At 35.8% G+C, this 72089-nt stretch overlaps 4 protein-coding genes and 1 long non-coding RNA gene across 9 annotated transcripts in view; 2 read left to right on the top strand and 3 right to left on the bottom strand.

The window, feature by feature from the left end:
* The window catches only part of LOC132615253 (transcription factor HEC3-like), a 1233-nt gene extending 464 nt beyond the window's left edge, over positions 1 to 769 (top strand). The window contains exon 1 of the mRNA XM_060329820.1: positions 1 to 769. This exon is cut by the window's left edge and continues 464 nt beyond it. Coding sequence (XP_060185803.1) covers positions 1 to 500 — 500 coding nt within the window. The 3' untranslated portion in view covers positions 501 to 769.
* A 26882-nt stretch (positions 770 to 27651) lies between these two features.
* LOC132614134 (protein trichome berefringence-like 7) lies at positions 27652 to 33513 on the top strand. Of its 2 annotated transcripts, XM_060328501.1 has the most exons (4): positions 27676 to 29249; positions 30919 to 31077; positions 32111 to 32419; positions 33199 to 33513. In XM_060328501.1, the coding sequence occupies exons 1-4, from the start codon at positions 28432 to 28434 to the stop codon at positions 33215 to 33217; spliced, it is 1305 nt and encodes a 434-aa protein (XP_060184484.1). In that variant the 5' UTR covers positions 27676 to 28431; the 3' UTR covers positions 33218 to 33513. The 2 variants fall into 2 exon arrangements, with proteins under 2 accessions (XP_060184485.1, XP_060184484.1); XM_060328502.1 differs by lacking the exon at positions 33199 to 33513 and having other exon boundaries at positions 27652 to 29249; positions 30919 to 31157; positions 32111 to 32249.
* A 437-nt stretch (positions 33514 to 33950) lies between these two features.
* LOC132615124 (chromatin assembly factor 1 subunit FAS2) lies at positions 33951 to 41255 on the bottom strand. Of its 2 annotated transcripts, none has more exons than XM_060329696.1 (12): positions 41014 to 41255; positions 38789 to 38900; positions 37749 to 37775; positions 37535 to 37607; positions 36358 to 36461; positions 36059 to 36270; positions 35873 to 35969; positions 35103 to 35193; positions 34921 to 35009; positions 34701 to 34839; positions 34480 to 34580; positions 33951 to 34383 (listed from the first exon to the last, which is right to left on the bottom strand). In XM_060329696.1, the coding sequence occupies exons 1-12, from the start codon at positions 41125 to 41127 to the stop codon at positions 34181 to 34183; spliced, it is 1362 nt and encodes a 453-aa protein (XP_060185679.1). In that variant the 5' UTR covers positions 41128 to 41255; the 3' UTR covers positions 33951 to 34180. The 2 variants fall into 2 exon arrangements, with proteins under 2 accessions (XP_060185679.1, XP_060185680.1); XM_060329697.1 differs by having other exon boundaries at positions 35121 to 35193; positions 41014 to 41252.
* A 3662-nt stretch (positions 41256 to 44917) lies between these two features.
* LOC132613764 (uncharacterized) lies at positions 44918 to 50626 on the bottom strand. 3 transcript variants are annotated; one of them, XM_060327978.1, is made up of 5 exons: positions 50431 to 50626; positions 48546 to 48630; positions 47675 to 47905; positions 47488 to 47592; positions 44918 to 45883 (listed from the first exon to the last, which is right to left on the bottom strand). In XM_060327978.1, exons 3-5 carry the CDS (start codon positions 47856 to 47858, stop codon positions 45243 to 45245), a joined length of 930 nt encoding a protein of 309 aa, XP_060183961.1. In that variant the 5' UTR covers positions 47859 to 47905; positions 48546 to 48630; positions 50431 to 50626; the 3' UTR covers positions 44918 to 45242. The 3 variants fall into 3 exon arrangements, with proteins under 3 accessions (XP_060183961.1, XP_060183959.1, XP_060183960.1); XM_060327976.1 differs by having other exon boundaries at positions 44918 to 45958; positions 50431 to 50623; XM_060327977.1 differs by lacking the exon at positions 50431 to 50626 and adding an exon at positions 49508 to 49927 and having other exon boundaries at positions 44918 to 45958.
* A 10544-nt stretch (positions 50627 to 61170) lies between these two features.
* LOC132614986 (uncharacterized) lies at positions 61171 to 63375 on the bottom strand. The gene is made up of 3 exons (XR_009572519.1): positions 63072 to 63375; positions 62472 to 62518; positions 61171 to 61527 (listed from the first exon to the last, which is right to left on the bottom strand). It is a non-coding gene; the product is annotated as an uncharacterized LOC132614986 (long non-coding RNA).
* Between the last annotated feature and the right edge of the window lie 8714 nt (positions 63376 to 72089).

Here is a 72089-nt window from a genome sequence, read left to right as displayed (position 1 = left end):
ATCAAGAACCCGATGAAGACGAAGACGAAGAAGAGGAGCTAGGAGCCATGAAAGAAATGATGTTCAAGATTGCAGCTATGCAGCCAGTTGATATTGATCCAGCCACCATTCGAAAACCTAAAAGGCGAAACGTCCGAATTAGCAACGATCCTCAAAGCGTTGCAGCCAGGCTCCGCCGCGAGAGAATAAGTGAAAAAATTAGGATCTTGCAAAGATTAGTCCCTGGTGGAACCAAAATGGACACTGCTTCCATGTTAGACGAAGCAATTCGCTATGTTAAGTTTCTAAAAAGGCAAATTCGCCAGTTACAATCGTCGAATCATCACCTCCCACCAACACAGGTATCAGTATCACCATGCCCTAATACTGAAAATTGGGCAAATATTGTCACACCAACAAAAGCGCTAATTCTTGGCTCTTCCAGCACTACTATGGCCACTACTACAACTTTTGTTGGTAATAATGCATCGGATCCTACGTATGAGGTAATTGGTAATTAGTGGGGGAAAAGGATTATTGGGAAGTGAAGTGATTATTATGGTCATTATTGTGTACTAAGCGGAATTTTTAAGAATAAAAATATTAATATTAGAGGAATTAATTATTTGTGTATAGTGGTCATGTGAATTGTGAACTAAAAAAATAGGTTTGTTAGGATTGTGTTGACAAAAGGGCATGATAATCATCACAACGGTTAGACTTGAGTTACGTACGTTCCATATAGTATAATAATTAATATATGGATATATACAATAAGGTTTTGTTTTTCTGATCATCCGAAAGTTCGTTTGGCTGAATTCTCTCCCGGGAATAAAACAGTGACGTGAGAAGCAATTGAATATGATTATACCCTTGGCCCCTCCACACCCCTCCAAGGCTCCAACACCACCTCCCCCCTCCCCCCACACCCAAACCCAAATATACACACAAACACACACTCTTCTTTGTGCTCGTGTGTGCCCTTTTGTACAATCAAGTCATGCATATTTATATTGAGTCTAACTTATATACGCACACTTTGATAGTGTAAAGAAGATTTACTCTATTATGGTCATTCAAAAGATATTTACAGATAGTTTGTGAAGATTCCAAATTTCATTTTTTACAGAGAGTTACCCTTATGTATCTTTTGAACCTAATAGTATAAATAAAGTATTTTGACACAATGTGTATAAGCTCTTATGTATACTTACATATGATACTTCATACTTGAAAAAGAAAAAGGGAAAAAGTAGAAGAAATTAAAGGGTTTGAGATTTGGAGTTTGGGGGTCTTCTTTAATTTGCTCCCATTTGTCGATTTTGTCGAGATTTTCCGGTTGAGTTTGTGACTAATTTAAAGCATTTGAAGTTATATTTGTGTTGCCATGAGTGATATTGAGAAGGATGTAGTGATTAATTTGGAAAAGGCTTCTTTAATGCGGCGTCAATCATCAGATGTCGTTAGAAAATATAAAAGATTTGGATATGAAAAAACTAAAACCTACATATATCCAGATGATGAATCACTAATTAGTTGAGCTTTTTTCTCCCCTTAAAATTGTTAGATTTTTTTTTTTTTTTGTCCTTCCAAATACTTCAATGGTTTCACTTTAAAACTCTATATTTGCAATTCCACAAATCTCTCTCTCTCTCTCTGTGTTGTGTGTGTTTTATGAACTAAAGATCAGGTTTAAAACCCTAATTTCCAAACTAAAGGAAAGCAGTCAATGTTTGTCTATTTTTAGTTCCAAATTATCAACTTCAAGATTTCATTAATCATTATTTTTAATTTGAAAAGATTTATAATGTATCTCCAATTTGTTTGCCTTAAGTACTGCTTCACAACAACACATTTAATTTGTTGGAAGACAGGGAAGGACATATTGAAATTTCTTTCCTAAACTAATCTATGTGTCGTTAATTTGAGGATTTTTTTTTTCGATTCGGTAAACATGCATGTACATCATCAGCATTTGAGTCAGGGGCAGAGTTATAATACATGCTCAAATGAATTCAGTAGTTTTTGCTTAGCTTTTGTATTTGTATTTAAAAAATTAACAGTAGTTTTTGCTTAGCTTTTGTATTTGTATTTGTATTTAAAAAATTAATTAAACATGTATGAATATTTAGTTTGAAACCCAATTATTAAAACAAGCTATGCTTTTGGTTTTAAGTTGAGAACTCATAAACTTTAAATCCTAACTTCTAATTTGAGCTAACTAAATTCCAACATGACGAGGCATAACTTCATTGAATAAATAGCTGACTTCACGTCTGATATGCGCTTTCAATTTACAATTTTGTTAAATAAACATTGGCAGTGGCCTCTCTTTTTTGTTTTTTTTTTGTTTTTTTTTTTTGTTTTTAGATTTAAAAATCTTTTATGCATGATGAAAAAAATTAACAGAAACAAGTGAAGAAGGATCCACCTTACTTCATTGAGTATAAGTTAGTTATTATTGTTATTATGATTAGGGTGGTTCGATTTCTTGTATTACTAAAATTACTAAATTAAATGGACGTAAACTTTCAATTTGATGATCGGACTTGCGTTTCAATTTTTCTAGTATATAAGTAATTCCTGTGTAATTTCATAACAACGACAACTTAAAATGTCTTGTTCATTTAATTATAAGGCACTATGTAAGAGCATGAAAAATGACAAGCATACTTTAGCACAATAAAATTGTGCTCTTTTAATAATCCTCCTTTAGTTTTCTCTCAAATTTTTCTGTATTTTGCATATTCTGACTTTCCTACGCCAACGAAACAAAGGTAAAAAAGTTTACTCCTTCAATTTCTCTCTTTTTATTCTACTTCCATTCATCATCCTTTCATTTCCAAACATCCCAAATTAATTGCTTTTATTAGATGTGAGTTTGCCAAAAACGTCTTAATTAGTACTACAAATTAAAACCAGTTTTGGAAGGTAATACTTACTCGCACCGGGTGTTTACATGACACGATGTAAACTTACTACAACTAAGTGATCTGATGAGGTGAAAATGCATATCAATTGACCATGATTAAGTGTTAAGAGTCTATATGCATACACATGACGCACACTACAACAAAATATGCTTTTAGTAGCAATTAATTTGCAGCAATAACTTAATTGCCGCTAATTATATTCTAGAATCAATTATTACTGGCAATACTAAACTTTAGCCCTAACAATAAATGCCGCTAAAGGCTTTAGCGACCTTGGATCTAATGACATTAATCAATTGCTGGTAAATGTTTTTGTGGCAGTAACTATTGCCGCTAAAAGAAAAATATATTGCCACTAAAAGCCTCTTTTGGTGTAGTGGCACATTCATTGGCCTGGTATAAACACCTAATGCAAGTAAATTTTTACTGTTTGGAAATGCCTGTTCAGGTAATTCGGTCACCCCTTGCCTTTGCCCTCCCCTATTACTAACAGCATCTTCTTACTCCCTCCAGCAATGTACATTTATATAAGTGGCCACACTCCTCCATCATTAATTAGAAATATAACTCTTTTTCGTATGAATTGGAGTAGGAATTCGTTTTTCCCAATCTAAAGATAGAAAGACAAAAAAAAAAAAAAAAAAAAAAAAAAAAAAAAAAAAGAGAGATTGAGCGCGCAGGGACTTCAGGACATGGGAGGAATTAAATTAAAGAAGAACCTTGTTGTTGAGTCATCACGATTTTGATGATTAACAACTAATGTAATTGCGTGGGATGATTGGTCTAGACGAAGGATCTTGTGTGTGTGGTTCTTTTAACATGTCTGGAGCATAATTTTAGTTTAGTTTAGGAGTCACTTCCAAAATATTTTGTGATCTGGAAGCCGCCAAAAATAAAAGAGAAACTGAAAAATCTTTTTTTTTTTTTTAAATTAACTGAGCATTTTGTTCATCTTTCGAAACAAAAGATGTACAATTATATGAGGGATTTGAAGATAGCTACAAATCAAACCTCCCTAATCAGATTTGGAAGAAGTTTGAACTATCTTCAATACAATCAGAGATGATGTAAATGCAATTAGTTAGAGCATCTTATATAAAGGGTAGGTTGTCTACATCACAGTATTTCTTGGGGTGTGGCCCTTCCCCAGTCCCTATAAATGCAGAATGTTTTATGCACCGAGTTGCCCTTTATTCTATACAAAGAAAAGAATTCTCCAACAAAAAAAATCAACAACACAGTTAATCATTTAAGGTGGATCAAGTATGATTTTTAATACCTTATTTCTGTTTGATGTTTGGTTAGATGGTATTCTCTTATATTCATAGTCATGAGCCATCTAACTTTTATTGGTAGTTGCACAGATAGCTGTGTGTAATCATGGCTTACTAATATTAGCTTGTCAGCAACCTCTTTCGTCTTTTTGTAGTAATGCTTCAATCTGAAGTCTAAAACCTCCTTGAGAAAAAACTGTATTTGAAAGATTTTCATCAACTTTTCCTAAATAATGCTCTCTTCTCTCTCCTCATAAATTTTATCCGTTATGTTACCGTTAAGGTGTTTGCTTACCATGCGCCGGTCAATGGAACCACCGGACGACGCCAATTAGGCGCGTCTGGATGGGCAACAGATTCCATCTTCTTCTAATACCACCGTCCCAACTCTAATTGACCAAAATCCCACTTATGCTAGCAGTATTCGACATTTCTCAAACTCGGATCCTAACCCTAAGAGACGGGAGCGTACTTTCACTCAGGCAACTCATTCTACTCACAACGGCACATCTTTGATTCTCTTTCAGGCGGCTGATTACTATGGAGCCATGGCACTCGAAAGCAAATTCACCATTATCGGTAGGTTTCTCAAACCCAGACCTCAAATAGACCTATTACGTGCTAAATTCAAAGAATTGATTAAAGTTAAAGGAAAGGTCACTATTGGGGTTTTCGATAATTATAACGTATTTCTGGATTTACAAATGAAAGTGATTTTAACACAGTATGGTATAGGAGAGTTATTGACATAGAAGGGCTACAGATGTGGTTACAAAAGTTGTCACCGGATTTCAAGCCGGAGGAAGACCTTTCTATTGCTCTGATATGGGTCCTGCTACCAAAACTTCCTTACCATCTCCATAATTGGCACTATATTAAATAAATTGTTAAGTCGGTTGGAACACCTCTTGAACTAGACTCTGCTACAAGGGGTAGAACTAGACCTAGCATGGCAAAGGTGAGGGTTGAAATTGATCTGCTGAAACCCCAACCTGACTCTGTGTATATTGGTCTAATTCATGAAAGCTCCCCTCAGACTGGCTTTATGCAGAAGCTGGAATATGAGGGAATTCCTAAATATTGTAAGCACTGCAGGAAACTTAGGCACAGAATCGTGGAGTGTAGAACCTTGGAAAGAAAGAAAGATGCGGAAGAAGAAGCTAGAAAAAATAAGAAGTTGGAAGAGGATAGTAACACTGAAAAGAATGAAGAACAGATTAATGAACTTACAAAAGCCAAGGAAACTCACACTTCTAATGGGAAGGATGATACTACTGGGAACGGGTTTGACAAGGTCAAAATCAAGAAGAAGAAAAAGCTTCCTAAAAAGAAGTCTAAGATTGCCTTCAAACCTGCTCTAATCAAGAGCAAAAGGAAAAAGGGGTAAAAGATGTTGATCCCCCTGACAAGAAGCATGAAAATCAGGGTGTTAACACCTTCGATAATAATAGTAAAGGAAAAGGACAACTTCAATCTGAAGGTGTTCCTACAGGTCCTGATTTAAGAAAAGAGGTGATGGCAAGAGATAGTACTTCTGATCAACAGGCAGAGGAGAATGAAAACTCTACTAAAGAGAAGGACAACTCCTCAACTTGTGAAGAGGTTCAAGAATCCAGCAATCTCTAAGTTAACATGCAGGATAACATTCTAGACCAAAGGGGTCTAGCAAGAGACACGAGGGAGAACATCCATGAAGGTATTTGTATGAGCATACCTTCAGGAACTAGTCCTGATCACTCCATTAATTTGGTGGTTGATCTGGATGAGAATAGATTCAAGACACTGATGGGAACTTGCACCATGATAGTTAGAAAGATCAAGAAGTTACTTCTCCTAAGACTATTGAGTTGCAACAATTTGAAAAAGCCAAAAACAAGAACACCAACCAGCAAAAACTTCAGGAGCAGACCTCTAATAATCCTAAAGAGAGGAATTTGGAGGAAAAAAAAAAAGAACAAGAGTAACAAAAACCATGATCAAATCATTGAAATTACCTCTCCAGGAGGTAAGATAGTCACAGCATGGTCCCCTGTTCAAAATCAAAAGAGCATGATGATGATATGATCAATGATGGAGGTTTCTCCACTGTCAAGAGGGGAAAGAACAGGCACAAAGAGACTGACAAGAAAAACTTTGAAAAAGGAAAACCCTCCAAGGTTGGAGGGAAAACAAAAAATTAATGATTAGTTTTATGATTAGAGCACTTTTTTGGAATATTAGAGGTGTTAAATCCAAAAAAAAAAACTGTCTACAGGCTAAAAAAAAAAAACTCATCCATATCAATAAGATTAAGCTAGTTGTTATTCTAGAACCTTTTGTGAGCATCAATAAGATTGATGCATATATGAGGTATCTAGACTTTCAATATTGTACTAATAACTCCAATAGAAAGATTTGGATCTTCTAGAATGGAAGTTACCAAACCTCTACCATTGACAACACTGATCAACAAATAACTATCAAAATGGTCAATACTGTTACTGGGAATCATTTTTTTGTTTCCTCCATCTATGCCAAATGTACCAATGTTGAGAGGAAAGAACTCTGGGAAAGTCTTGAGGATATTTCCCCTTTAGTAGATGGACCGTGGTGCATAGCAGGTTACTTCAATGTCATTCTTGATCCCTTGGAAAAATTTGGGGGGGGGGGGGGGGGGGGGGGTAAACCACAAAGAATGTACAAAAGTTTGGATTTCAGCAGTTGTATGGATACTTGTGAAGTCACTGATATTGGCTTTGTAGGTCCTAACTTTACTTGGTGTAATAACAGATGCCCAAGGAAAAGAATATGGAAAAGACTTGATAGGGTCTTTGTCAATGATCTTTGGACACAGATGTTCCAGACTAACAAGGTAAGGCATCTTCCAAGAACAAGCTCTGACCGCAGACCTCTCCTTATCACTTGTCACAATAAGCACAAAGAAGCTCCTAAATACTTCAAGTTCATAGATTTTTGGACAGATCAACTTTTTTTTATCAACTTGTGGAAGAATCATGGAAAGTGCAAGTAATTGGCAACCCTATGTGGATACTTCAATAGAAGCTCAAATCTCTTGGTAGAAAGCTCAGCTTATGGTCCAGAGAGGTTATTGGCAATGTATATGATGAAGTCAAAACTTGGGAATTGAAAATCCAAGCCTTAGAAGATCTGGACAATGCTATTAACTCTGAACAGACTAGGGAAGAGCTTAGCAAAGGAAATGCTGAATATGTAAGATGGTTGGATATGTAGGACAAACTGTTAAAGCAGAAAGCCCATATCAAATGGAATAATGAGGGTGACAAAAATAGTAAATACTTTCACTGTCTGATTAGAGCTAGAAAAAGAAGGTTGCAACTTCACAGAATCAAGAATAGTCAGGGAAACTGGGTCCAAGGGGATGAGAACATTTCTAGAGCTGCTATTCATCACTTTGAACATCAGTTCAATAACAACCACAACTTCAATGAATATGGCATTCTTAATGTGATTTCTCATTGCATCAATCAAGAGGACAATGATGTTCTTATTGGCATCCCCGACCATGAGGAAATCAAAAATGTTATTTTAACCAGGAGTCCCTCTAGTGCAACAGGGCTAGATGGGTACAATGGGCATTATTTTCACAAATGTTGGCATATTTTTCAGGATGATGTTACCAACATGATACAAGCTTTCTTTACTGCGAAAAATTTGACAAAGTTCTACACTCATACTTGTTTGGTTCTTATTCCCAAGGTTGATCCTCCATCCAACTTTGGGGATCTTAGACCAATAAGCGTGAGCAATTTCATTTCCAAGATCATCTCTAAGATTCTTTCCTTTAGACTGAACCCCCTCCTTGATAAGATAATCTCAGAGAACTAAGTTGGTTTTGTTAAGGGAAGACTCATAACTGAAAATGTTTTATTGGCCCAAGAGCTGGCACAAGGTGTATCTCAGAGCAACAGAGGAGGCAACATGATCATTAAATTAGACATAGCAAAGGCCTATGACAGAATTTCATGGGATTTTTTGCTAACAGTTATGAGGAAGTTTGGTTTTTCTGAGCTCTGGAACAGTCTTATTCTAAGGCTTATATCAGAGGTGTGGTATTCTATTATTATCAATGGTGAAAGAAGAGGTTTCTTCACTTCTGCTCAGGGTTTGAAGCAAGGATACCCCTTGTCACCCTCTTTATTCATCATTGCTGCAAAAGTTTTCTCCAGACTGCTCAATAAGCTTTACCACAATGAAAGGTTTATCCCCTTCAGCATGAATCCAACTGGTCCCAGTACTAACCATCTTTCCTATGCCAGATGACATTGTCATCTTCACTGGGGGAAGCAACATTTCCATTAAACTCATTATGAAGCAGATCAAAAGATATGAGAATGCCTCTGGGTAGAAAATCAACTCTGATAAGAGTTTTTTCATCACTACTCCAAACACTGGTGCTAACAGAATCAACAGGATGAGAAGGGTCACTAGTTTCATGGATAAGGACTTCCTTTTCAACTACCTGGGATGCCCTATATATTTTGGTAGAAAAAGGAGTTGTTACTTTGACAATATGTTTTCTAAGATCATTAATAAACTCAATGGATGGCAAAGCAAAATGTTGTCCTTTGGAGGAAGAATTGTTCTGATCAAAAGTGTCTTACAAGCTGTCCCTACTTATATTCTCTCTACCATCAAACCTTCTAAAGGTATCACCAAGCTCATAGAACAACATTTCTGCAACTTTTTGTGGGGATCTAAAGAAGAGAAAAACAACTACCATTGGAGTTCCTGGAGGAATTTATGTTTGCCTAAGGAGGAAGGGGGCATAGGTGTTAGGAATATGCAAGATATTTCTGATACCTTCATTCTAAAGAGGTGGTGGAGAATGAGAACTCAATCAGCTCTCTGGGGCAACTTTCTTAAAGATAATTACTGCAAAAGAGCTCATCTTGTTAAAAAAGTTGTTGTTTCTAAAGACTCTCATGGCTGGAAAAGTCTGATGAAGATTAAAAACAAGGCTGAACCACACATGCTCTGGAAGATTAATGAAGGAAACTCAAGTTTCTGGTGGGACAACTGGACAGGTATGGGTGCTCTTGCTAAACTGCTACCAGGACCAGGTAAGTCCTCTAAAATTGCTGTCAATTCCTTTATTTTAAATGGTAACTGGAACTCTGATAAGCTTGCTAACTTTCTTCCTAATCATCTGGTTCATGAAATTGTTGATATTCCAATTGGTGACTCTAATGATTCTGACTATCTTATATGGAATTTGACTGAGAATGGTCAGTATTCTAATAGATCAGCTTGGAACATGTTAAGAGAGCCAAAGAACAAAAATCACTTCCTTTATAAAGTCTGGAATAGTAGTTTACCCTTTAAGATCTCTTTTAACTCTTGGAGACTCTTAAAGAATAAACTACCATATAGTGACATTGTTGGAAGATTCAACCCCAATCTAAGATTCGACTGCTTTTGTTACAGGACCTCCATGAATGATACAAGTCATCATACTTTTGTGGCCAGTGAACCTGCCGAAAGACTATGGAATGTCATAGGCAGGCCATTAGGCTTGACACACTCTAACTCACTTGTCTCGTCTGTTTTCAGGAAATGGTGGGATGCAAAAACATAAAACAAAGTCCACAAATTGGTTATGCAGATTTCTCCACCCCTGATCTGCTGGGAACTATAGAAACAAAGCATTGCTTGTAGATATGGAAATAAAAAAAATCAACTACACAAGAATGGAAGCACAAGTCCTATGGAACATCAAAGATGCTATCAAGAAGATGGCACCAAACCTTGACACTGACAATCAGTGGCCTCATCTGTGTCACACAATAGAGACACTAAGGCCAACTCTTGTAATTACTAAAGTTCTATGGCAAAAACCCGATCAAGGCACCATTAAAGTTAATACTGATGGAAACTACAATCCTCAAAATGGTAAGGCTAGTATAGGAGGTGTAGTAAGAGACTCTTATGGAAATATCATTATGGCATTCTCTATGGCTGCAAAGTATAACAGTAACAACATGGCTGAAGCACTTGCTGCTGAGTTCGGAGGAAAATGGTGTGCACAACAGGGATATACTAATTTTGCTATTGAACTCGATTCCCAAGTGATTGCCAACATGCTTAAGGCTAAATCCACTACCAATATCAAGTGTAAAATGGTTGTAGATAGAACCGTCAAGGCACTGGATAACTGCAATGCCACAGTCATGCACAACTACAGAGAAGGAAACCAAGTTACTGATTCTCTAGCCAAACTTGCTGCCTCATTGAACCATCACAAGATTTTCTACTCAGTTGACCAACTCCCTAATCTTTCTAAGGGTCATTTTCAGCTTGATAAATGGCAGATGCCAAGTCTTAGAACTAGGTACCACAAATCTAATTTTAGAGTTAGTTGAATGTATAGTTACTTTTGCTAGATAGAAGGTTACGTCCAATGAACATACCGTCGACTTTTGGTGTGATTATATCACCAGTTGTATTTTATAAGAGGTATGGTATAGCCCTCCTCTCCCATATCAATACAACAAGTCCTACGCTATAAGGTAAGCCTTTATATATAATAAAAAAAACCTTCTTGAGCTCTCTTAACTTCTTCACTTCTTTTAATATCTTTCAGAGAATGTGATCTTTATTATTGACACAGAACTAGTAATTTAAAATCACTTTCGGCTATAAGGTTAATTTGTGATTATTGATATGATGTTGGGTAAACTTAAGGACTTCAATAGCGAAGATATGAGTAAGCATTGGATTTTATAACATGAATCAAATAAGTCTAAAAACCCAAGAATGGCTATTTAGGAATTTTTAGCTATGGTTGATTAGAAACGAACATTGAAGAACGTCAATTGGCTTGTGTTGATATAGATTAATGTTGTTGAACTTGTTGGGCATCATTGTGCTGATTGAGAAGCGCATTTAAGTGGAGTTAAGAACGTATCTAAGTCGAGTTAAGATGTACCTTTCTTGAGTTCCTTTTCTTAAGTGATGAACTCCATGTGCTTATAGAAATGTTTAAAATGTGAATGTGAGCTCGTGGTGACGAGCGAGCAATCATTCTCCGTGTCTTTCATGAAAATATTATTTTTTCTGATATCTTAAAAAGGTCATGACGTGTCTTAATGAAATGTTCGAACTTATGATTTGAAATGTGAAGATAGCACCTCATATCATGTTTCATAATGATTTATAAATAAGTTTATGTTAAAAATCATGCTTTCTACCTACGAAATGACTTCGAACGAAAATTATAAATGGTATTTCAGAAAAATTTAAGATCTTTATGAAAGTCCTATAACGTGCAAGTTTTTAAGACGTACATGAAAAGAATGACATGATGGTTATTAAGCATGCATAAGTTTAAATTTAATTAATGATTATGATTTATTAACATTGAGTGCCTAATAATAGATGTTAACGATTATGTTAAAAGGATCAAAGGTGGCAAATGATATGAAAATGTTTTAGGAGTATCCTTATGAAACTGAGGGTATTTTCAAAGGGGCCAAAACCCCAAAGTTACATGTGCTTGTATAGAAATATAGTCGTAACTATTGATTTGGGTGATTAGATACTTTCCTTGGTTGGGATTATTATTGCTAGCAAACTTTATGTCGAAAATAAACCACACGATATTATGGTGAGACACACTAACCGATGTCAAACATGTACTCGACTTCCATGATTATGCACATTATGTCAGTTATGAAAGTATGAAGAGGTATTTAGATGGACAAAAAATCAACAAAGCTAAGAGCATGTTTCTAACTGCTTCTCATGCAGCTTCTGCACAGTAAGTAGGGTGTAAAGGATTAAAGGATTTCAAGCAAGGGATTTTCCTTTTACCTACCAGGGTGTCCCATCTACACTGGAAGAAAGAGGATTTCTCATTCTGCTAAAATATCTTCAAAGATTGTCAAAAGAATAGGAGGTTAGCGGGGTAACTTATTATCTCCTGGAGATAAAACAGTTATCATTCAACATGTTCTATAATCTCAAACTATGCATATTCTTGTTGTTGTTTCCCCTCCTAAAACTGTGTTGAAACAATTGGAGAAATGCTTTGCCAAAAAGTTCTGGGGACAAAGTGGGGAAGAATAAGTATCATTGGGATGCTTGGCAAAAACTACGTTATCCAAAGGATGAAGAAGGACTTGGCTTCAAATCTCTGACTGATATCCAGAGTTCCTTCATTATCAAAAGATGGTGGATATTTAGAACTCAAAAGAGCTTATGGACAGATTATCTAAAGGCCAAAATATTGCATTAGAGTTAATTCAGTGGCTAGAACTCGGAGCTCTGGATAATCACATAATTGGAAAGAGCTATGGTCTTGCAAAGAAACTGTTGAACCTTACATGCTATGGAAAATAAATAGTGGCACATCCCTATTTTGGTGGGACAATTGAACATGACTTGGGGCTTCAACATGTATGCTACAACCAAGGCCCAAACCAGGAAATACAAAGGTAAGTGAATACATGAATGGGAGGAATTGGGACATTGACAAGCTCAATGATACAGTTCCTCTGACTTTGAAAAATCACATTGAGAAGATCCAAATAGCTGACCAAAACAGACCTGACATCGGTTTATGGACTCTAAACAGTGATGACAAGTTTACTCGTTCTACTTCTAGAGAACTAATTAGACAAGTAAGGTACATAAATGATACTTATAGGCAGTTAAGGTACAAAGGTATTCCTTTTAAAATGGCTTTCCTGAACTGGAGGATCTTGAAGAAGAAAAAGCTTCCCATAGATGATATTATTCCCAAGTTTGGACAAAGTGTAGTGTCCAAATGTAACTGCTGTAATACCCCTAAATTAGAGACAATGCAACATGTCTTTGTGGAAGGAGAAATAACTAGAAAAGTTTGGAAATACTATCTTGATCCTCTTGGAATCAAAATGCAAGATGAAACAGTGAAGCAACTTATGTGGAGTTGGTGGGCATCTAACAGCTCAAATACATTGCAAAGAACCCTTTGTAACATCGTACCTCGCATCATAAACTGAGAATTATGTAAAATAAGGAATGCTAGCAGTTATGGTCAGAATTCTTACTCTGTAAACAAGATTGTATATAATATTAACTTCCAAACAAAGATTTCATTATATAAGCACTTTATACAGATTAACCTTCACTTGTCTTGGAGAAATATTTCTGTCATTGTAGATAACTATTCTACTCCTATCACTATCCTAAAAGTATGTTGGGATAAGCCTCCAGCATAAAAGCTTCAAGATCAACAATGATGGTGGTAGCTCATTAGAAAGAGAGAGAAGAAGGCTGGAGCATGTGGAATAATCAAAGATCATAATGGGAAAATGATATTAGCATACACTGAATCCTTAGAGTCCTGCAACAACAACATGGCAGAAATAAAGCTGCTATCATGGTTTTCCAGTACAGCTCTACACTGGGACTGAAGAATGTTATTCTAGAGATATACTCCAAGCTTATAGTGGAATTGATTAATGGAACTAATCACCCTTCATGGAGATTTCAGCGTTTGATAGAAATCATTCAGGACTGACTAAGCAAACTACATGTGTTACACCCCGCACTTTTGAAGCATGAGCATGCCACGTACTTCCCCATAGTAATGGAGTATCGAAGACGTCCCATGAAGTTTTGGAAGGTACAAGCAATGAAAAGTACATAACAACGAAGTAAAAGACGAATTACGATCTCGTAAGTCATAACCGGGAAGGGCAATCTTGAAAATACAAGAACATGACCATTATCAAGTATAATAAATGATAAATATCATGTAGGGGGAGTTTTGGAAGATTCCAGGACCAAGCAAATCAAAGGAAATAAGTTTGTCGCAAATTTGGAAAAAGTTGGCCGAATTAAGGATAGAATTTTGGGTCAACTTTGGAGGGGTATATCTCCAGGTATATGAGGAGTTTTAAGGTTTTTTAAAAGCTTAAAATGAAGTTCGTCGAGTCTAGTTTCTAACGCAACAAATCTCTCATCGATAGCACATCAGAGTAGAGAATTATGAACGTTACAAGTTAAGCTGACAGAGCAGAAATACGTGCTACAGTAACCGACCTGCTACAGTGCTGCTACAGTAAAATGTTACAGTGAACCCGACCCGAATTTGACCCTTATAAAAAGGGTAAGAACCCTCTTTTTTCACCAGATTTTAGCCCATATTTTCCCAAAAAATTCTAGAAAATTTGAAGAGGGAGTGGGGGAATCAAAAAGTAAGCAATTTTCAAGTGACGGAGTATTAATCGAAGCTTGGATAAACGCATAGATGTGATTCTAGTATGGTTTTACGGCGGATTCAAGGTGGATAGTGAAGATATCGCTGTTTTAACAAAAATAAGGTATGAATCTCTCCTTATTAATATTACTTTTGGTTTATTTACGAAGATAGAGTGATGAAATGATTAGAGTGATGAAATGGTTGTATAATAAAGTTGTTGGTTGAGAAATTGGACAAACATCGCGTGGGATGTTTTATGGATTATTTCGGTATTGATGATGATGTTGTTGATGTTGGTGCTGTTGTAGTTATTGTTTTGTTGGTATTCTGATTTCGGGCTAGGCATATAAACAGGGGAGGTACTGCCCGAATTTCGGCAGATTAAAAATGAATTTATTTGAAGGACTAAGACAAGCGTATAACGATGAGTCTAAAGATTGTGTGAATCCTCTTAAATGTAGACTCACGAATTCAGACGAATAAGTGTGGATAACTGGAGGTTGAACAGGTATGTTAAGGCTATTCATCTTTCTTCTAAAGGCATGATTCCTTGCTTATGAATCCAATGGGTATTTTTCCAAATGTCCCATGATCCCTTTATGTGAATCCATAAATGTTTTCTAAGAATATTCTTATTCTCAAAATCTAGAGATTCATGATTCATAGAGTTCTTATGATGCTAAAGATAAATATGTTTTATGATGACGATGATCCTATTTCTAAAAACTCCTATGTTATAATTCCCTACATATGTTTCATAACCTCCTTACTTCCAAAAGTTAGAGTTTATGATTCAAAGGCATGACTTCTTTCTTAATAATCCAAAAATGTTTTCCAAAATGTACCTATTTTCCGAGTCAAAGATTTATGATTCTATAAGCTTTTATGACAACAACAACGGACATGTTTTTACAATGTTAATGATGATGCTAAAGCTGAGAATGTTTCTATGATGATTACGACGATGATGATGATTTCATGTTTAAAAGTCCCAAGCTTATGATTTCAATGTGAATATGAGAATGTTGAGTTATTTTCGTGATTTTCTAGATTTTTATTCATTGTTGTTGATCTCGCCTTATAATAATTGTTCCTTCAAGGTGAGATAGAGCGATGATGATTATTCAGTAATATAATCAGAGGTTACCGGCCTTACGTCACTCCGATGTCTTTAGAGCTTTTATTTGGCTCTCATGCATGCTTTATATATATGTATGTATTTTCTCACACCACGCCGCGTTATAATCGGTCGGGCATGGCACATAGATGTGCACACCACTGCAGTGGGCATGTTATGATATTGCCCCGGACGCGGGCTAATGATGATAACACCGAGCCTTAATGGCCGGGCATGATACTATATATATGACACCGAGCCTTAATAGCCGGGCATGATACTATATATATGACACCGAGCCTTAATGGCCGGGCATGGTGCTATGTATATGTGTAGAAATGTTTTTTTAAAGGCTAAGCATGCATGGCATCCGTCTTATGAGGCATTCAGATGTACAGGTTATCTCTCTTATTCCATGTTACCTTTCATATCTATATTATGTTGTTATTCATGCCTTACATACTCAGTACATTATTCGTACTGACGTCCCTTCTTATGGAAGCTGCACTCATGCCCGCAGGTAGGCAGGGAGACGGATCTGACCCGTAGGTGTCCTATCAGCGGATTCTCAGGAGTACTCCACTTACTTCGGAGCTGCATTATATTCGGTATTGTCCTTATGATCATTTGTATTCTATGTAGAGGCTCGTAGACGTGTGTGTATAGTTAGACGTTTTATAGCTCCACCGGTTCATATGGTTGTATAATATATTGGTGGCCTTGTCGGCCTTATTTTGAGCTCTTGATACTTTATTGTTAGCCTTGCCGGCTTTATGAAATACATTATATTGTGGCGACCTTGTCGGTCTGCATATGTACAAATGTGCTGAATGAGCGGATATTCCTATGTTAGGCCTTTTCTGCGTGCAGATATTCTTTGAGTTATGGTTTATAACGTTCAAAGTCACGATGAGTCAGGTGGTTCCCGTCCTACGGGTCGGAGCCCGTAATACTCCTGGTAGGGGTATGACAATGTGGTATCAGAGCAGTTTGTCCTAGGGAATGTCTACGAGCCGTGTACAGTAGAGTCTTATTTATGGGTGTGAAGCGCGCCACACTTATAAACAAGAGTCTGCAGGGCATTTAGGAACCATTGACCTTTCTTTCTTATCTTAGATCGTGCCATAGAGCTAAATCATAGGATATGATGTCCCTGATCCTAGCCCAAATGTTTTGATCATGGATAAGCAGTTGATTATGTCGCTACGAGAAAATTGCTTCGAATTGAAGTTGTTCCTTCAAAAGGTATGTTTCCTGTTTTATTAATATGGATAGATGTTGATATAAGAACTTGAGCAAGATATTATGGTATTTGTGATTGCTCTGTGGGGCATTGGATGTGTTTTCTGGGCTGTGTGCAGGAATGAGATAGTAAGAATTATAGAGGAAACTCTGCCGAAATTTTTACAAATTGAATTATTTGCATGTCTATAGAGAAAGAGTAAAGGAAAAATGTGACCATCAGTCGTTTGGTAAGTCATGATTGAAAGAACAACTATGCAACGCTTTCAAAGAGAAGTTTTAGAGTGATTTTAATTTAATTTAAAGGAGGAACCCTGGAGGGAAAAATGATTAGTAGTTAAAGAAAATGGAATGAGTTGCATCCGAGATTTCGGAGGATTGAGACCTATTGGAAACATAAAAAAAGTTGACATTAGGAACTTAAATACGGTATTACGATTTATAGATTAGATTGGTTAGTAGGAGATAACAAAGAGATATTGATATGGTAAAGGAAGTTAACGAGTACAGGAAAGTTCTACCCTATATATATATATATATATATATATATATATATATATATACACGAGATCAAAATGGGTTTGTACTCTTAGTGGAATGTTCTGCAAACTTCCAGATAGATACTATTAAGTGGCAAACGGGAAAAGAGCACTTTAAGAGCAAAGGAAATCAAGGAGGACCTTGAGGACAAAAGTACAAGAAAGTGCGGTTATAAATTAATTAAAGGAATTTATGTGATCGGTCACGATAAGAGGAAGCTTAATAAATTAGTAAGGTTGGCCAAAGGTAGACAGTGATGGCATACAACAGTGGACTTGGAATAGAGAAGCGATTGTAAAGGAAACAGGACGAATATACGAGGAATAGACATACATACGAGCAAGCTATGGTATTTTAAAGGGAAATAAGAAATGAACGAAGGAAGAAAGAAAAGGGTGTATTTTACTAAAATTTCATGATGAGAACAAGAATCATCGGGGCATTAGAAGGATTATGACGCATGATTATGATACAAACAATTAGTTACGAGAAACAATGGGACACTATGAGCTAAATTAAGGAAAGGACGAATCATGAGAATGAATGAGAGAGAATATCGACTTTTACTAGTATGGTATAAACCTAACTCAGAATCGGGAACCAAGAGTAAGAGAAATCTCAAGGGTACTGGGGAAAGGATGTCTATGAAGGAAAAACAAAATACGGCAGAAGGAGCATGGTATAGTCGGGCAATCTATAAGGAGCCTAATGAATTCCGATGTCACCATTGATTCATTAATCTGGGGACTATTAAGCATGAAGAAAGGAAGTGGTTTGAGTTGTGTCCAATATGTATGGACATTTGACTTGATACAAGAATCCAATTAGCAAAAGAGAAATAAGTCAAACGATGCGATGAAAGTAACTCTGACATTATATGGACTAGAGGAGTTGAAGGATCGCTAGGCTCGGCCGAATGACTACCAAAGCGGTCAATACTCAAATGTTACTGGCATATTAGAACATTCTTAGACAAATTAGAATATTCCCAAGTACAGAAGAAGGAAATGTACTGGCTTGAAGGAGTCGAAATTCGAGATGAACTAATATAGCAAGGATGTGCTAAAGAAAAGTGGAAATGGACTAAATGCAATTATATTATGAGACAGACATGAGAAAGGAGGTATGACAAGATAATGAAGGTTTAGCAAATCAAAGGAAATAAGTTTTGTCAATGCAATACGTTGTGTTCCGGGCTATGATTCGAATTGCTCGTACCAGAGAATTTTTTTTGTTACAATTAAATATGCAGAAAACGTACCCTAAAAAGGTAACGGAGGAAGTGAGAAGGCCTACAAGTGATCAAGGATAAGTATCAGGGACAGACGGGATTACTAAAGAAAAATCGCAGCGTTGGAAGAGATAAGAGTTTTAAAAGAGGAATATTTATAGGAATCTCAATGATCGTAAAAAAAAAAAGACAGTATGCCTATGGATAGCATGACAGCAGTACTACCTGAGATTAGAAAATATCTCCTGCGTCGGGAAATTATAAGTCACCGTTTATATCAAATCGTGAGAGTATATGTCATTGGACCATATAAATAATCGTCCTGATAAAATGGCTAGTAAAATAGTGTGGGGACGACAATAAATATTTGAAGAAGAATGAAAGCTAGTTAAGTCTCAATTAGCCGCTGGTATAGGAGAGCCAAGGACTTAAATAGGAAAGCATACTCGTATTGAAAGGAAGTTGTGATTAAGTAAGATCTTATTTTAGTCTCATGCTTATGAGTTATGTTGTAATGATGTTAAGAATTGAGGAGAGGAAATTGGAGGAAAGATTCAACCATGGATTTGAAGATATTTTAAATAGTAGATTAGCTGGAGATATAATCATTAGTATGTTGTAAGTATAATCTTGTTATGAGGGATAACAATAATGATAAGAAAATGTTGTATACAAGTGTATAAGGAATGGTGCTGAGGATTGTTGTATGGGTCAAATGGAGTCCCATTTGAATATAAATCCCTTGGCTATAGTATTTTTGACGCATTGGATGAGTAATCTGAGGTAAAGTAATAAATGACAATAATAAGTCATTGGCAAGGAAATGCTATTGCAAGTCACCTGGGCGCTACCATAGGTGGAACTATGATGACATTGTAAGGAATTAAAGAGTTCGACAAAAGCATTAAAAAGGAGATGGAACGATATGTATATAAAATCGATTAGTACTAAGAGGGATAATTTAAAGTAGCACTAGAGAAGCAAGCAAGGAAAAGTTCCACAACCGAATAAGAAAGTTATCTACTAGCAGAGAAATAGAAGGCTAAGAAATAGGAGGGACTAAGTCAATGGAAGGTGAAGTCATGGAAGCAGACGAAGTGAGATCGCAAGAAAACGATTCAAGGATATAAATAAAGGAGATAGACATTTAAGGTATTAAGAGATCCGCTTGATTAATAAACTAAAATGATAGATAAGTGCGTCAGACTATGGGAAAGACTTGTTAAGTGAGAGTCAGGCAAAGGTTAAAAGTAGAAGGAGAACCCCAAAGGAAATGATTAAAGGATATTGCGTTTGATTAGATCAATCGGGTGACAATGAAACCTCGTGGAACAAGCAACATGATGGCTCTTATTGGAAAAGGGGAAAATGAAGGTTACAGACAAAAGAAAGAATTAAAAGATCTGAATTCACTGCATGACTAGGAATCTTGGTTATTTTTCAACAAACTTCTGAATTCACCCCTAATTTATTAGCCGAACTAAGGATCAGAAACTTTAAGAGTAAATTGAAGGAAAGGAATCATTAAAGAACAGATTTGAGATGTTTTGATATAAATGCAAGAATTACCATTAGTTAGCCAAGTTCCAGAAGTCCAATTGAAGGAAAGAGAAATTAAGCGAGACATTTCGATGTCAAACTAGTTGAAAGATAAAGTACCGCAAAGATTAATTTGACTGCCATAGAAAGAAAAGGATGATAAAATATTACCAGTATTGAGGTTATATCTAAGGGAGGAAGAATAAGAATAATTAAACTCTAAGAAGACAAAGGCCTGGGATATCTGTAAAAAACGTAAGAAAAATACGGGGGATCGAAGAGAACAAGAATTTTTAAATAAAAAGAAGATGGGATCAAAATTGGATAAAAGTATGCGGTAAGTACTGGATTATAGGGCATATAAGAATGTAAACAACGAAGGCTGAAGAGACAATGAGAATGATAAAGCATAAAGAGTTAGTGGACAGACAGATAATAAGAAAAGAGACTACTTTGAGTACGGGCGTAAATTTTGGCCATAAAAGAAGAAGGATAAAATGCATAATTTGGATAGATTAAGTTTTAAATGAGAAAGTAAGTAAAGTAAATACCGACAAATACAGGTGAGAACATTGACATCTACCTCAGAGCGAACTCTACCTCAACAGTCGAGGACGAATGTTTTTTAAGGGGGGAGAATGTTACACCCCGCACTTTCGAAGCATGAGCATGCCACGTACTTCACCATAGTAATGGAGTATCGAAGACGTCCCATGAATATTTGGAAGGTACAAGCCATGGAAAGTACGTAACAACGAAGTAAATGACGAATTACGATCTCGTAAGTCATAACCGGGAAGGGCAATCTTGAAAATACAAATCTTGAAAACACAATAACATGACCATTATCAAGTATAATAAATGATAAATATCATGTAGGAGGAGTTTTGGAAGATTCCAGGACCAAGCAAATCAAAGAAAATAAGTTTGTCGAAAATTTGGAAAAAGTTGGCAGAATTAAGGATAGAATTTTAGGTCAACTTTGGAGGGGTATATCTCCAGGTATATGAGGAGTTTTAAGGTGTTTTAAAATCCTAAAATGAAGTTCGTCGAGTCTAGTTTCTAACTCAACAAACCGTCCGTCGATAGGACATCGGAGTAGAGAATTATGGACGTTACAAGTTTAGCTGACAGAGCAGAAACGCGTGCTACAGTAACCTAGAGTAACCGACCTGCTACAGTGCTGATACAGTGAACCCGACCCGAATTAGACCCTTATAAAAAGGGTAAGAACCCTCTTTTTTCACCAGATTTTCCCAGAAAATTCTAGAAAATTTGAAGAGGGAGTGGGGGAATAAAAAAGTAAGCAATTTTCAAGTGACGGAGTATTAATCGAAGCTCGGATAAATGCATAGATGTGATTCTAGTATGGTTTTGCGGCGGATTCAAGGTGGATAGTGAAGATATCGTTGTTTTAACAAAAATAAGGTATGAATCTCTCCTTATTAATATTACTTTTGGTTTATTTACGAAGATAGAGTGATGAAATGGTTGTATAATAAAGTTGTTAGTTGAGAAATTGGACAAACATCGCGTGGGATGTTTTATGGAATATTTCGGTATTGATGATGATGTTGTTGATGTTGGTGCTGTTGTAGTTGTTTTTTTGTTGGTATTGTGATTTCGGGCTAGGCATATAAACAGGGGAGGTGCTGCCCGAATATCGGCATATTATAAATGGATTTATTTGAAGGACTAAGATAAGTGTATAACGATGAGTCTAACGATTGTGTGAATCCTCTTAAATGTAGACTCACGAATTCAGACGAATATGTGTGGATAACTGGAGGTTGAACAGGTATGTTAAGGCTATTCCTCTTTCTTCTAAAGGCATGATTCCTTTCTTATGAATCCAATGGGTGTTTTTCCAAATGTCCCATGATCCCTTTCTGTGAATCCATAAATGTTTTCTAAGAATATTCTTATTCTCAAAATCTAGAGATTCATGATTCATAGAGTTCTTGTGATGCTAAAGATAAACATGTTTTATGATGACGATGATCCTATTTCTAAAAACTCCTATGTTATAATTCCCTACATATGTTTCATAACCTCCTTACTTCCAAAAGTTAGAGTTTATGATTCAAAGTCATGACTTCTTTCTTAATAATCCAAAAATATTTTCCAAAATGTACCTACTTTTCGAGTCAAAGATTTATGATTCTATAAGCTTTTATGACAACAACAACGGACATGTTTTTACAATGTTAATGATGATGCTAAAGCTGAGAATGTTTCTATGATGATTACGACGATGATGATGATTTCATGTTTAAAAGTCCCAAGCTTATGATTTCAATGTGAATATGAGAATGTTGAGTTATTTTCGTGATTTTCTAGATTTTTATTCATTGTTGTTGATCTCTCCTTATAATAATTGTTCCTTCAAGGTGAGATAGAGCGATGATGATTATTCCATAATATAATCAGAGGTTACCGGCCTTACGTCACTCTGATGTATTTAGAGCTTTTATTTGGCTCTCATGCATGATTTATATATATGTATGTATTTTCTCACACCGCGCCGCGTTATAGTCGGCCTGGCATGGTACGTAGATGTGCACACCACTGCAGTGGGCATGTTATGATATTGCCCCGGACGCGGGCTAATGATGATAACACCGAGCCTTAATGGCCGGGCATGATACTATATATATGACACCGAGCCTTAATGGCCGGGCATAATACTATATATATGACACCGAGCCTTAATGGCCGGGCATGATACTATATATATGACATTGAGCCTTAATGGCCGGGCATGGTGCTATGTATATGTGTAGAAATGTTTTTTTAAAGGCTAAGCATGCATGACATCCGCCTTATGAGGCATTCAGATGTACAGGTTATCTCTTTTATTCCATGTTACCTTTCATATCTATATTATGTTGTTATTCATGCCTTACATACTCAGTACATTATTCGTACTAACGTCCCTTCTTGTGGACGCTGCACTCATGCCCGCAGGTAGGCAGGGAGACGGATCTGACCCGTAGGTGTCCTATCAGCGGATTCTCAGGAGCACTCCACTTACTTCGAAGCTGCATTCTATTTGGTATTGTCCTTATGATCATTTGTATTCTATGTAGAGGCTCGTAGACGTGTGTGTATAGTTAGATGTTTTATAGCTCCACCGGTTCATATGGTTGTATAATATATTGGTGGCCTTGTCGGCCTTATTTTGAGCTCTTGATAATTTACTGTTAGCCTTGCCGGCTTTATGAAATACATTATGTTGTGGCGACCTTGTCGGTCTGCATATGTACATATGTGTTGAATGAGCGGATATTCCTAAGTTGGGCCTTTTCTGCGTGCAGATATTCTTTGAGTTATGGTTTATAATTTTCAAAGTCACGGATGAGTCAGGTGGTTCCCGGCCTATGGGTCGGAGCCTATCATACTCCTGGTAGGGGTGTGACAACATGGCACTGCAAGACACTGCTACCGAGATGCTAATACAGTAGTTGATATTCTATCCAAGCAAGGATCTTAAAAATTGGTGTATACCAGAATATCCCGAGTCTGCCTAAGGAAACTATTGGTTCATATAGGTTGGACAAATGTGGTATGGCTAGTTTCAGGATCAAGAAGAAGAAACTAGGTATAGGCTAACTATTTTGAGAACAAATGACGAATCTGGATGTCACTAGTTTCAACATTTGTTCTAAAAGAATTTTTGAATGCTAACTGTATAGGAGGAGACCCCTCTATCTTGTGAATTAATGGCATGTCATTACCTTCTTTTTTTTGCTGGATAAGTTAGCATATAACTGTCCCATTTGTACTTCAATTTGTTCATATTAAAAATCTCAATTTAACAACAAAAAAAATGCATTATGACAGAAATATGTCAGTAACTAGGAACATCTACCAAAGATACATGTTTGTTTGAAGCTTCAAACACTATACATGTTATTTTATGAAAAAGGGCTAAAGGCTAAAGCCACATGTATAACTTACAAAGAATATTTTGAACTCTTAACTTGCCTTATGAATTATGAAGTCTCTTTCTTGATTTGAATTGCATATTTATAGCATGATATGTCCAGTAAAATCTTGACCAGTCTTAAGTTAGGGAGTCAATGATAGTTACTGAGTACGATGTGGATGCAGTACTCAGTCTTGCATAGCAATATTGATAATTTTCCCTTTGAGGAGCATGTGAGATTTGGACATGGGGACACGAGTTAAGCATTTGACTCCTCCAGCTTTACAACGAGCCCGCACCTATATCAGTAGTAATTAATTTCCCTCTCAATTCGGGATTTTATTCCACAAACCTCGTCTTAATTTTGCAATACATCCCTGCATTGGTAGGTTTAGTTACATGATAATGGACTCAACATCGAATACCAATCTCTATCGACCTAAGTAACTCCCAGATGATATCCGAAAATAGAGTACATATTCTTTTAGCCTCAAAGTATCTATTGTTATTAAATCATAGTATCTATAACGGATCCAAACCAACAACAACAACAACAACATACCCAGTGTAACCTCACAAGTGGGGTTTGAGGAGGGTGGAGTGTACGTAGACCTTGCCCTTACTTTTGTGGAGTAGAGAGGTTGTATTTGATAGACCCTCATCTCGAGAAATGAATTTTTCAAAATAGGTTTGACAAATACAAGAGTAAGAAAAGACTATGATGAAAATATCGACCAAAAATAAAGTATTGACAGCAAAATATACTAATAAAGATAACTAGAGTAAAAGAAACAACAGTAGTAATAAAATCGAACAATAAGATAATGATAGAATATTAATAATAATACTGGTAAGGAGAAAATGGAGCAAATAAGGTGTTCTAAATCAGAATCATGCTCTTCCACAGAAAAGACTTTCGATCACCTACTAATCTTCTACCCTAACCCTCGACCCCCATGCTCTCCTAGTTAGGGTCATGTTCTCGGTGAGCTGGAGATGTATCATGTCCTGTCTAATTACTTCTCCCAATTTTTCCTTGGTCTACCTCTACCTCTCCTTAGACCTATCACTGGCAACCTATCGTACCTCCTTACGGAGGCATCTACGCTTCTCCTCTTCACAGGTTCAAACCATTTCAGTCTCGCTTCCTACATTTTATCCCCTACGGAGGTCACTCCCAACTTTCCCCATATTTCCTCGTTCCTAATCTTGTCTCTCCTAGTAGGTTCACACATCCTTCTAAGCATTCTCATTTCCGCTACCTTCATCTTTTGAATGTGTGAGTTCTTGACTGGACAGCACTTTACACCATACAATATAGTTGGTCTAACAATCACTCTATAAAACATACCTTTAAGTCTTGGTGGCACATTCTTATCACATAGGACACTAGATGTGAGCCTCCTTCTCATCCACTCCGCTCTAATACGACATGTAACATCATCGTCGATCTCCCAATTTCTTTGGATTATTGATTCAAGATACTTGAAGCTTCCTCTCTTGGGATGACTTGTGTATCGATCCTCAATTCCACATCCGCCTCATGAAAAGTGTCACTGAACTTGCACTCCATGTTCCACTACTAAAAAAACTGCGCAAAAATCGACGGCCGTTTTTCAATGAAAACCTACCAAAAATCATCAGACTATGGGTCGTCGGTAAAATAAAAATTAAAAAAACCGACGGAGTAAAAAAAAATGAAATGTAGCAACTAGGAATCGAACTCAACTATGTGCCCAAGCATTGAACAACTCTACCATGGACCACTCATGTTCTTTGATCAAATACTTCCATTGATTTAATTTATACTCTATTGTTTTAATTTATACTCTAAACTGTAGTGTTACGCTCTAAAAACCGATGGAGTCTGTTGGTTTTTGTATAAAAAATATAAAAAGCGACGGAGTCGGTTGGTTTAATTTAGAAATTAATACTCCCTCCATTTCAATTTATGTGAACCCATTTGACTGGCACGACATTTAAAAAAGAGGGAAGACTTTTGAAACTTGTGGTTCAAAAATAAGTCTTGAATATTTGTGTGGCTGTAAATCATTCATAAAGTGAATTTGTTTCCAAATTAGGAAAGAGGTCATTCATTTTGACATGGACTAAAAAGAAAATAGGTTCACATAAATTGAAACAGAGGGAGTAATAATTTTGGCGCCAAAAATAATCGACTGAAGTACGTCAGTTACCGTCGATTTTTCCCATTTTTTAGTAGTGTTCTCTGTTTTAGTCTTTGCTCAACATGAAACCTTTAGACTCGAGTCTTTCCCCAAACCTCCACTCTATCATTAATTCTGTTGCGTGTCTCCAATCCTCCGATCTATCGTTAGTCATACTCAGCATGAAACCTTTAGACTTTTGGTGGCATATTCCTTAAGCCATATGTAAAATATATACTTATATTTTAATATCTCAAATAAAGAATAAGAAACATCTTTAAAATTTACATAATATCTACAAATAATTTGTTAAAAGAAGAATTGATTATATGTTTAGAGTCTTAATGGTAGCCTTCATAATGAACAAAAATGTTTTGAATTGCGTTTATGGACATTGTCTTTTTGGCCTTCACTACAATAGTTTTTATGACCTTAATTACTCATATAATTTCATAAAAAATATTTTCAGAAAAAAGCTAAACACTTTGCTATATGTATGATCTTATGGGATCATAGTTTTACATAGCAAAAAAGAAAAAGTAAAATGCTTTCTCTTTCTGCTTCTCTTTTTCGGCAATTGTGTTTGTGCATACTCCAAACTTCTAGCCACTAGGACAAGTGTTTGGAAGTGTTGTAGAACCTTAGAGAACGACCGGGCTAAACGACTTGCACCATAGTCGGTCCGAAACTGCTTTCAAGGCAATAACTTTTCATGATGCAACGTTCATCCGATAAGTTGATTCTATCCGTTTGTTCACTTTGCTGATTAATATTGTTAATATTTCCAACACCATATCCATACAATTTCCGGAATTCCGTCCATAATTATTGAAAGACATTTTTATAATAAATTAAGTAAACTCCTCCAAATCCCAGGAACGCGGCGCATGTGGGGCAGAACTAGAGTTGCATGGAGACTAGGGACGGTTTCATTTTATCAGGTTATAGCTGTCCTATCACAGACAAATTTGAATTATATGATAATATATTTAAAAATTAATTATTATTCTTATACTTTGGCCGTTCATTAAGTATAAAAAAATTGTTTTGACAAAATTACAGCCTTTAAACATAACATGGATTCAATCTTTAACTGCTACGAGGCTCTACAAATGGAGAGAAAAAATTACGCCGACTCATTATTTATGCAAATCAATAAATATATAACAAGTATCTTTTATGTACAAAAAATCATCGTACAGACAATATTATCGACAAAGATGCAGTAGGTCCATAGTGTCTAGTGGCTCATTATTAAATAAAAAGTGCAATAAATTATTTTAAGATCTACTCAAATTGTCTCTTTTCTTTTATTGAATCGATTTCACCGTAACAAAATTCACTTATTAGCAAAATTAAAGGCCAAGAAAATGCATTAGAATTCAACAATAAATAAGCAACCTAATAAAGATTTAAATAAAGTACTTTACAGTACATCATATGATATGAGATGAGCTTGTATTTTCTAAAATTTCTTGTCCACCATCCATATAGACAAGGATTTCCAAATTTGAATAAGAACAATTGAACCGGTGACCAAAAAGAAAAAAGAAAAACTTTGAACAAAATAATAAAAAGAAAACTGAAAATGGTGGGAAGAAAAAAAAGGGCACCCACTCTATGTGCTCTGTTGGATAGTCTGCATCCCACATACCAATCTCCAACTAACCCCCTCTTTCTTTATTCATTCAGTTGCTTCTTTCTTTCCATAATAATCACCAAATCTATCTATTATTTACCAAAATTCATGATTTGCTAAGAAAACCACTGTAAGTTGTCTAAATCATTCCCCAAATCTCCTCATTTGGGACAACTTTTTGTTGGTATTTCTTTGTAAATGCTTCAGATTTATTCAAGATTTTGAAAAGGGTGTCATTTTTTTGTCTGTTGGTACACAATCAATGGCTGTATATATGATTTTTGGTAGTTTTTTATGTTAAAGTTTGAGTTTTTATTGATGAAAGTGAATCAAGATTCAAAAGGGGTTCTACTGAACTTGGTAAAATGGTATTTTATGTTAAAGTTTGAGTTTTTATTGATTAAGTGAATCAAGATTCAAAAGGGGTTCTACTGAATTTGGTAAAATGGTATTTTATGTTAAAGTTTGAGTTTTTATTGATTAAGTGAATCAAGATTCAAAGGGGTTTTTGGATTTGGTAAAATGGTAGTTGGGCAAGTGGTTTCTGGGATATTTTGCTGATGGTTATTTATAGAATGTGTTTTGAATGTGATTGTATTGGTTACTGGAAGTGGTGGAACCAATAACTAGGGGGAAAATGAGTACTTTCAGTAGAAGTCTGTCCCATAAACAGAGGGCATTGACAGTTAGTAGCCCTAGATTGTTCGATAAGTCGGTTAGTAGCCCTAGATTTAGTAGTAGGAAAAGTGAGGTTTCGAGACTTTTTCGTGTACTTATAGCGATTGGATCTGTTGTTTCCTTTTTCTTGGCAATTGGAGGAGGGTATTTATATGTCCTACCCAATCTTACAAAAGCATTTCATGAGGAGAATCTTGTTAGTTTTAATGGTTCGGATAGTTTTTGTGACATATATGATGGAAAATGGGTAGTCGATAAAAGCTATCCTTTGTACAATGCCTCGGAATGCCCCTTTGTGGAGAAAGGATTCAACTGTTTGGCTAATGGTAGAACGGATAATGATTATCTTAAGTGGAGGTGGAAGCCACGGAACTGTGAAATCCCTAGGTTTGATGTGCATGATATGTTGGAAATTCTTCGAAATAAAAGAATTGTATTTGTAGGAGACTCGATGAGTAGGACTCAATGGGAGTCTTTGGTATGTTTGTTAATGACCGGGGTGCAAGATAAGGAAAGTGTATATGAAGTAAATGGGAATAAGATCACAAAAGTAATCCGTTTTTTGGGAGTGAGGTTTAGTTCCTTCAATTTCACCGTTGAATTTTATCGATCAGTATTCCTTGTCCAACATACTTGGTCTTCTAAATATGGAATAAAGAGAGTTAGATCAACCCTTAAGTTGGATAAGCTTGACGATATCAGCAACGAGTGGATCAATGCAGACGTCCTCATATTCAATTCTGGACAGTGGTGGGTCCCTGGGAAGCTTTTTGGAGTGTAAGTGCACTTTGTTCTTTTACTAACACTAGTTTTCATTACTTTGCGAGTATATCTACATGATAGCAAACTGTAACTACCTTCATATACTGCAAAATTATCATTGAACTAAAATATCCTTAATATATGGAAGGGCCTTCATATATGGACTCACCCTTTTAATCGTCATTATCATTTCCTCCTTTTGTTTCCCACTTGTCTGGATTTTGTCACTCCTACATTCATGAATATTAGTAAAAGATGTTTCTTTTTTCCTAAGAAAGCAGAAAGCCTCTTTTTGTTTGTATGTTCACATATGGATGTTTCTTCTTTAGCCGCGCTTGTTTAGCACGTGTGAACATCCATGTGCTCCCGTAAGAATTTGTTGAAGTCTCAATAGGACAGGTGTTAAAGCCACTTAAAATTGGAATTGCTTGTTCCACAGTGAGGACTCATAACGTTGACCCAACTATCTTGGATTGGAAGGTAGTAAGTTCTCCCAACTTTTCAATTTGTTTGTCTTAGTTTGACTGAGCACGGAGTTTAAGAAAGTAAAGAAGACTTTTGAATCTTGTGGTTTTAAACTAAAGATATGTGTAATGTACTAAAATGCCCTTTAACCTTGTGATCATAAACATGCCATGTGGGATGTTAAAATTAATGAGTTGCCAAATTAGGAAAGAGGCAATACCACCAAAGGATGTGGTGCAGTGGATGGGGTTGTTCCTCCCTTAACCATATGTCTCGAGTTTGAGGCCTAGGTATGGAAAAATCCTTGGTAGGAAGCGCTTCCCCCCAAATGGGGCCCTACGCGGCACGAATTCCGATTCCTCGGGCTCCAATGCGGGTACCGAACCCGGATGTGAAACCAAAAAAAAAAAAATTAAGAAAGAGGCATTCTTTTTTAAACAGACTAAAAAGGAAAGTAAGACAAACAAATTGAAATAGAGGGAGTAATAAGTTTTGTTCCCACAGTGAAAGGGTTCATTTTAGGAGCCACTCATGCATGGACGCATTCCTTCTGTTTAGTTTCATTAGTTACCTTAAATCATCTATTGAAGGCCTTCAAAGAAATTTAGTATTAGCCACTCGTCATACGAATATGCAGAAAGCAGGAAGGTCTGCTCTCTCTCTCAATCTTAAGCTGCCTGCCAAAATACTTATTATCTATTCTACTTTTGCTCTCTGGATATGATAGACAGTAAATGAATAGAAAATACTCATTCTTTTCCCTCCTGCTTATATTTTCCAAACTCACGTGTGCAATGGGCTTCAGTGTTCTCATTAGATTTCTTAACTTGTTTTCCAGTATTTCACTGTCCTTAGGTCAAAACTTGAAAGTTGTAGCGGCATATATGCTTTCTGAGGATAACATTTGTAGACCAAACGTTTATACTTTCCAGGCAATCTTGTATTGGTTTTTGTACATCTACTGTATTCTAAAGCTAGCTGCATCAATCAACTTAAGGTAGAAATGTCTCCGTATTTTTCATTTCTTTCTTGGATACATCTTGTGTGAATGCATTTCCGTCAGTAGGTTTTAAGAAATGCTAAATTACTGCACAGTAAGATCAAGGAAATTTTCATGAGCTAGATAATGTAATAGTGATTCCTTCTTAATTTTCATGCAGAAGCTGGTATTTTGTGTTTCGGTTGTTCTCACAATGCTTCTATTTCTTTCTTTGAATAGGGGGTGCTATTTCCAAGTAAATAATACACTGAGGATTGGAATGTCAATTCCGACGGCATTCAGAACTGCCCTTGACACTTGGTCATCCTGGATTGATACCAAAATCAACCCTAACAGGACGCGTGTTTTTTTCAGAACGTTTGAACCTTCCCATTGGAGGTACTTGTCGATAGCTATGCCTTCTATACAGATGAATGCTTTTGGATCTTTCAGTAAAAAGTTTCTACAAATTGGAGCTGGTAATAATTGGATGCAACTTTTTGAACATTTCTTGTGATATTTCAAGATTCAAAGTAATTCTATCAATAAGTAATGCAGTTTTCATTGAGTCTCCAGCAAAAAGAGATGCTGCGCAAGAAATACATCTAGGCTATAGCACCATCTCAAAGTTGTTTAATGCCTTAGCACAACTCTGAAAGGATCATAATTCATTAAACATCTACATGTTTTGAGACTTTGCTCAAAAATGACAAACGATGTTAAAGTCTTAAATTAAGCTTGTGAATTTTATTGATGTTCGAAAAGTTATAATGTTTATATCTGCCAGCCAATTTCATGGAAATTGTTCAATATAACACCATATTGAGGTTCTCCAGTGTTGAATTTGACTAAAATCTAAATGATCAATTTATTACACTTTGCACCCTCTTTGAACAGTAGTATTTATTATTGTGCTTCTTCACCTATTAAACAGTTGCCTTTACTTTTAGACTTTTACCCTCATTGAACAGTAAGGGGTTGTTTGGTTGCTGGTTTAGAGTTATGCGGGTATTTGTAATGCAGGGATTAGTTATTCCGTCTTCTACTTTGCATAAAATAACACATATATTCCATCTTTTAAAAAAAATGTATTAGTTATGCGGGATTGGAAACTTGTAACCAAACACCATATTTGATGTGCTGAATTTTATACATAGCAACTGAAATGCTACCAAACATGGGACTAGTTTAATACATGAATAATTCACTTCCTAACCAGTAACCAAACTACCCCTAAGCCCTATGTACCTGTTCGTTACAAATAATTCTGAAATGGCCCTTCTTTTGCCATCGGACAAATGATCTTCCTTATTAGTCATGGAGCCTGCTGCTTCTATTGTTGTCCTGTTTCTTAGAGTTGCGTTGTTTCTGTTTTTTAGACCTTAAATATTATAACTTTGCAACTAATGAATAAATATTGGTTTTGCATCAGCAATCTAACTATGCGGTTGTGCAATGTGACAAGTCAACCTCTTTCAGAGACTCGGGGTCAGGAGAGTAGCTCATTTTCAGATACAGTATTACAGGTGGCACACAGCATGAAAGTTCCAGTTCATGTACTACATGTAACTCCCATGTCTGCGTTCAGGAAAGATTCACATGTTGGTCTTTGGAGCGATAATCCATCTCTGTCTGATTGCAGCCACTGGTGTCTACCTGGAGTTCCTGATATTTGGAACGAAATGGTCTTTTCGTACCTGCATGGTAGCTATCGCCATATGCCATTGCATCAACAAAGAGAGTAAGTTTTGATACTTGCGTATAAAGTTATTCTAAGTATATTACCTCATCAAAAAAAAAAAAAATCTAAGTGGAACTCACAACCTCAGGGCGTCGAAGTTCAAAAATTAGGCCGTCTAAAGATTAATTTTGTTTATCTTCTGTTCTTGTCTGAATCTACCAGGCATAAAGCACAGACTCGGTTAACTTGATGGATTTTCAACGTGTCGAATTGTAGATCTTCTTTGATACATAATATACTCCTTCTAGGATATGTTGTTTAGTTGTACCTTTGTGGAATCAAGTTCTGAGCTATAAGTAATGTGGCAAAAGAAGATTTGTGGGATGCTAGTGCATGACATCAGTTTTGCTCCAATATTTCTCATTCATTACCCAAACTTTACATGAACATTTTTCAATATAAAATCTTGGTTTCCATCTTTCTTGACTCATTGCTTATATTTCTGCTACTACACCTTTCTATAAGTTTACTCATAAGTTGGTCTATAGTTTCTTAGCGAGAAACCAAAAGTCGTCATCTTGAAGCGAGTATTTAGTAAAATCTTTGGTTCAACTAGTCAACATGTGCCTATTAAAGCTAGTACTTTTTTTCCAAATAGAGTGGAGTTTGTGTTATTACTAGTGAGGTTCTTTTTTACGCACTGAATCTGTTGTACGCGCCACTGTGGCAGCAAAAACTCGTTCACTTTAGCTAACCACTGCTTATAAAGAAAAATGTTTTATATATCCAGATGAGCCAAAGTTGTTTTCCTATTAAGTGAGGTTATTTGTTTGTTGCAGATTCAATAGCTTGGACTGATGTATCATAAGGAGTAACTCTACCAGCTTATGTTTTTCTATGGAGGTCAATCAATTTTGCAAAGCAATTTTGAACAGAAATGTATAGTAACATTGAGAAGATAGTTTTGTACCGGGAAATTGATTTTTTTTTTTTTTGGTTCACTAAATTTGTTTTGTAAGTGGGAAGGAGAAAAATGTATATCATTCCCAGAATGTTTGTCTTGTTTCTTGTAATATTTGAAAATTTATATGTAATGTATTTCAACATTTAGTCATTTATACACTAATGAGAAGTGTTACATATGAAGTTTGACATCTCTTACGCTTTCTTTTGTTCATTAAATTCGTGTTACACCAGAAAGTTGAAATTGCAACACTTCCCTTCCATGCTTGTCCAAGTTGATGTGGTTCGAAAGTTATTTTAGACTTGTATTTTATTTTATTTTCAATTTACGGCAATCAAAATGCGTCTTTGAGCTTAAATTAAGCGATGGTCACTGGAAATTGTTGCTGTTGTTACGGTTAATATAAACCTTTAACAAATTTGTTACACCAAATTAGTAAGTACTTACTCTCTGCAATAATTGAAACATGATGATATTACTCTACTTGCTAAATATATTCTCAAGTAAATTTTTCAACATAATCATTTATAATTTAAATAGAAGAAAATGACCGTAGAAAGATCTATTATGTGAAAAAATAAAAACATCTTGTAAAATAGACACAATTGTAAAGGGTTACAAAATCAATTGACCGAACAAACTTATCAAATGTTTGTCTAATTTAGGTATAAAATAGGTCAAAGGGACTCCAGATATATATAACAGGAAAAACAATAAGCAAATGATTTGGCTTACAATACTGCTGGTATACATATGTACATGAAAAGTCCTCCAAATTTCCCCCAACATTTTCCAAGCCCCACTCCCTAATAAAAGGTAACAAAAGAGACCACTAAAATTTCAGAGAACTATCAAAATCAACCAATGGCCATTGGTGTGATCCTTTTTCTGGTAGCCTGCTTAGAAATTTGAGGGGTTGATAGTGTTGATTCTTGTTTCACTTCTGTTTTCTCTTCTGCTTTTCCATTATCTACATCCATGAGCTTCTCACTGCCAATAGTTTCCGGAACATTTTCTTCCTGTTTCTGTACAATATTTCTATCTCCAGCAATTTCTTTTTCTGCAAACAATTATCAAGCAGAAACACATATTTGGTCAGGATGACGAAGAACACATAATCAAAACGATAACAATTAGTTGGAGGAACACAGCAAACCTGGATTACAAAAAGTTGATCCCAGTTCCTCATTATCAAATTCTAGCAGAGTGCAGTAACCGTCTTGGGAGGATAAAGCCAGATATTTCCCAGTAGCCGACCTTCATTATCATTTTGAGTTAGGCCAAAAGAAAAGGAATTAAACAAATTTCTAGAATGCTTCACAGAAGAGAACGGGAGTGCTGACAGCATTTGAAAAGGAGCAAGGAAGCCAGGAATACCATGCTATGTCTGTAATAGCAGCATAATGAAGACCAGCTACGATGGCTATTGGTTGCACACTTTCTGTGTCATAGATGTACAAGGAATTCAACGTAGCCACAGCAAAAATCAGACGATAAGGAAGCTTGAACGATGATGCTACAGTCATTAAAAAGGATTGGGTATCAGAGCATAACATAGTGTAATCAGCTCAAAAAGCAATTCAGCAGGAGAACCTACAATTGCTTGATCCTCTCAAGCTAAATGTCATGGGGCAGAAGCGTACAGCAACTACAGGTTTGTTGGCACCTGGGAGCATTAAAGCTGGCCTGTCAAAATCCATAGAGTTGAGGCGTAAGTATCAGATTGTTGTGAGCTAGAGGGAATAGAATAGATTCGCTCTAATAAAAATACAATAGTACCAAAAAGAAGATCCTTGCCTTGAGAGATCTTTCCTAGAAAACACATAAGCAGTGTTTGCTGGTTCTGAAGAAGGTGCAAACTTGTAAGAACCTGAAATAGCAAAACACATCTATTCTCAGACCTTCTACCGTTACTTCGCCAATTCCCTTTCCCCCCCATCCACCCCAAAAAAACGATAATATAAAAATAATAATAATAATAATAATAATAAACCAAAAAAGGAATGCAGGTCAGATGCCTTCAATCTGTCACATTAGCACTATCACATGAAGAAACAGCTATGAAGAAGTCCAAGATTCTCTCTCTTGAAGCAATGAAGAGTCCAAAGATCTTAAATGAGAATTGCAACAGATGTCATGGGGATATTAACCTGACACTGCAAAAATGTCTAAGACACAGTTCACAAAGAGGGCTATGGGATGATTTTAATCTGAAAACTTCAGTGCGCTACCTTTATATTTGGACCCAAAAAGGACCTAATGCTGCATTATTGGCTTATTCTGGAAGTAGAGAAATATTGTAAAACTCATTAGATGAAAAACAAACTGTTTATTGGTCAAGACAAAGAACACATGAAGTCTTGATAGAGCTTTCCTTTTTCTTTTTTGTCTCTGAGGATGGTTTTCTTTGTCCTTTTTTTTTTTTTTTTGGAGGGTTGGGGGAGCAGGGGGAAAGATACAAAGAGATGAATAACTTTCGGGAAAGGAGTCGAAAGAATGATCAAAATGCACAGATTCATAATTAGGACTTCTAAGTTTCAAGGTTGTACCTGCAGGCACAAGCAGAAAGGAACCATCAGGAGACCAAGATAACCTTCGGAAGAAAGATGGGAGTGTCTCATCAAGAAAGAGATGATTTTTAGTAGACTGCATGAATTTGGAAGAGCCAAAGTTAATATGCATGTAACATTCACTTATAATTAAGAAGGCACAGAGAAATTGATATGATATTTGACCTTGGACTCATCCGGCAGTTGCGGTTCAACCTTCATAATGACATGTTGACACACAAAATTCAACTTCTCAACTCCTTTTGTTTTAGGTGGTTTATTGTTGTAAATCCGGCAAGATCTATCCGAACTGAGTGAGGCAGTGTACTTGGACAATGGATCCCATGCCACACCTTGCACATAGTGCAAATGAGCATCCAAAATCTGATGAACAGAACCTGATGAAGGAATTTGCCAACTGTCAGTATAAAGTTTATTTTATCTTGTCAAAAAATCTTTAAGTTAGATCCTCTTTTATTTCTTACCTTTATTGACATCCCATATGATGCACGAATTATCAACAGAACCAGAAATCAAAAAAGAACCATCAGCAGACCACTGCAAGTCCAATACATCCTTACGGTGAAATCTGCAAAAAGTAAACTCATGAGTACTAGTATCAAATTAGAAATAACTCTATTAAAACAATGATTCTGATCCTTTTGTCACTTGAAGGCATTAGGTGAAATATCTTAGCCATGATTATCACAGTCTCAAAGCACCTTCTTGCAGTAATATTAAGCTAGAAAGTTATGAACAACATTCGAAAAGTCTGTTTAAAATGGGTTATTAGAATATTATGGATTATTTATGTTGTGTTTATTTATTATTTGGGGTAGAGTTAACAAAAGTTGACTATATGTACAATAATATTCTTGTTAAATGTTGATTAACACATACAACCGTTTTTCCCCGCAAAATAAGTGACTATTATACAGATGCTGGTTTATTGCAACATTCTGCTTAAACCAAAATATAATGCAAACAAACAGACCCTTAGAATATGATCTACGTTAATTTACTTTATTTTACGGAAAAAAATGACAGAATATAATCAATGTTACTTGTTTTTTATAGAGAATAATCAACGCTACTTGTTATCGAACGCTAGAGAATAATCAACGCTACTTGTTATCGAACGCTTCAACTTTTTCATGTGGTTATAATATCGGGAAAAGGGTCAGATTTACCCCTGTACTTTGGTAAATAGTTTACATTTACCCCTGATAAGTATTTCTAATAAACCATACCCTTACCGTTAATAAAGTTTTTGCATTTACCCCCACCTCTAACAGATGGCCACTGTGGCATCGCCACATCATTAAAATTGTCCACCTGGGATCCTAGTCACCATTTCCCATTAATTTTTCATTAAATTAAAATGACCCTAACTGACCCATTACCCACAAACACTAACCCATCCCAAAACTTTTTCTTTCTTCCAACATCAGATCTAAAAATTTATTTGACAAGCAAAAAAGGATAAAGATCACAATAAAAAATGCAGGACAAGAACCAAATAGCATGTTCCAATAATTCTTTGGCTATACCATAACAATAAAACCAGAAAAACAGTAGTTAATGGTTCATAGCACGACTCCATAGCTATCCTAAGAGTGCTCAGTAATTCATAATGGCAATAGGACCAAATGAAAGGCTTACGATAACGTCTTTAGGACTTTCCATGTTTTGCTATCATCTGAAGAATGTAGCTTCCAAATGATGAGCTCACCACCTACATCAGGAGTAGTTACTCTTAAAAAAATACAAAGATACTTGGATACATGTAGATAAGAAAATGAAAAGTGGAAGTGTAGAAATTGTTAAATTATTTGCTCCAGGCTAAATTGAGAGATTTATAGGGACAAGTCTATACCATCAGCACCAGAGGCCAAATGCTCTCCTGCATATTACAAGAAAATTGTAATTCAGTTTTCTGCATGAATAGATAGGTACAAGTATATTATCCAACAGTTTGAATTCAGATGGAGGCATGCATTGGAAGATCAGCTATAATAAAAGTTTTGACAACTGAAAAGGTCGCTAAAAATGAAGTACCCACAGTTACAAAGTCAGCAGAAACATTAACATTTACATTAACATTTCCAATGTATTGATCAACCCAGAGATGTAAGCGAGGTTTGTAAGATGGTAAACAGTATAAGCAAGTCAAAACCCCAAAAGATTGTCACCACGACTCTCCATCGCATGTGCTTCAGACATGTTGAATCAAATACTGCAAACCTTGCAGAAACATCGTTATCTGTTGTTTCATTTGTAGTAAGAGCAACCTTCTCTATATAGTCAAAGGTAATTGATGATTTCGTGAACTTCATTGCAACTCAGTATCTAAAAAATCTGACTACAAAAGAAGCTCCCCACTCCACTCTGTATTTCCAGTTCTCAGATCAACGAGTCCTCAAATACATATCCAGCAAAAAGTTTCAGACAAAGGAATTTCATAACCTATAAAATCAATCCCAGAAAATCACTCAATCTAATAGAACATCTACAACTGATATTCCAACTTCCAAACATTAATCTTTGAAGCACTGAAACTAAAGGACGTGAAAGAAAAATAGGAATTAAAAAAAAAAAAAGGAAGAACCAAGTTCACAGCTAATTGCAACTTAAATGGAGTCAGCAATAAGCCAATAACTATATCCGATGCTGACCCTCTCAAAAACCAATATTACATTTGGCTTCACAGAGGTATACAGAAACAGAGAGAAAAAGGCCAGGTCGTTCAAACAACCAAACTCATAAATTGCACAAAACAGCTTCAGAGGAAACTCCAACACTCGACAGGATATAAGCATGTATGGATTCTTGCCTTGTAAATTTAATGCTTTAATCAATGTGAAACTAAAAAATAGCTATCAGAACTTTTTAACAAAGCAAGAAGAACAACTGTACCTGAAGGGGAGAACCGAAGCGCATTCACAGCACCACTATGGTAAGAGAGGCTAGCCTGGTATGAAACTGAAGGCACTTTCTTCTCACTTTCTCCAGAATCAATCACCCACATCTGTTGGAAAAAAAATTAATCCGATGTTATCATATTCATCCCAAGCATAAAATAGTATAGAAGTCCTTTAAATATCGGCTAACTTTGAAACTAGTGCTTAATAATTCAATATTAAGTGTCTGATTTTAAATTCCATCATAAACATGACTTGCAATCTGAATCAAAAGAATTCACATTCGCCAAGCCAGAGTCACTTCAGATCGAAGCTGAAGTAAATAACTTCAACCAGTTGGTACATTTCAGACACTAAAACAATCTATATTAGATGTGAATTATTCTGTTGAATTTGAAGAGCTAGATTGATTTTAAGAGTTTGTGTTAGTTATTAAGCAACAATCACTAAAGGATATTCGGCTTATAGTTCGAGGTTGAGGAGAAATAAATCACTCTGAAATATGTCCTCTGACAAGTAGCATATACACACCCAGTGTCAGCATGCTGCATCTGCCCGTGATCCAGTCTGTGGTTGCCCAATGAAGGCTAAATTCTTATTTAAAAGATGGTGGCAAAGGGGCAGTTACCAACTGGTTCTGTTGTTCCTCCTACTCTCAGCCATTATGGATTAATTCAATAAAAGTTGAGTTTTTTGGGTCAGCGGTAAGGAGATCATGACACTCCCTGAGGAGAAACATTATAGTTGCTTGGTTAACTGGATGGTAAAAGAATACTCTAAAATTCATAACAATTTCTGTAGTTCCACTAATGTGAGCACTCATTGAAATGATGAATCCTCAATTGGTAAGAATATCACATGCTGAAATATGGAAATAAATAAGAATATCACGCATTGTTTATATTGTCCTACAAGGAAGATGGTTCTAAAATCTGTAGCTGAACTGCCAACCTTAGTTACCTTTCTGGGCCAAATGATACAATTTCATTTTTCAATATTATCTTTTTAAAATGGGTGATTCTATACGACATTCGAGGTAAAAAGCAACATGTAATATGGCATCATGAATGTGTGTCCACGTCATGACTTGCTTCGCGATATCCTAACAGAAGAGGAAATGCAATACCCTTCTACCTAAGTGGCCGTTTGGCGATGAATAGTTTTTACTTTTTCTGGAGTTGAATTTCGGAAATCATGTTTGGCCATAAAATTCCGGAATTTTACAGAATTTGAAAAACACCAAAAAGTTGTTTTCACTTTTTCCACTCCAAATCACTCACAAAAATTAAAAAACAACTTAAATTTGCACTCATGGCCAAACACAACTCCAATTCCCAAATACATGTTTCACTTTGAAAACAAAAACTACTCTTTTCAAATACTCACAATTTTCATGGCCAAACGGGCCCTAATTTTGCTCTCTTCATCGTGTTTCCTCTTCTTCTATATCATTCCCTCTTTCCTTCCTTTTCCCTTTCTTTTCTGAACTTCCCCCTCTTTGTTTCTTAATTTCCCTTTACTGTGTTTTCATTTCCTTTGAATTTCGGAGGTTCTTCTCACTGGTTTGCTACACTATCTTAAAAATGCATTACCCCATCGACAAAAACTAAATTCAAACTATTAATTACTCCCTCCATTCCAATATCAACGAATTTTTGGCACCTTTTTAATGATCCAAAATGAAATGAATTTTCCAAATTCCAAAGATATTAATTAATTGTTACACTATCTATTTTAAAAGCACACTTCCTGATTGACAATTTTTGGGGATGATTTCTCACGTGGTCACTCAACTAATAATTAATATCTCAGAAAGTCACCTTCGTTCTTGTCTAAGAAATCAACTCTAACGAATTCAAACTATTAATTAACGAACCAACTAGGTAATTTAAACCAAAATTCACCACGAGCATAATCAACGCATGCAAGACTAACCAAATGCAGTAACACAACGCTGAGACAAAATTTAAAAGTAATTGAAGAAGGGTAAAGTAGTCATTTCACCTTGATTTCATTGAACTCATTTTATTATCTAGTGTTTGTTGCATTTTTAGTGAATTTATTTTTACACATAAATTTATGCATTGGTTCCGCCCCTGACCCGATTGATAAAATCTAAATTCAAACTATGATATTTTCCGAATTAATTTAAACGACAATACTGATACAAAATTAAGAAGTAATAATGATAAATTCAGAAGGGTAAAGTAGTAATGTAACCTTGATATCATAGTCAGCACCACCAGTAGCAAGAACACCAGTTTGTTGGTGAATATCAAGGCACAAAACAGGCTTAGTGTCATGCCAATTGATCTGAACTGTACCACCCTTCATTCTTTTTTTGTTTGTAATTTACTATTTTTAGTAATATTTAATTTTGGAGAGATGTGAAGAAAATAGGGTTTGAGTGATTTTGTTGGGGAAAAATGGCGACTTTTTAGATTTAGGCGGGAAACTCACCCGAATAGGCGCCTTTATTATTTCTTTTTTTTTTTTTTTTTAAAGGTCAATAGTGCCATTAAGACAGGACATGGAGATCATTGTTTTAAAAGGCAGTGTCAGAACTCGCCCCGGGGCTCGTCTCGGGGCAGGACAGTAGCAAAACGCCCTGGGGCTAACTTGCGGGGCTTAGTTCCTATGAGGCTTACGCCCTAAGCGCCCAACCGTACGCCTTAAACACGCCTAACGCCCAACGCCCAGGGCTCGCTTAACAGTTCTTACACAAATTATATTTTAAATTCCTTAATTAAAATCATTCACCCTCATAATTGTTTAACAAAATAATGATACTTAATAGTTTTTCATCTATAGAAATAGAAGATTGGGGTGTAACTCATATAACAAGTCGTAGTATTGGATATTTACTATTTGAGAACGTCGTGAGGGTGAATATCACTTATTTTTTTAAAAAAAACACATAGCGGAATTGTACATTTTCACTTGTCATTGGTCATAAGTCCTATGTATCAGAATTATCATATAATTTAATTTTTTGTTCATGAAGAAGTTATGTTTTAATTGTAATATTGATAAATTTTATTGATTATTTGCTTATAGGGAGATAAAATGAATAGTATGATAGTAATAGTGTTTTAAGAAACTCTGTTTTTTTTTTTCGTGTTTGAAAGTTAAAATGTTAGAATTGTTTTGCATTTCATAATATCTTTTATTTCATTGTATTGTTTATACTTGTAAAATTATGTTATATATAATTATAAGTTATAAGCGGTGTATAATGGGCTTTGATCATTTTTTTTGTGAGGATCAAGCGCGCGTGCGCGCTCTCACACACACACACACACACACATACACACACACACATATATATATATATATATATATATATATATATATATATATATATATATATATATATATTTCATTTATTTTTTTATGTAATTTTACCTATTTAAAAATATTTATTGTAATTATATTATTTTAAGAAATACTAAAAATTAAATACCCATGGGGCTTACGCCCCGTGCCTCGAGGCTTACGCCTCGTCGAGGCGTATGTAAAACGCCCCGCCTTACGCCCTCGCCTTTTAAAACACTGATGGAGATTTAACGGAATAGCCGAAATATGATTTTTTTTTATTATTATTTTTTTAGAGTATAAGGGTGAATATGACTTCTAATGTTGGAGGATAAGAAGAAACATGTGGAAGAAGTATGTATAACAAAAGGTAAATATAGCTTATTTGTGAGTGTATAGAGGAAAATTTGACCCTTTTTCCGTTTTTAATATTTGACTAAGCACATTAGATGTTCAATTAATTGAATTATGCATTTTTTATCTCTTTGCTTATGAGTATTTATAAATTTACCAGTAATTGTTAATTGTTCAACCACTAAATTAATCATGTTTTATATGTTAAATTTGTAATGTTATTTCAAATTTGACGGTAATATAGTTCTATTAAGTTATAGATAGTCAAATATAGCATATTTTATATCTAAAGGTACCAAAATATAAATTTTACTAAATTAAAGGTTAAATATGTTAACTTGCATATTAGAAGGACCAAAAGAGGAATTTAACTATAATTTAGGACCAAAAATACTATTTTCCCTTTGTAAAAAGAAACTTTTTTTCTATTTTTCAGGTAGATTGGATGACGAGGTTTTGATCAATATCATCCTTATTGTTTCACTTCAACTTTCATTGCTTCCTTAAAATATCTCACTTAAATGAAAACATCCCTTACGTTTCCGAACATAACCAAAAACACCCCTATGTTAACTTTTATGTCATTTCCTAACGGAGCTTTCTTTTTCTCACGAGCATTGAGTGTTTTTGTTATTCAACAATTTCCCACAAGCTCTTCAAAGAATAAAAATACTCCATAACTGACTAATTGGACAAATGCAACCAGCAACAAATCACTTACTCCAAAAGTTTCTCCTTTCTTATGTTCAAATCCTCACAGATTCTATTCATATCATTAGATTCCTCATATGTAAGGCTAGCACATGAGGGAGAGAGAGAAGTATAAAATTTGGGGAGGTGGGCTAAGAAGAATCACAAGCAGTGGGTGAAAGAGAATAGCTAGAACCTGCAGGGGATAAAGTAAAGGCAAAACGAGTAGACATATACTGAATAACTGATTGTAGAACGCATAATTCAAATAAATTCAAATAACATAACCACTGAAGGCGTAACTTAGATTAGTCGTTACAAATTAATATATACTCCCTCCGCCCCAAATTCAGTCATGTTAGCTCAAAATATTTGTCCCAAAATAATTACTACTATCATTTTATATCATTACTTTAGGAAATCAAGACTGAAGTTGGTGATTTTCAATTATATCTTAATAACTAAAGAAAAGCATGTACATACGGTATTTAAGAGGAAACGATCAATCTACTTTATTAAATATGGTAAGCTTAATTAGTAAACTATACGTTGTATTTATTATTTTAATGAGCGTGAAAAAAGTTAAAATGGGACGGAGGGAGTAGTTATCAGTTGCAAAGTGATTTTCTGATACAATATACATCATCATCAGTGCCCACTGGAACTATCCCTGAGGAACTTTAGAAAAGATGGGAAATCATCATCATGAAGTGATCACAGGAAACTATCCCTGAGGAACCTGAGTAAAGATGGGAATAGTCCAAGCTCCGTTAGGAAATGACAGAAAAGTTAACAGAGGGGTGTTTTTGATTAAGTTTGGGAAACTTAAGGGATGTTTTCAGTTAAATAAAATATTATAAGGATGTAGTGGAAGTTGAGATGAAACAATAAGGATGATATTGGTCAAAAACTCTCGGATGAGCATAGTCAAAATAAAAAATTTGGGAATGGATCCAACTGAACACACTATTTTCTGTTTGAATAAATGCATATATACGTATGTAATACCAAAATTTATATTATGATACATATAGATATAAATCATTTGCATAATAGGTGTGCATTCAATTCTCATCATTCATCTATCTCTTTCGTTTAAAAAAAAAAAAAAAAATCTATCTCATTCGTTTCATCGGCCCCCTTATGCATAAAAATAAATTTTAAATGAAAAGGTATGCATGTGCAAAGAGACTCTCTCTCTCTCTCCATATATACATAGAAACAAGAAGGTATGCATGTGCAAAGAGACCCTTTATGTATATAGATACTGCATCGTGAAAGTTTCTCAGAACAGGTAAGACGAAGCATAAGAACGGATCTAATGTTTTATACTTTTGACGAGGATTGCATTAGCTAGCTGGTTTATCAAGACACCATTTGGTCATCTGAAAATCCTACAATGAATTTTTGAACATGGACATATGTCTCCAGTCTCTATACTTGGATAACAACAGAAAATATCAGAGCTATTGGCAGTCGTCACAAAATGGAAAGTCCTGATTCACACCAAGGGTGTGATCTGACCATCAATAAAGTGAGTAAAAACCATTAAAAACAGAGTTCAAATTGTAATATAGATACAAAACGCAGATGATTTCTGCCCTTTACCTTAACCTTAACGGGTAAAAGTAACCCGTACATGTGCTAGTCTGAAGTAGCAAGTACCGTTATAAAAGAAAAAGGACACTGTTGTTCCAGGACATTAAAGAGCAGTAACTCTTTCCACCTTTGTTCTGGAGGTGACACAAGTCAAATACCGTCAAACTGCTGAAGAAACGTCTCTTAAATACATAGATGGAAAAAACTCATCGCATGGTGAACCATTTTTACCATGTTCAGCAATACAGGAGGCAATCATCAAACTTAATCTACTAATACTACGCTGGTTTATCGAAATCGTTTCTGTCGACATTATGAACACAAAGCAGAAATGGAGTGGTTGGGGCCAAGGAATAAAAACATAAAAGGAAAAAACCAGAGAAAAATGAGAAAATAGCATTCCCATATCATGAAGCTTAAAATCAATCAAGGGAATGGAAAACAACCTAAATATGAAAGCAAACAAAAGAATACACAACTCTAACGCGTCCCTACAAAATATTTGGGAGCTGAGCATCCAATCTCTGTTGCAGCTCCTTGACCTTGACCGAAAGCTCAGCAGTTTGCTCCTTGTAGCTCCTGATCAGATAATCCTTCCCTTCAATCACTTCTTTCAACTCATCTTTTTCGCGCTTCAGCATTTCAAACCTTTCTCCGTCTCCTCTTCCCTTGTCTGAAGTATCCGAATTTCTGTCAACATCCAGGTGACCGTTAGTATGACCGTATCTGCCTTCAGCTGGCCATACAGGTACTGTTGGGCTTACTTGTCCAACGCAATGATCTGCAATTGCCTTCCTCAGCCTCTGTATCTCTCTCTCCGAATCAAACAGATCCCTGTTTGAAGCATCCAGCAATGACTGCAGATGAGCAGAATGTGACAGCTGATTGTTGAGAGAAGCCTGCAACTCTGCAATTTGTTCTTGCATCTCTAATATCGTTTCGTCCCTTCTCTTTAACTGTACTCTCAGCTTTTGTATCACTTCTCGCTTACTGTATATGTCAGAACCAGATTCCGAGACGCATGGCGACTCAGAGCTGTTTGAGTGATGAAATGGTTTTTGTGGCAGTTCAAGACGATCAGGAGAGGTTGACCAAGCCCCGCCATTCTCTTTATTGAATTCGATCGCAGGAACTGTCACGAGAGGGAGCACCATTTCAGGCTCAGACCCGTTATACTGCTGCTTTGTAATTCCTAATCCTCTAGCTCCTATCTTATAAAAATAGCACACGTTCATTAAAATAGCCAACAAATTAGCACACCATTATAGGGTACAATAGCTGTAAACACACTAAATCACTTCACACTTCTTTGTCGTGCTTTTTTCTTTTCTTTTTTTTTTTTTTTTTTTTTGGATCAATTCTCTATTTTTTATACTGGTGCATACAATAGCTATTTTTTTTGTTGCGTTCTCTATACTTTTCTTTCTAAACTGTGAATGAAGCTATTGCACCAAAAGACTAAGCATAGAAAGTTTTGCAGACTGAACAAGGATAAAAGAAGACCCGCAACTAAAATGATTCACATAGAAAGTTGAGAAGATTATAAAGGAGTTAATCTTCCGCTATCTATGAGATGCTTCAAACCTTCAGCAAACCAATCTTGAGAGGAATAAATAAATGAAAACAAAGTATAAAAACACAATAATAGCGAATTGTCAAAAGTAGCAGTGAAAATATTAATCTACAAAATGATATCTAGGGAATTACATGACCTATCCCCACATTCCGTGTTGTGTCCGTACCACTGAACTATAGCCCTAGACCCTCTTTTTATCAAGTTATAAGCACAAGATTTCATTTGAACTATGTTTCTAATGAAAAACACCAAATTGTACATCTTATCAACCATTAAATGAGACATAAAAATACCTAGACCTGATAAAACCAAATGAGAGAAGCTACTATAAGGACATAGGATTGTTGTCAGCTACGATAAGATTTATCCATACAAGACAAAAAGAGAGGTAAACTGTCCCAATGAACAATGCAGGAGGAGCTAGCTTAAGCCTCCAAGTCCTTTAACATCCTTTACAAGCTACATGTCAACAAGGCTAGAGGTAAGTAGCATAAGCCACCAATATATACACCCCATAGTATGATAGGAAACACTAGCCACGTGCATAAGATGTTAATTATAAATTTCTGCAAACAAACTGGACCATAAAGTCAAAAAGGTAAACATGTGCATACACTTATCTTTTTTCCATGACTCTTTATTTCCGTAAGGTTAACTTTTGGACTTAACTGCACTAGTAATTAGTAACCTTCCGAGAAGACTCAGCACAGAGAGTAAAAACTGATTCTAAGGGGTAGCTACACTGACACGCAGTGCAACATGTATACCAAGAAAAGCATCATATTGATTACATAACATGAATCCTCCTTTGTTCAGTTTCTGTCTATCACTTGACATCACCATACAACTCTTAAAGCAAGTAAGATAACTGTCAACAGGTCAAATTTGTGAACAATGTGGTGCCTATGTTTTCAAGTTACAAAGCAACCACAAAATCAACTTTAAAATGAACAAGTTGTCTAGGAACCAACTTTAGATGCATGCCACTCTAATTAACCTTACCAGTTCAAATTATTCTCTGGCAAAATCGGAGTTAGAGAACTGGCAAGGAGCAGAGGAAGAAGATGATGCCGACATCAAATAACTAGCGACGATCTTTACACCAAAAAGAACCTAAATTCTGAGATTAAATTCCAAAGGAATGGCAAGAACTTGCATACCGGTATTGCAATTGTAGCAGCCATCATCATCTTGAGCAAAATAGTAAGTACTTGACTGCAAATGACCATTCCCTAACTTACTTCCGTCGGGAGACTTTTCATTTCCTGCAATTTAAGCCACGCCTCATATCTAAGAGTGCAAAATAATTTCACAACACAAACCAAATTGCTTTACACAATATAGGACCTTTCAAACTGCTGGTAGTCTTGTTCTGTTGTCTCGAGTCAAGCACCTGCTTCAGCTTGTAGCCTAAGCGAATAGATAATGTACTTATTAACGCACTACCCGCAATTATTACCCAGTTTGGTCCCTCAGTCTGAACACCTTTGGATCTCTGAGGCCTTGACCCCCCATTGGTTCTTGGTTTCATTTTTGGAGTCACTGAAGCGGAAGAGGCTGCAGACCATCAAAGTAAGCCTATATAGGAAAATGCAGCATAACGTCAATTTACGCCAGGAGAAGCACGGTTTCCCGAACGCCCAAATCAAGTGTTATAGGCTAATTGAATCATATATCGCTTTATAACCACAAGAAACTTTGCAGCTAAACAAGTCTACGACAGATATTTGACAGGGAAAAACTTTGAACATTCTCGTATCTGTTGAACTCTGAGTTTAGCCAACATGAGGAGATTTCCAACATCATGTTTTTTTTTTTTTTGAGAATAACATCATGTTTATTTATAATATAATACTTCGGCTATGAAAAGCAAGGTCCATAATGGCAAAACAGTGTGAAGCTCGATCAGACTATGAGCGAAGGGAAGAATGAGGGCTTTTTTCCTTTGATGAAGAACAGGTTATTTGAAGGAGGATTTGAAAATCTCTAAAAAATGAGTTGGTGGATTAATTTGAATAGTCTCCATATCCTTGCTAGTGTGGTTCACATTTGTACTTTATTTCCTTATTTTCAAAAAGATACCAGAAGAATAAGTACCAGAGTGTAGAACAAGCAACAAAATTCCTAGAAGAATAAGTGCTGGAGTGTAGAACAAGAAACCAATTCCTAGTTCCCAGAAGGAGAGGTAAAAATCATGCAATTCTAATAGCATAAATACCTTCACGTCAAGTGCTGGTGCCACACCTTCATGAATCAGACTACAGCGGACGGTACAATGACAGTAGGACCCCACAGGAGATATTCTGAAAGAAAAAGCAACAGAAAGCACAGCTCTGATTACCCAGAAGAAACAGTATAATAAGGAATGTAATAGTTGATTAAATCTTAAGTAGAATAAGCTCGTGTAGACATCCACTGACATTGCAATTACAGTAACCTATTGCAGGCTTTCTCATTTAAATAAGTTGTATGTTTGGAACACACTACTCAATATTTAGCATTCCTCAGAATGGCAACAAGTTATGTTCACTTGGTTTATTTTTATTGGTTTATAGCACAGATGAATATTTCTCGCTTCACGAGATCGCTCAAATAAATGGTGACAACGCAAACTGCATCTGTTATTCTCTGTCGAAGCTTAACGAGTTTCCATCTTCCTCTATAAAAGATGCAATAGTAAGGCCCTTTATATGGGTAAAGGAAAGAACCCAGAAAATAAAGCTAAGGAGAAGGTTGGTGTGTTGCAGAAGTGTAAAAGCTGTAGTCCCGTCCAACCTCTTGGTGGTGGATTGGAATAGTTATTACTATTTGAACATTTTGAAGGAAGATGTAAAATGGGGAAGGAATCTCAGTTCATGACGATAATTTTTCAAGGCAGTATAAGTTAGCTGATTATGGAGAAAGTTGCTCAAGAAGAAGGGGAGAATTTTCATCAGAGAAAAATCTGAAGAAAAGACGGAAACGTTGGTTTAAGAAAAAAAGCAGAGAAGGCCTAAGATTCCATGCTATCTTCCCATGGGGACTTTGAAGACATACTTTCTTTGTGTTTACCCCCGTGACTTAAAATAGATGCTTAGAAGATGCTTTCTAGCCTAAGGAGGCCCGAGCCAAATAATGGATGACCGCATGGCATTTAAAAGTTTTAACAAGCACAACACTAAACAGGCATTAAACAAGCACCATTTTCATATCGCCGAATATTGTTTCCTTGATTGCTGCTAGTGAAACGCATTCTTCTCTTTCCATAAAATAGAAGTCAACCTCGAAGATATAAGACGTAAATTATGACATCTGCAAGCTTGTTACTAGTACGTGCTGCCTAATATAACGAATTGAAATTAACATTTGCCCTTCACTTGAGGCAGAAAAAAAAAAAGATCTTAAGACATGCATGACCATCTCTTTCTTTTGAAATTACCCCATCCAAAACTTTTTGACCCCATTTGGTCATTTAGGATATCACAACTCAATCATCCACCAACTCTATCTATCTTTCACTTTCTTTCCCATCTCAAAAAACAGTGAAAGACAGCTAGAGTTGGTCTTCCAATTTTTTTTTTCGAGATGGGGGAAAAAGTGAGAGATAGCTAGAGTTGGTCTATAGGAAACAGCCTCCCTACCCCCCCCCCCAAAGTTAGGGATAAGGTCTGCATGCATCCTACCCTCCCCAGACTCCACTTGTGGGATTACACTGTGTATGTTGTTGCTGTATAGCTAGAGTTGGTGGATAATTGAGTTGTGATTGTGAATGAACCTATGTCTCACTTTACCATACAACAATAAAAAGAAACCTGCAGAATCTAAAACACAAACCCACAGATTCAATCAGAAAAAACAATTTACAAGTTCACACAAAAAAACCCCATGTATTTGAACACACACTTAACAGGTCATAGCAAATGTAAGATGAAACTACCCATAAAAATACAAAGACCCAAAAAGTTATATACAAAAATAGCTCCCCCATTAATCTAGACAACCAAACCCACTAATTTCTACACAGTTCAATGACCATAGCCAATTGCAAAATGAAATTCCCAGTATTAAAATGAAAGAAAACAAAAAGGGTAATATAAAAAAAAAATATAAAAAAAAAGAAGTACCTGATTAATAGGGAAGATACATCTATCAACCAAGATTAAAGTGAAAGACCAAGGAAAAAGAAGTTTGTGGTGTAGGGTTTTGTTGGGAATTAACAAAAACAACTTTGGTTTTTACTAAAACAGGTAAGGCTTAGGTGAGTTAGTGGGGGCGTAAGCAAAAAGAACCAAGGTAAAGCAAAAGCGGGATTTTGCCCCTTTGGGCTGGTGAAATGTGAGCCTGTGGATCAAAATTCAAAGAAAATACAAAATATTTAGCACATTGTACAAGTATTGGAATGCACGTTGTCCTCTCATTTTGGCCATGAAAACTAAGCCGGCGTTTGGCCATAAAAATTATTCAATTTTTTCCGGAATTTTTTTCCACTTTTTTTACTTTTAGCGTTTGGCCATAAAAATTATTCATTTTTTTCTGGAGTTGTATTCCGGAATACTAAAAACAAGAAAAACTTGTTTTTCAAAAAATTTCAACTTTTTTTCACTTTTTTACACTACATTTCACCAAAAACTACAATTTCAAAAACTATGGTCAAACACAACTCCAACTCCAACTTCAAAAATTCCAAAAAAAGTGAAAAAGTTTTTGGTATTTATGGCCAAACGGGCCCTAAATATTTTTCACTTTATTTGGAATTTTGAAGTTGTTGTTATTGAATATGGAGTTGTGTTTGATTATGATTTTTGCAAATAATATTTAGTTGTATGAAGGTACTGAAAGTGAAAATAGTGAAAATAAGGTTTTAGGTGTTTTTCACATTCTGGAATTTTTATGGCCAAACGCTGATTTTATAACAAAGTGAAAAATTCTCAGGGCTAAACGGGTCCTAATAATGGGATAATATCACTTTTATCCCTAAGTTACGGGTATATTCTACTTTTAACCCTTGTTAATCTTCAATTAATTAAAACGTGCACTTTTGGTCCTTTCATGTAAAAAAAATGTATTATATGTTTATTATGCAAGATTACCGTCAAATATGAAGTAACAGTATAACTTGACACAGTAACATAAGTAATTAAGTGGAGAAAGGATTAATACTTATGATGAATTTGAGAATATTCACAAGTAAAAAAAATCAAAAGTGCACAATTCGACAAATTGAACATTTAATACTTAGTCAAATATCATAAAGACTGAAATCAAAATTTACTACTCCCTCCGAATAAAAAAAAAAGTTCACTTAGCCATTTGCACACCACTTAAGAAATTACTCACTCCAAGAAAAAAAATGTAAATTGACTAAACTATCCTTAATTAAATAGGCATTGAGATTTGATCGCATAATACTTAATAGGGGTAAATCTGAAAAGATAAGGTTAATTGTTTCTTGATATAACAAGTGAACGCTTTTAACCCAAAAAAAATTTCTAAGTAGACACTTTTTTTGATCCGAAGAGAGTAATAACTAAAGGACCAAAATGCTATTAACCCTTTAACAATTTTACGTTGCCTATGGAATCTGGGGCCGTTAGAACGGAGCTAACGAATTATAAGCGCACAGATGGTGATCTCATTTCCTAAATCTATGCTGAAATGACATTTTAGTTGAAATTTTTTAAATCAAATCTAAAAATAGAAAAACTTCTTAACCAGGTATCATATATTTTTCTCTGTGTGTATTGTATATGTGAAAAATTAAAGTTAATTTTTTGGAAGAATAAATATCATAGATATTTAGAAGAGTTTCTAGAAAGTTATAATGTAAATCTTTGATATATATTGTATTTAGGAAATGTCTAGAAATTCTAGACACTTAGATATTTATAGTTGAGGATAGAATTATCTAGATCTTTATGTATCTAGAATAATATCAAGATATTCTAGAGTAGTGGTAGGAGATAAAGATAACTAGATTTTTTTAATAGATGTATCTAGAAGTATTTCTAGAACCATCCCTACACAAGTATAAATAAGGGTGGTCTTAGTCATTTGTAACCAACTCAATTGTAAGTCGTTCAAGCTAATTCAAGAAAGTCTTCTTCAATCAAATTCTCCTTTTCATAACTTTCTCTTCTTTAGTTGAATCTTCCGATCTTAGTTAACGATCTTGGGTTAGCAGAAGGTCTCCCCGATTTACTTTTGTTCTGCTATATTTCTCTACAGTATATCATCATTACTTTAACTATAATTTTTGTTTTGAATGTTATTTGAATTTTATTATATCGTAATATTAAAAAAAAATTTATCTAACAACCGATTTAGTGTGATGGTGTCGTTATGTTTTTTTTTTTCTTTTTCATTTAACCCTTACTTACTATATAAATATCTTATTTATCATTTATTCTACTTTCTTTTTTATAAGAACTCTATCCCATATTTTTTCCTGTAGTCTTGTAAACTTGAGTTACTATGAAACGACGATAAACAATACAATTTATCCGAATGTTATATTCATCAAAACAATATAATAAATTATGAAATGATATTTAACTACCACCCAAAGAAGCGGTAAGAGACAAGGTGCTACAATTAGATGAGTTGGGAGTGTATTGAATGACCAATTTGAACTTTTATTGTTAATACAATCTGGGGACAATATTGGAATTAGCTTTACAAGACCCAAAAGATCGTAAAATTGATTCAATTATGTCGGCCGTTATTAATAGCGTAAAACAACACAGAATAATAAATATTTTACGTAGTACAGTATACTCCCTCCGGATAAAAAAAAGAGTTCACTTAGCCATTTACACACCCCTTAAGAAATTACTCACTCCAAGAAAAAAAAATATGTAAATTGACTAAACTAACCCTAATTAAATAGGCATTGAGATTTGATCACATAACACTTAATAGGGGCAAATTTGGAAATATAAAGTTAATTATTTCTTGATTTAATAAATTGACACTTTTTTTTACCCAAGAAAAAGGGCTAAGTGGACACTTTTTTTTATCCGGAGGAAGTAGTATTTTAACAGCATATTACTTGGCGTTATAAACTATGCCCATAACGAAAAAGTGCTACTCTCTTGTTCCCAAAGGTTACATTTCATATCTTTTGGGAAAGAATATTTGACTAGTTTATGATAGACATGACTCCCAATCTGGATAGAATACAATCCTTAATCGCGTAGGTTTAGTAGTCTTATCCGACACAATAACACACTGGAAGAGTTATTACATCTAAACTTGTTAGCTAAAAGCTAAGCACACGGAGGACTCTTTGCTAAACATGTATAGTATAAACACCCAGGTCATGTAACATATGAAATCAACAAGCCAGACTTGAAATATTCTTGTAGTCTTTGTGTCATTATTTTCTTTATGATATCAAGAGCCTAGGCTCTATTAACACGATCCTAAAGAATTTCCGTTTTAGATGCTAGATATAGCCTACTACCTTAGCCCTCTCACCATCTTCACTCCATCAACTTATAGTGATTTGTTCTATTAAGTTGAAACCGTCGAATTACTTAGTTTGGAGGACACAGATACTCCAACCCCCCATCCAAGAACATATTAGATGAGAAAGATGAACCAGCTCCTAACCCCAAGTTTACTAGTTGGGAAGAACGTGACGTTCTAGATCGGATTTGGCTATCTGGAACAATGACAGAAGAGGCAATGTTCCTCATCATAGGATGTATTACGGCAAAACAAATATGGATTTGTCTTAAATATACTTATCTCCAAGCATGCAAGGATAAGGAGTTTCAATTGAAGCATCAACTTCAAACTGTGAAACTGGGAACAAAATTCATAGATGAATACATAAAGGAATTTATGATAACCTCGTGGCTATACACAAACCTTTGGATGAATATAGCGAAGTTATTAACTTTGCTAGAGGTCTTGGAAGCAAATATAAGACCCTTCGAACTGTTATGTTAAATAAGACCCCTTATCCGACATTTAATCAATTTGTTAATGCTCTTAGGGGACTTGAGATGAAAGGAGATGGAGACGAGCAAGAAGCACCAACTTCGCTTGATCCAGCCATGGCTTTCGTCACCCAAAAGTCACAAGGACGAGGGCGAGGTAATTATTATCAAGGACGAGGACAACAAAAAGGTATAGGAGGCCGTTCATACAATCATCAGAAACAATATGATACAATTCAAAATGGAGGGAATCAGCAAAAGGAGATTTCTAAATCTAATCCATGTCAGATCTGTGGAAGGAACAATCACACAACACTTTCTTGTTTTTACAAATGGGTTTACTCCTATCAATTACAACAAGAAGGGAGGATTTAGACATGGAGGGCAGGACTGAAAATAGTAGAGAGGTTAATAGAGGTCATGTTGAGTATATATCCTGGTTAAACAAACAGGATGGTATTCTTAAACAAAAATTCCAGGTTAGATGGTTTGAAGAAGGGGATAGCAATACCAAATATTTTCATGTGGTTATCAGGGACAGGAGAAGGAAACTCAAGTTGGAAAAAAATCAAGAACAATAGAGGAAGATGGGTATCTGGAGATAAAAAAAAATGGCAAAAGTGGCCATTAAGCATTTTGACTATTTGTTCAACCTCCATCCCACCAGTGTAGATCCTAACATTCTTAATTGCATTCCTAGATGTATCAGCTCTGAGGATAACAACTATATGTTGAGCTGTCCTCAAGAAGATGAGATTAAAGATGTCGTATTCAACATGAGTGCTAATAGTGCCGTAAGGCTAGATGGGTATTCAGGTAAGTTTTATCATAGTTGCTGGGAATTAATCAAGACAGATGTGATAGAATTTGTTCAGTTTTTCTTTTCTGGAGGAAAACTGACAAAATTCTTTGCACATACTCTTCTGGTATTAATCCCTAAGGTAGAATGCCCCTCTGATTTCTCTGAGTTCAGGCCTATCAGCCCCAGCAATTTTTCTAGCAAAATAGTTACCAAAATCATTTCTAGAAGGCTTAATCCTTTTCTTCCCACAATGATCTCTGATAATCAAAGTGGATTTCTCAAAAGAAGGCTTATTACCGAGAATATTCAGCTAGTACAAGAGATTGTATAGGATATTAAATGTACTAAAAAGGGAGGCAATGTAGTGATCAAGCTGGATATGGCTAAAGCTTACGACAGGATGTCATGGCCCTTTTTGATTGTCGTGCTACAAAAGTTTGGGTTTTCTGAAGATGTTACCAATATGCTGATGAGAGTAATATCAAATGTATGGTATTCCATTATTATTAACGGCACCAGGAATGGCTTCTTTTCTTCAAGTAAAGGCCTTAAACAGGGAGACCCTCTATCACCTTCTCTTTTCATTATAGGAGCAGAAGTTTTAGCTAGATTTCTTAATGAGTTAAATTCCAATGATCATTTTATTCCTTTCTCTATGTCAAAGATAGGTCCTTTAATTAACTATCTTTCTTATGCAGATGACTTAGTGATTTTTTCCAGTGGCAACACCAAGTCTTTTGTCACGACCCAACTAGGGGGCCGTGACGGGTAACCGGGGCTAACCACCGAGCACCGCTCATTCTATGACTTATCCTGCTAATTTAATACTCCTTAAATCAATTTATATTCAAATCATAAAGAAATCATCTTCTGTTTAAAACATACATACTTTTGTAAACATAAGCCTTTAGGCTATCAAAATAATATGCACATATATGTATATAAATTTATACATAATGGCAACCTTGGGAGACCACACGACCCACACTGCGTATCTACGAGCCTCTACTGGAGTACTAGACATATACATATATACACAAAATCATAGCTCGACTAGCACCTCCAAAATAGTGGAGTGCTCCTGTAAATCTGCTGATAGCTCCTATAGGTCGGCGCTGCCTCTCTGTCTACCTGTGGGCATGAACACAGCGTCCAAAGAAAACGGACGTCAGTACGAAAATTGTACTGAGTATGTAAGGCATAACAATGGAAATATGTCAATGAGATAAAGGAAACATCAATAAGGAACAACTGTATATGACTGTCACGTGTAGAAGAAATAGCACATGCTGATTTACTTCATACCATATATCGCTGCGGAACGTGCAGCCCGATCCATGTATCATCACATATAATTATATTGCCGCGGAACGAACGGCCCGATCCATATATCATCATATATAAATATATTGTCGTGGAACGTACGGCCCGATCCATATATATAATATAGTATACTATTGCCGAGGAACGTACGGCCCGATCCATCACCCATCTATCCCGCGTCCGGGATGAAATCATGATATGCCAGTTGTACAGGTGGCTATGCGTCTATAGCGCCTCACCTTTCCCCACTTCCCCTGTAAACATTTTCATATCATATATATATATATATAGCATGCAGGAGAACCCAAGGAAAAGCTATAACTCCATCGGAGTGACGTAAGGTCGAACACCTCCGACTATATTATGGTTTAATCATGATCGTCATATCTCACCTTGAAGGGACAATCATCTTAAGGCGAGACTGTCAACGAAGACTAATATAAAAAAAGGAACAGAAAATAGGGTCATAATCTTGTAATAAGTCACTCTTTATACTTTTGGAAATCTTTAAGGAAATGTAGTCGTCATCCATGAATAAAATTGAGAAATCAAGAAATAGCTCAACATTCTTATATCGTCTTTGAAATCATAACTTGGAATCTTAAAACATGAAATTGTTCTCATCGTAGTCATCATAGGAAAATATTCTCATCTTCAACATCATCGTTGTCATTACAAAACATGCCCATCCTTATGATCATAAAAGCTTATAAAATCATAAACCTTTGTTTTGGAAAGATACGGACATTTTGGGACACATTTGCGGGTTATCAAGAGAGGAATCATGCCTTGGAATCATAAACGTTTAGCTTTGGAAAATGAGAAAGCTATGGAAGCATTCATGAAGTCGTAACATAGGAATCATGCCTTTGAAGGAAAGGGACGAGCCTTAACATACCTTTGTCGTTTAACATATATGTCACTCGCTTGTTCTCCTTCGATGCTCACGTTTCTACCTTCACAAGAAGTCGCATGAACGTTAGCCAATCGGTTACTTAAACGTGCCCACTATTTCTAGGAGAATTTGGGCAGCATATACTTTGTTTCTACTACTTTTCCCATGTAATATTTCAACTCCCAACGCTCACAATACTACTCACAATATCACAATCCACAATCGTAATTTTGTACATTTAGCAAAATCCACCATTTTCTTCCAAATAACTCACGTTTATGGGTTTTAGCTCATCATCATATTTTCTCATACATCACACCTATTTCATGGTTTACATGTCATTTATAACGTATTCATACTCGTAACACACTAACATTGATGATTCACTTCAAACCTTCACCCAACAATGTCACTATTCACCTTTCATGACCCATTTCCTACATTCTTCTTCAATCCAAGCATTTTAACTTATCAACACTTTAATCATCATGAGAAAGTTATGAAACTAAACTTAGATAGTGATTGAACAAGTCTTGAGTGGAGTTCCCCTTCTAGCACCAAAACCCTACATCACCTTCCTTAGGATTTTCTTGAAGAAGATAAATCTTACTTGAGTTTCATACACTTTGATTCCTGAATTTGATGTTGTTAATCTTGGTTTCCTTTGATTTTCTTGTGGATGAGATGTTAGAGAGAGTTCTAGAGGGTTTTAGGACCAAAAATGGTGAAGAAATGAGTTAGAAACGAAATTGGGTCTTTATATAATTGCCCAGAAGATTTTGGACTGGCACCACATGCGACACCATGTGCGAGTCGCATGTCGAACATGCGAGTCGCATGTTGTGTCGCAGGTCTTGCCAGTCGATCGGTTCTCACTGGCACAACATGTGACACCAAGTGCGAGTCGGATGTCGAACATGCGAGTCGCATGTCGAACATGCGAGTCGCATGTCGAACATGCGACACCAAGTGCGAGTCGCATGTCATGCCAGAACGTGATGAACTGTCTGTCGTAAAATGGCCATAACTTTTGATCCCGATATGCTGTGAGGGCTCACGACCTATGGTTGGAGATCTCTTTCAATTATCTACAACTTTAATACTGTGGTATGTGTCCCAAATTCCGACTTAAAAATGGAGTTTTGGCCCCTCCAAACCAGATCCTCCGAAAGTGTTTCCTTAACTCGCCCTTTTTGGATGGCTTATGCCCATATTTGGCTTATGGATCCTTGTTGAAACTTACTTGGCACTTCATTACCAACATAAGGGGAATTATAATTCTTCTCCAATAATTCATTAAGACACCATTAATTCGATACTCGTAACTGTCCTTCGCTAGTCAATTCACTGTACACGGACGAAAATTTTCCGAGGTGTAACATCTTTAAAGATGGTTATGAAGCAAATTCATTGGTATGAAAGGAATTCGGGGCAGAAAATGAACAACAACAAATGCTTCTTCTTAACTGCTCCAGGAACTAGCCTCTCTAGGATCAACAAGATCAGAGAGGCCACGGGATTCTTAGATAAGCAGTTCCCTTTCGACTATATGGGGCGTTCGATCTACCTGGGGAGGAAAAAAGGGGAATACTTTGAAAAGCTACTCTCCAAGATCATTAAAAGACTCAATGGGTGGCAAAGTAACTTGCTATCCTTGGGGGGGGGGGGGGGGGAATTGTTCTCATCAAGAATGTTCTCCAATCCTTGCCAGTCTACACCCTTACAGCTCTAACTCCCCCGAAAGGTATTATAAATCAAATGGAAAAGTTATTTGTGAGATTTTCTGGGGATCCTCCAATGGGAAAAACAACTATCATTGGAGTTCGTGGGACAATCTTTGCCTACCGAAAGAGGAAGAGGGGGTAGGGGCAGAGGCGGATCTAAGATTTTAATTTTAGGGGTTCAATCTTTTAATTTTTTAGTATTGAATCATTATATGTCTAAAGTTAGGGGTTCATATATACTATTTATTGTAATTTTAGTAAATTTTTACACATAAATTTATACCCCGCATTGAAAGTTTGGGGTTCAATTGAACCCCTTTATAATGTGCTCCATCCGCCTCTGGGTAGGGGTTAGGAAAATGAGAGACATTTGCGAGAGTCTTAATATGAGGAAATGGTGGAGATTTAGGACTCAAGAGTCTCTGTGGGCTAAGTTCACCAAAGCCAAATATTGTATTAGAGCTCATCCTATCAGCAAATGTTGGGCTTCTGGAAACTCTCACTCTTGGAAATCTCTGATTAAGATTAGAGTCAAAGCTGAGCCTAACATGATATGGAAAACTCAAGGTGGGAATAGTAGCTTTTGGTGGGATAACTGGACAGAGCTTGGGAATCTAGCACAGTATTGCCCTGAATATGTCCACTCTGCAAACCTGAAAGTCAAGGATTTTATGGTTGATCGAAACTGAGACATGGATAGACTGAGTGTTATTCTCCCTAATTGGATTTGTCAAGTTGTTCAGAAAATTAGCATTGGAGACATTAATGCTAGTGACTATCTTATATGGAAAAAGGCCTCAAATGGAGTTTTCTCAAACAAAGAAGCTTGGAAAGAGATTAGGCATCATCATCAAACTGATCCTTGGATCAGCAGTGTTTGGCATAAAAACATTCCTTTTAAAATTTCGTTTCTTTCCTGGAGATTGTTTATTAATAGATTGCCCTTTGCTAATAATTATGTTTGCAAGTTTGTGGAAGATATGCCTACAGACTGTCTATGTTGTGCTAATCCAGTGTTGGAAACAAGCCAACATTTCTTTTTTGAAGGAGAAACTGCTCAGAGGCTATGGAAGTTTTTCGGACAACCATTGGGCATTATATACCAAAGGAAACATGGAAAAATCTGGCTGCAAGAGTGGGCACATACTCCGACAAAAAACGTCATGCATAGAATGGTTATTCAAGTGCTTCTAATCTTGATCTGTTGGGAAATGTGGAAGGAAAGGTGTAGATGAAGATATGGGGAACAAACCAAAATGTACACTAGAAGGATGGAACATCAAATCATTTGGAACTTGAAAGTAACATTGGTTAATGACTTCCTTTGTTATAAGATAGGTATGCAATGGCCATAAATTTGTTCTGTGTTAGAAAGACTCAGGCCGAGGACTATCAGCAAAATCGTTAAATGGACACTGCCTCAACATGGGGGGATTAAAGTAAACACAGATGGAAGTTATATGGAGCAAACTGGAAGAGCTGGCATTGGAAGGATGGCAAGGGACGAGAATGGCAATATGATTTACGCATTCGCTGTCCAAGTACAATGCAGCAGCTATAATATTGCTGAACCCATGGCTGCTAAGCACGCTGCACAATGGATCAAGGAGAATGGAAGCAGACATTGCATATTGGAACTGGATCAATGCTGGTGACAGATCTGCTTTGAAATGGAGCAGCCAACAACTTGAAGCTGAAACAGATTATTGATGATACCTTGGCTTTGATTATCAACAAAGAGGTGACTTTCAATCATTGTTATAGGGAAGCCAATAGAGTTGCTGATTATCTCGCTAAGCTGGCTACGGGTCTAGAAGATCCACTTATCATCCATGACGTGAGGCATCTACCTAGTGGGGCTGTTGGTCCATACATTCTTGATAAAATTCAAGTCCCTAGTATTAGACTAAGATATGACAAAGCCAATTTTTTTGTTAGCTAGATGCATAGGTTTTGCTAATGCTGAGAATGCAGCCCCCTGTAAGTTGCATTCCTTTTTTGTGCTGGTTGCTCGCAATCAGAGTTGTATATTAGGGGTAAAGTCTAGTTCTGTCACGACCCAACCCCGTGGGCCATGACTAGTGCCCGATCTGGACACCCGTATACGTACCTGTTAGATATGATCAAACTGAATCTACAAACAATATGGAAACTTGCAAAAGAACTCCAACGATGCATAACGTCATCATATATGTATATTCAAATAAACTGTCTCCTGAGGAGTCACAACTGATCAAATCATAAAATGATACGCAAGCCGACAAGGCTGCCACTACAAACGGACATCATATCATAGCACATCGTATAGACACAGCGGAACAGAACTTATACACAACCCACACATATGTCTACAGACCTCTAAGAGTACTAACAGTGAAATATGACGGGACAGGGCCCCGTCGTACCCCTGGATAAACATATATATATATATCATAAGATCTGTACCAAAAGTCTAAACTCCGGAACAACGGAGCTCTCCAAGACAGCTGAGTAGGAGTCCTATGCTGAAGGGTCACCAAAACGACTATCTGTACCTGCGGGCACGAAACGCAGCCCCCCCGAAGAAAGGGGGTCAGTACGGAATATGTACTGAGTAGATAAAACATGTAATACAGTAAAGAGGATCATAACTGAAATAAAGGTCACAGGAGACAAGGATAACATCCAGAATACAAAAACACTTGCCTTTTGAAACATAAATCATGCATGTCAATATCATATATCATACCCGGCCCATTATGGGACTCGGTGACATAATCATATCATCATATATATATATATATATATATATATATATACAACGTGTCCCGGCCCTCTAGTGAGGGACTCGGTGAATAAAGTCATCCTTGGCGCCATAACCACATCACCATATCATCATATCGTCATATCATCACATCATCACATCATCATATATATATATATATATATATGATATGATGATGTGATGATGTGATGATATGACGATATGATGATGATATATATATATATATATATATATATATATATATATATATATATATATATATATATATATATATATATATATATATATATAACGTGTCCCGGCCCTCTAGTGAGGGACTCGGTGAACAATGCAGTGAAACTGTGCACGAAAACGTGTCCTGGCCCGAGACTCAGTGAAAGATATATTGAGGCATGCACGAGCAGAGTAGTGAGAAACCATATGCAAGTTAAAACACATCTGAGACTCGATAGAATAATCAAAACGAGCTATCATTTGAAAATCAAGGCAATAGTCATATCAAGTACCTTTCGAATATCACTATGGATTATATCAAAATAGAACTTTTGGAATCATATACACGTATCAAGACATAATGAAATAGCTTCTGGGAGTCAAGAACATTAGTCATCCTAGTGGCTCTAAGAATAGGAGCTTTTTTGAAATCATACATATACATCGTCTGTTTGTTTCATAAAGATCATGCCAAAAGAAAGAAGGGTTAACTTTACATACCTGTTATAGGTTAATCGTAACCAAGTTCTCTTCGTTGCCCCTTTAGCCTATTTAATATGAAAGTAACACGGTTGTTAGTAAACTATACTTTCTAGCTTATAAATCTACAACCCATCACTTATAGGAACCATTCTTTAGTTCATACTTTCTTGATTAGGATTTTGGTTAGTTAAGAACTTAACGGAAATCGGGCAGCATTTCCTCTATATAACTCACCTAACCCGAACTTCCAATAAATCTCCGGTTACCACAACAATACCAACAACAACAATACCGACAATTTCATATCAAACTAGAATTAAATCCAATCTTAAATCACTTCAAAAACAGCTCAATATACATTCGTATACCAATATTTATATACACTTCTTTATTTTGTATATGCATAGTATCACGGCAACAAAAATAACAACAACTAAAACTACAACCAATCCCCATCATATTCCAGCCTACAAAGTAACTCATAACAATCACCAAATAGTCCACATGATAACAATAACAATTTATTCGATTTCCCGTAATTAATTTCGTAGTTCCCATCTCAAATTTTAGCTATGACGGGGATGAATTTAAATATGTTTAGGAGAGAATAATTCTTACTTTATGTGTCAAGAAATAATCTTCTTCCACTTTATTTCACTTTGAAGAAAACTTCAATCCAGCACAAAGCAAAGGAGACGAACTATGCAAACACCACAGGAGTAATGAGATCGATTAAACAACATTGATGATCCTTCCGCGAAATGATTTCACATTGCAGCCGTGTATAAAGAAGGAGATAATGTTCCTCCACAAAATATATGAACAGATCCTTAATATACTTGCCGAATATAAAAGTCCCTTCCAAATTAGACTCAACTTTCAGCCCTTCCGTATATGCTATAAATATTCACTTTCTTGCAACTTTACATTTGTTCCCTAAGTTATAAGTACAATATGACTCATCCATTACCATAAATGCCACCCTTGGCTAAAATAATGCCATGTGGCAGCACTTAATACCATTGTTGGCTCACATAATGTCATGTGGCAGCCCACCAACGACATTTATCCACGTCATCTTAATTAATATCATAATTAATTCCATAGTCTCCCACTTTGTTCTAATATTTAACCAATTATTCACATAACTAATTTCTTGATCTCAATTCACTTTAATAACAATTATTTTTAATACACTTCATATACTCATTGTCATGATTATGTGACATAGCACTAGTCCATAGTCCCTTTTGGTACACACAAAATATTATTCTCGATCACCGTGGTCACACTCGTTAAGTCCTAAATTATTTTGGGACTCCATTTCTCGTATACACCGAGCTCTTGATTTTCATCCTTGGATACGATCTAATTCTCCGGGCTCAGGTAAATTTGCTCATGTTGGACAATTAAATTTTCTAGTCCCAAAAATACGGGGTATTATAGCTTGGACTGCATTTCATTCAAATAAATGTTGAACCTCGACGAAACTTATTTTCTTCGATTTGTTTAACTTCTAATATTTACAACACATGTGTACCATCACTTTAAGCATCTATAAGCTTGAGGGCTAACCTCACTTCCGTTACTAATATCATTTAGCTCGCACGCTCTCCAACGCATGAGAACACGCGATGTAACAAGTTCCCCCTGTTTCAATAACAATATACAACCTTTTAACTGGAAAAAAAAAATTACAACAAGAAGTACCTCAGACACTTTTGTTACATTCCGTATTTGCGTTTAAAATATACACAACTATGTTGAGGTGGACGAAGGCACTTAAACGTGAGAAATGAAATTTTGGGCAAATAAAAATGAGTTGTCTGCTTACCCGACGTGCCTGCTTCACCTACTTGCTTCCTGGCCTACCAGCTTGAGCTACTTAACATGTGTCGTGATTATTAAACAAGGACGAGACATGTATTTAAATTAATTAGGGGCAGCATGTGACACACCTACTTGTCAATTAGTGATCAAAAGGACGATAACCTTTACATGGATTCCGGCGCTACCAATCACATGGTGCAATCTACATGTAATATTCAAAAAACCTCCCCATTTAAAGGAACATATTTTGTTATGGTAGGAAATGGTGATAACCTAAAGATTTCACACATAAGAAATACACATATTGGGAAAAACCTTCTCTTAAAAGATATGTTGGTTGTGCCTAAACTCAAGAAAAATCTTATTTCTGTTAGTAAACTTGTGAAGGATAATGCATGTTCACTAAAATTTACTTACAAGGGTTTTGTTGTTAAGGACGAGAGCACAGGAACAATTCTGGCTAAGGGGCGTGAAAGACGTGGCTTGTACGCTTTGGGAAGAAACTTAAATGAAGTCATGACAGCTACAAAAATTGAGGCGAATTCAGATACAGTATGGCATCAAAGATTGGGACACCCACATTCTAGAATTCTTAGTTTGTTGCATAGTAATAACTGATTGATGTCAAAAATTAGAATAAAAAGTTTTTGGTTTGTAGTAGTTGTCAAATGGGTAAAAGTTGCAAGTTACCTTTCTAATTGTCGAATAAAAAGGAGCTCGAACCATTAGCAAAAATTTACAGTGATTTATGGGGGCCAGCCCCTGTAGCGTCATCTCAAGGAATAAAATATTATGCACTTTTTGTGGATGACTGCACACGATTCACATGGATTTATCCACTGAAAAAGAAATCTGACTTTCTACCTATTTTCATTGTCTTTTACAAATTAGTAGAAAATCAATTTTCCAAAAAACTTAAGGTATTTCAATGTGATAGAGGTGGAGAATTCAATAGTATTGAGTTCATAAATTACTTGGCTCAGAATGGAATCAAACGACAAGTTTCTTGTCCACATACTCCTGAACAAAATGGAGTAACAGAAAGGAAGCACAGACATGTTATTAAAACTGGTCTAACCTTGCTATTTAATGTAAATATTCCATTGTTTTTTTGGGTTGGAAGTGTTTATGACTGCTGTTTTTCTAATCAATAGAATGAATACATCTACTTTGAGCATGCAATGTCCCTTTTCTAAGAATTCTTTATACTAGTTAATATCTCAATTTACTCCAGTTTATCAACTCAAAATGAAGTAAAATGGATTAGTCAGTTGATGACTTGACAAAAAAAGATTTGATCTAGTCATATTTCAAGGATTTGACTGAAGTGGACAACGAACTGCTTTAATGATTGAGTGAAAAGTATGTATTTGGGACCTATCAGTGAGTAGTAAAACTTTTACTGAAGTAAACTGATTCTTTGCTTATTGTGGACTCTTCATAGATTACAATTCGCCCAAGAACTTATCTCGAAAAAGCTAATTATGGCTAGGACTGAGACCCCTTTTTTACTATATAGAAGAATTTTTAACCTTTACCGTCAGAGAATTACCTTCTTGAATCGAGAATCAAAACTTGTACTCGATCTTCAACTTACAAGCCCCAAAGATATAGGAGAGAATTACCTTTTCTGAAATTAAAAATAATGAAAGGAAAAATTAAAGTTCTTATTCCGCCCCATGTAATGTTCGTTTTGTACGTTTCTAGGCGCAATTCAAGATTTCATGTGTGTTCATGTTAGCGATTTCTGATGTGAATTCGATGGGTCGTCCCCTCTCGTTATAGGGACTTCTAAAGACTTCCGTGAGAGCAGAATTAAACTCCATCTAGAAAAGATGGATTTTAAGTATCGGATCAATAAAGAGGAGGGGATCCTTTCGACCATAGAAAAGGGTGACATATAAGGAGTAAATCTGTGACCACCTTCAAGTCAGGGGCGAATTCATGATTTCAAAAAGATGGATACTATTATGAATGTTAAAACAACTTGAAATGCATTATAAATGTAAAGATCGATTACGTTATTAGTGTATATGTAAGTTAAATCATTTATAGACAGAGGGTGATACTCCCATTCAACACATATAATGATCGATTTCTTATATACTATGTTAACTATTTTCCAAAAATAGAATGTTATTTATACTAAATTTACTTCTGTTGTCATAAGCCATATGAGTCGGACCAATTGATATAAAATGTTAGATCCGTCTTACCTTCAAGTTGCAAAAAATAAATAAAAAAAAATACAATATCTTGCCTAATTTCTTTATTCCAGAACAACTATGATAATTAGTAGTGATCATGTGTAGTAGGGCACTTGGTGGGACCAATAAAAGCTGCTAAAATCTCCAAGAATTAGAATCAACAGGTTGTATACTTAACCTCTTTGGTGCTTCATTTATTTTTTCTGGGTGAAACAATTACTCAAATAAGGATGCTTTTTAAGGATGCAAGAGAGAAGCCGTGAGCTGGTGGCTTTTGGGCTAAGCCACCAAAACGCTTTGGGCCCTTTTTTAGGAGCTCCATTTTTCATCAATATAGATTTTTTATTATTATTATAGAGTACTTTGAGTTTTTTTTTATCGTTAAAATAAAAAAGTTAACTAATTAACAAAAAAGACCCCTAAATCAGTAAGTAATCTATAGTACAAATACTCAACCTATTTTTAGCATATTGCAAAAAATATTCAATGTTCAATACTCAATCTACTTTTAATCTTTCTATATAAAAAACTTTAGTATACTTCTAGGCTTTTATATTTCTTCTTTGTTTCTTCAAGAGAGTCTTTGGTTAAATTGTTCTCAAAGACGAGCTACAGTGCATGAATTTGTTATTTTTGTTTTTTCTGAACACCAAATATAGTAAGAAGTATATTGAAGTACCAAACAAGTATTTTCAAAGCAAGTTTTCAACTTCTTGAATCGGGTTCTATTATTTCAACTTTTTAGTATTGTTTCATCTAGAACTTGCTTGTTTTGATTGCTTATTACGTAATATGTGTTGTCTTTTTACCTATCTATTAGAATATAAAATATGTCAACTAGAAAATATCTCAGTTGTTCAAAACTCAAAAAAAAAAAGGAGAAAAATTGAATCTTTTATACGATCTCAAAAAGGAGTTCGTGAGAAAGTTAGTGAGATATCTGATGCAGATCCTTAAAAGTAGACTCAAAATGAAAAATATATATGATTTTTTTTTCTTTTATCGGTTCTGTGACAAAAGAAAATTAAGGCCCCTCATTTAAGTTTGGCTTTAGGCCCCCAAAAGTATTTATCCGCTTCTGGCTACGAGAGCTTTTGCTCTTTCTCCTTCTTGAATTCTACCCTTTTTTAGGCCCCCAAAAGTATTTATCCGCTTCTGGCTACTAGAGCTTTTGCTCTTTCTCCTTGAATTCTACCCTTTTTTAGGCCCCCAAAAGTATTTATCCGCTCCTGGACACGAGAGCTTTTGCTCTTTCTCCTTCTTGAATTCTACCATTTTCTTGCTTCTTAATAAATGTTACCATTACTTTACTTTTTCTTTTGTTTTTTTCTCTTTTTTGTCTTTTCCTTTATTTGGCATTCTACTTTGTGCCCATTATGGTGTATAGTATGAAAGGAAAATGTTTCCTAAAAAAAATATTTTTCTGAAAAATAAATGGCTTTTTTTGTTACACTGCGTAAATTTCTGCGTCGTCGTAAGCAAACTAACGTGTGTCCAGAGAGGCTATGATACCCCTATAAGATTAAGGAAGACTTTTAATAAGTGTTAGATAAGTATTTAAGGTTTCGAGATCAAGCGAATCGAAGAAATTAGGTTTGTTGAAAATTTGGAAAAACTTGGCAGAATTTTGGACAGGATTTTTGGTCCAACTTCAAAGAGGCATATCTCCTAGGATATGAGGAGTTAGGAAATCCATAACTATGAAAATTGAAGTTCGGCGAGTCTTCTTTCCAATGTAACTGACAGATCGCATTTATGTGAAGTACGAGATAAAGTACGGCCAGGACAAAAATGTACGTCCCGTACATTTTGGACGTACTTTACTTGAAATTTCCAGAAAGTTGAAAATTTTGATTTTTTTTTACCCCCAATGTACGGGATGAACAGTAACCCGTACTTTGAAGTACGGATTTTTCCATAAACTTGGAAGTTGATGGAGACTTCCTATAAAATTATTTCCCATGACTTGGGCCTCATTTTCACCCAAAAATAAATCCCTAATCTCTCTCTAAGCATCCCTTAACATCCATAAACACTCCAAATCATTCCAAATCAAATCAAGAGAAGATCAACCTTGAAAACCTAAGTTTATGGAAGTTGGATGTTCTTGCTTTCTCTTGGAGTTGTGGGGATTAAGTCTTGGAGAAAAGTGCGTGAGGTGAAAATCTTCAAATTCAAGGTATGTTTTTCATCTTATCTCGTATGTTAAGTTGACTTGAAGGTTTAGCAAGCCTTAGAAAGTGAAAAGAGTTATGGGAAAAAGTTCAAATATGAATTGATGATATTTTGAGTTGCAAATTAACTTGAACTATAATTGTTAGCATGTTATGAGTATAATCTTGCTATGACGGGTAATAATGATGTTGAGGAAGTGTGGTATACAAGTGTATAAGGGGTTGTATTGAAGTTGTTGTTATGGATTGTTTATGAAAAGAAGTTTGGGATTGGAATATAATCTTTTGATTATGGAATTGTTGATGTTTTTATTGTGGTTTTGGGAGTTGTTTTGAGTTGGGGGAAATAGAAGATATAAGGGGAAATGTTGCCCAATTTTCGTTAGCTTATTTATTAATTTAGTTTGACCACATAAGCTGTCACGACCCGACTAGGAGCCGTGACGAGTACCCGATACTTGTACCGAGCACCCCTTGCTTATCCTTTTACTTTTTCCTCTTAGCAGGCCGTATGAACTGTGCCATATTTTTGTTTTTGAACATTAGCAGCATCATTATGAGCATAGACTAGTCAACTTCATTATCACTTTCTACAACAACATTAACATGCTAGAACACCATATATCTAACTGTACCTGACTGACTGTACATATCTGTCTGCGAGCCTCTAGACATAGTACACTTATACATAGAAAGGGTCGAGTACTGTCGCGCCCGAAAATACATACACAAAATAGTACCACGAAAGTGGGGCTCCGGAACAACTGGAGCGCTGTCAACACTGCTGGTAAGGCTTCTAAGGATCAAATCCGCCTGTCTGCTGACTTGCGCGGCATGAAACGCAGCGTCCACAAGAAGGGACGTCAGTACGAATAGTGTACCGAGTATGTAAGGCATGAATAGTAGCATACGGAAAGTATAAAACGGAAATAACGACATAAGAGGATAATAGCACATGTCCTGAGGTAAAAACATAACCTGTATATATATGTACCCTTGGCAGGTGCTATGCGTACTTAGCTTTCCTTTAAGAATCTTTCCTTGTTCATATACATATACATATAAAATAGGACATCTCATATTGCCGAGGCGTCGGCAGCCGATCCATTTAACCATAAATATACACATCCCGCGTCCGGGCATCCCGCGTCCGGGACGATATCATATCATGTAATGCCAACTGATCAGGTGGATATGCGTTCATAACGCTCTGCCCTTACCTCCATTTCCCCTGTATACATATGCATATATCATGTACATATATCAACGTCTATAGCGCTCTATCTCTTTTATCATATACATATACGTGTGTCATGTGCATGTATCAGCGTCTATAGCGCTCTAGCTCTTTCGTCATGTGCATATTTTAAAAATATATACACATATCTTACATACATTTACATGTCTTATATGCATTTACGTATCCTATATACATATGTCTCATAGGCACGCAGGAAAGCCCAAAGAAGAATCATGTAGTCATCGGAGTGACGTAAGGTCGGTGACCTCCAATTATATTATAGAACACTCGTGATCGCTTTGTCTCACCTTGAAGGAACGAGTATTTTAAGGTGAGACTATCAACGGGGAATAATATTAAAGTAAACGTAGAATGAAATCGGGGCATCATAGATGACAGTTCATAGACTTTGAAATCTTTTAGAAAATAAAGTCATAGCTAGGAAATATAAATAATATTCAAAAATTAGTTTATCATTTTCATGTTTACATAAGATACTTAGCTTAGTCATAGAGTCGTTCCGGTAGTACGTATCATAGGCATATTCTCTTATCTAACATCATTGTTATCATTATCGTCATGGAAGTGCCCTCGTTAGAGGAGTCATAGTATTTATCATTTGGTAACGAAATCGGGATCAAAGGTTCCCTTTGGATTCACTTCAAGTAAGTCAAGCAAGACTGTAAGGAAAAATCCGAGAGTAGCGGGCCCACCTCGGGCCGGATGAGGTAGCGTATACGATTTACGTATGTTACGTGTCATAGCGTTACTTGTGAAGGTCTTAGGGTAATCGGGTCCCATTTATACAAGTTCTAAGGGTGTAAGAGGTTTTTCCAACAATTGACACACTTTCTAGTTCAATTCTATTGAACAAAAAGTGGAAAACTTTAGGTGCGGATTCCAGGGAACCGAGTTGTCCCCGAGGCTCGTACCCAACTTATTTCAACCAAGACATGCCATAGAAAGAAGGGTGAAGCCTTACATACCTCTTTCCGCTTCTTTTGCTATTCCGAATTCAAGCTGCAAATCCGCCAAAATCTGCGATTTGGTCACATTTACCCAAACTTTCATTAGGGTACTTAGAGTTAGAATCTTAAGGAAACAGTTGGCTACCGAAATTTCGGCAGCATTTCCTCTGTAAATACACCATCCTCAACATTTACCTAGCAAGTTTTCAATCAACAACAACCCGGGAATTCAAACCCGGCCAAACTATTAACATAACTCAACCACACTAACAATTTCCATATTCAATCCAAGATACATTATAACAACTTAATCAACTTACTACTTCTTTCAAAACCTTCCAACTCCAATGAAAACAATAACAACCTTATAATATATATTCCAACAACACCATACTAATATCATTATCTTCCATACATGTAAGAACATAATATTCAATTTACATAATCTTCCAAGACAAGCCTCCAACTACTAATACTTCACTAAGCTCATTAGGCTTTTGTTTGCAATATAAAATCCACAACACAACAACCAACATACTAAATAAAACTTGCTCACCATGCATTCATGATTCACCAAATATACACGGCTATACATGTGATATACAACTCACCGCCACACAACTATATTCTTGCTATTCATGAATTTCACTCACTTTTGCACACTACAACATGCAAAAATATCCATAACATGTAAAGAATAAGTTCTTACCTTCTTCCTTGATCTTTCACTTAGCTAAGTCTTGCAACTTGCTAGAATATGAATTTTTCTTGCTCCAAAGACCACTCCACCTTGTTAGGAATCCTTTAATTGGTAGAAAATAATTTTTGAAGAAATTTTTGTCAATTTTCTTGTCAATATTTGCACTTGGCCGAAATGGCCTTGGAGATTTCTCCTTCTTTCCTTTTTCTCAAGTGTTCTTGAAGTTTCTAATGAGATATGACTCATTAATTGATCCTTTATATTAATTATCACATGGATAATTAATAAAATCATGGGCTTGGGCCATGTTGGCCGGCCATCCCTCACAAATTTGGGCCTTATTATTATTTTTTTGATTTTTTTGGGCCAACCCGGTTGGTCCCGAGTTGGGCCTAGCCTACTGACCTTTCGACCTTAAAACGTCCATATCTCCTTGTACCGACGTCACCTGGGGACCCACGACCTATGGTTGGAAAGCTAATTCAATTATCTACAACTTCTATATCTTGGTACTCTT

Source organism: Lycium barbarum, chromosome 10, assembly GCF_019175385.1.
Source record: "Lycium barbarum isolate Lr01 chromosome 10, ASM1917538v2, whole genome shotgun sequence".
NCBI lineage: Eukaryota > Viridiplantae > Streptophyta > Magnoliopsida > Solanales > Solanaceae > Lycium > Lycium barbarum.
This window is presented reverse-complemented; position numbering and strand designations above follow the sequence as displayed.

Coding starts and splice junctions, on each gene's coding strand:
- LOC132614134 (XM_060328501.1), top strand. CDS start 28,432: ATGAGTACTTTCAGTAGAAGTCTGTCCCATAAACAGAGGGCATTGACA. Junction 29,250..30,918: donor CCTGGGAAGCTTTTTGGAGT/GTAAGTGCACTT, acceptor TTCTTTGAATAG/GGGGTGCTATTTCCAAGTAA. Junction 31,078..32,110: donor TTTGAACCTTCCCATTGGAG/GTACTTGTCGAT, acceptor GTTTTGCATCAG/CAATCTAACTATGCGGTTGT.
- LOC132615124 (XM_060329696.1), bottom strand. CDS start 41,127: ATGAAGGGTGGTACAGTTCAGATCAATTGGCATGACACTAAGCCTGTT. Junction 38,901..41,013: donor GTGCTGACTATGATATCAAG/GTTACATTACTA, acceptor TTTTTCCAACAG/ATGTGGGTGATTGATTCTGG. Junction 36,271..36,357: donor CATATGGGATGTCAATAAAG/GTAAGAAATAAA, acceptor TTCCTTCATCAG/GTTCTGTTCATCAGATTTTG.
- LOC132613764 (XM_060327976.1), bottom strand. CDS start 47,858: ATGAAACCAAGAACCAATGGGGGGTCAAGGCCTCAGAGATCCAAAGGT. Junction 47,593..47,674: donor GACTACCAGCAGTTTGAAAG/GTCCTATATTGT, acceptor CTTAAATTGCAG/GAAATGAAAAGTCTCCCGAC. Junction 45,959..47,487: donor CTGCTACAATTGCAATACCG/GTATGCAAGTTC, acceptor TTTATAAGATAG/GAGCTAGAGGATTAGGAATT.